Source organism: Gasterosteus aculeatus, chromosome 12, assembly GCF_964276395.1.
Source record: "Gasterosteus aculeatus chromosome 12, fGasAcu3.hap1.1, whole genome shotgun sequence".
Taxonomy (NCBI): domain Eukaryota; kingdom Metazoa; phylum Chordata; class Actinopteri; order Perciformes; family Gasterosteidae; genus Gasterosteus; species Gasterosteus aculeatus.
The window spans coordinates 24,774,796-24,846,884 of record NC_135700.1 but is presented as its reverse complement, the minus strand read 5'-3'; the positions used below and the strand labels follow the sequence as shown (position 1 = coordinate 24,846,884).

Here is a 72,089-nt window from a genome sequence, read left to right as displayed (position 1 = left end):
CCACACTCTCCTGGACCCCACCTGTCCCTTCTTCACCTCCCTCCTGGACCCCAACTGCCCCCTCTTGTCCTTCCTGCCCGCCTTGGTTGTGATCAGTAGAGGTCTTCTCTGGACATGCTCTGCTTAGATGAACCAAAACATCTTGTGTTGTCAGAGCGGTACATTATCAAAACCATCCCGTCTTATTTTGAACACCACGTTGAGATCCTTGTTTTTGTCATTGAGGACCATGTGAAGCACCAAAGAGAGGAGATCTGCAGCCCGAGGACACGCTGTGTATGAACATCACCACTGCGTCCTCCAGTCCTCTACCGAGCAGGAGAAACACCGTGCTTCCACGTCAGTCGGGTCAGGTCGCCGATCGGCTGCAAAATGCACCTTACAAGAACACTGAAGCCACACAAACGCTCTATGGTCTCCTCATTGAGGAGTAGATCTACACGAACAAACGCCATCGCTCTCAGCTCCACCGAGACAGACAGAGAGACAGAGAGAGAGAGAGACAGAGAGCTCCTATCAGAGCTGATAGCGCTGTTTGGCTGTTTATCATCAAACTGGTGGGGGGGCAGTCGGGGGTGTTGGGGGCAGCAGGGGGTGGGAAGCACGAGCTGCGGGGGAAGAGGGGGAGATACTATGGACAGTGAAAGAGGAGATCGTAGGAGAGGGGGGGTTCAGGTCACCCCGAAGAGAAGATACTTGATTCATGTGTTTTATTGTCACAAGTGCAGTTAGAAGTACTTTTCTGTCTCAAGTGGATCTAAAGCTGCAGCTCACTCCTCAGGGCCCTTCAGTTAGCTTAGCATAACAGAATATTTCCCTCTCCAGATAAAAATAACTGAGAGCACAATCGTGTGTACGACATCAAACTAAAAATGATTTCCTAAAAACCGATAGAGAAGAATACGAACAGGCCAAAGAAAGATGAATCACAATCAGTGGTTTATTAAGTGACCCCTGGGTGACCTCTGTGTGACCTCTGCTCTCAAAGTGCGTTGGGACTTGACTCGGCTTTACAAGGAGGTCAAGGTAAAGCCGGTAGATTAGTTCTTCATGATCTATCTCACACCATTCTTCTTTGTGGCGCTGGTTATCCGTGGTATTAGCCGTTAGCACGTCCTCCAATCAGCTTACAGATCACAAACCAGTTGACCCCTGTGCGACCCCTGCCTCTAAGTCCAGGTCGGTGTTTGCTAGCTGTGTGCTACCTTCCAGCAGACTGTAGCCGTCATACGCAGGACCGGAGCCGTGTCCAGGTTCCCCAAACAAACACGCCACTGTGGATTTCCCATCAGCCCCGTCAGTCACATGTCCACTAAGATGGCCGAGGGGCTTATGAGCGGGAGAATATACACCGAGAGTAATCCGTAGAGGAATGGAACCCAGCCGTAGTATCCCGGTTCTGGGTTAGGGTTAGGGTTAGGGCTAACCCTAACCCTTCTTCACCATCATCATCTCCATCACGCTCCCCTTCGTCAGCTTCATAGTCATCATGTTCACCACCATTATCTCCATCATGCTCCCCTTCATCAGCTTCAGCTTCTTCATGTTCACCATCATCATCTCCATCATGCTCCCCTTCGTCAGCTTCATAGTCTTCATGTTCACCACCCTTATCTTCACTTCATCTTCATCATATTTAGCTTGATCATTTGTATCTTCATCAGCTCCATTATCTTCAACTTTGCCCTCATCACCCTCATCTTCATCTTCACCGTTGTCATTTTCATCAGCTCCACCTTCACTGAGGTCTTTAGGAGGAAGGTCAGGACTCTTTTCATCACAGGTCATTTAGCAGACGCTTTTATCCAAAGCGACTTACACTTTAAACCCGCAGCGTTTTTCACATTTTGCCCGGGGAGCATTTAGGGGTCAGGTGTCTTGCTCAGGGACACTTCGACTTGAGACATGGAGCAGCCGGGACTTGAACCACCAACCTTGCGGTTCCCAGCGCACCCGCTCTACTCCCCCCGACCCCGACTCTTGAGGGTTTGAGGAGGAACCTCAGGACTCTGAGGTCTTGTATTTTGTGGCCTACAGGCCTTCATGATGACTGGAGGTTTAAGCTCTTTGTGTGTGTAAACTGGTGGAGGCCTTCACAGCCTCGTCTGAACTCCTACATAACAAAGCACTGAGCTCTCCGTTGTGTGCTGAGGATGACGAGGAGGCACATGGTCCGTAAGAGGATTCCACGTCAGCCAAACACCACGCTGAGGGTTGTTTGTTGTTTCTACTTCCTGGTGTTGAGGCGGACGCCGTCCTCCCTGCTGTCCATCCCGTGTTTCACTCTCCTCTGTTGGTAAACCTGAAAGAGGAAGTATTGAAACCACTTCCTTCTTCTGTAGAGTCGACTTTTTGCTGATTCACTCCGGCTCTTCAGAACCACATCACTTTGTTATTTTATAACGCGGAAGAATCGAGCAGCCAGAAAATAGAGACTCTTTCACTGTTTTACTAAAGTTCACGTAAGAAACATTTGTTGCCGCCAGTAGAATCTAGAATATCCGACTCTGGATTGTGACTCGCAGTAAGATCAAGGATGCAAATTAAAAAGGTTGTTTGCAGTTTATAGTAAGGAGGCTTCCTAGGAGACACTCAGCTCCTCTCTCATCTTCTTCTCATCTAGAAGTCTCCTTCTAATGTCCCATTAATGCAAGTCAGTCCCTTCTTCATGGATTGTGGTCATATTCTGGTCCTTCCTCCTGCTGACACCTGCTGCTACTAACATTATTATTATTAGACACATTGCTGCATAGCATCCTTTATATAATAGTGATATACTCTCATTATATAACAAACCCTTCCATTTTGTACCAGTCACGGTTGCATTGGTTTTGCTTCTCGTTGAGTGAGCTTATATTTTCTTCAGTATAAAATGAGCGGAGCACATTTCAGGGTTCACTTGGGGGTTTCTGGGACGTCCAGCAGCTTCCTGTCTTCCACACCTCAGTGTCTCCAGCGGATTTACAGCGCAGATAAGACGCACGTTTAATGTACGTTGCTTAATTTCTGCGTGGTCTGTTCTGGTGCCCCCTGATCTCTAAAGCTCCCTGTTGCTGGAGGGAAGGTTCACGCTGCACATAAATCGTGTGGAAAGACTGCAGAGCTGGAGACGGGACGCAGCATCCAGCACTGACCTGTCCAACTGGCTTCACATGTACCAACAACAATTCATATATCCATGTGTTCTGAGGGGGAAGTTGATTCACCACAAAATAAATCATCCTCTGATTTCTCGATGTCTTTTTCAATGGGGACGAGTGTTCTTCGTTCCTATGACATCACCCAATCCAGCAGGACCCTTATGGGGGGGCTGGCACAGCCATTTACTACATGCCCAGTTTGAACAAACGGATGAGCTTTAGTTTGCTCCGTTACTTTGAAACGTTCTCCTTCACTGATGTTTCAGAGTTAGTTTGATCGCGTGCAGCTATAAACATTTATATGCTGCAGTTCACTTCCAAATAAGCACCCGGTGTTTCGGTTTATTCGGTCCCCGTGTTCACTGACGACTCGCTGTGACGGCAGCTGCTGAATCCTTTTGGTGTCAATCAAACAGATTTCATTAAGTTCATACGATCGATCACAGACACATTCAGTCACCCGTTAAACATCTGAAGACGCAAACTCGTCTGTAAGACAAAATAAGACATTTGTCTCGACAGACAATTACCCGGCTGAGCCCATAATGAAGAGACGCATTGTTGTGTTGCTGCGGTTACGCCCCCGTGTAGCAGGTAAGACGGCGCCGCGTAGCGCCACGCCTCCCACGCGCCCTGGTCGGGTCGCAGCACGTTGACCCGCCTTTAACTAAAGCTGAAAACTCCACATCTATCATGCAAAACCTTGTTGTGGAGACAAGAAGAGCCCCTCAGAACTTCATCAGAACTTCATCAGAACTACAAGAACAAATCCGTACAATTACAAAGTGAAATGTAGTGTGAATAATACAATATTTGATGAAATACAGAGAATCCTCTAATGTGACCATCAACAATGGTTCTCAAGAGGCTTCTGCTGCCTCTTCTCCAGCAGATGTGTCATTTTACAGCGAATGTGACTGACTCGGCCTTTCCTACGTCGGCCTGACAGCAGGAAAAATCCGTGGAGGAAGGTTTAAGCATTTATGCCCCAGGAACTTTATATTGTGGCTGGATGTTATGTCTTTAAAGTTCAATTCATTTTACCTTTATTAATCTAACATAATTATGTAATATCTAATAAGACAACTACAAACACTATGCTTTTCTGCTTAAATACATATCAGAGCAAGAGCTACTGGAAGTAGTGTGAGTGTGTACGTGTGCCAGTGATATTGTGTTACTATGTGCACGTTTTGAATGAACGTTTGTCTTGTGCCCACGTGAGGGTTTGTGGACGGAGAACGTCCCGTGTGTGCAGACTGTAAAGGCCTGTGAGGACTAATCAAAATGAAATGAATTGAATCGAATAATTTAACCCCACGGTTCCGTACACACGTAGACATATAAAACTGTTATTTAATCCTTTGTCACGTGTGGTTTTATTTCCTGTCTTATTTTGTAGTTTTCTGCTTCTTGTCTCCCCGGGTAACTTCACTTCCTGCCTGGTCCTGTCGTCCCCTGTGATTGTCTGATTGTTTCCACCTGTGTCCAATCACCTGCACCTCCCTAGTGTATTTAAGCCGTGTGTGTCTCCTGTCACTTGTCGCGTCATTGTCAATCGTTCTGGATGTTCCTCGTTCCTGCCTGCCCTTTTCCCCCCGGACACACACACACACACACACACACACACACACACGCACGCACGCACGCACTCTTTAGGGTCTTTAGGTTTTTGGGTTATTGAGGTGTATTTTATAATTTGGTTGTTTAGGTTCTTTAGAGACTTTCTAGTTATTTAGATTCATCAAGTTATTTTGTTTTGGGTTATTTAGGTTTATTAGGTCACTTTGGTTCTGCTGGTTCTTTCGGTTCCTCTCATAACCAAAGCGTCTGTCCTATAGATCACCTCCCTGTCTCAGTCTTCTCCCCACACAGCACAGCCCTCTTCGATCTTCTTCAGCCGACACAGTTCATATTTAGAAGTGTTGAAGAGAACATCTGACTTTAGGTGTCAAAGGACATTTCTCCTCCTCCAGTAGAACAAACTACTGTGTGTAATAATCAATAAGCGCGACGCAACAACATTTAGAGACATGATTCACCTCATGTGAAAACATTGTGGTCACAAAGTGCCACCAAACTCCAAAATCCTGGTCTCCTTCAGGTTCCCCCCACAGGGGAAGTTCTAAAGTTCAAATCCATATCAGCAAACGTCTTTCTCATAAGAACTATTTGTGTGTGTAGACTGAGCTCTCGTGTCAGAAGGGCCTCGTGTGGTGAAAGGTCAGAGGTCGTCCTACGTCTTTGAGCTGATGGGCGTGTTGAAACTCGGCCGTTGTTGCTTCAGTGCGTTTTGAAACCCGCTGGGATGGAGGCGGTTGATCTCCAATGGCGTCCTGTGGTCGGCTGGTTCTGCAACAAGCCGCGCTCGGCTTACAGGACGAGGCCGGGCCGCTTGGCCAACGACTCACCAAACAGGAAGTTGCGTGTTTTCTTCGAGTTAGAAGAGCACCTGAATGTGACGTGTGTGACGCCCGTTACCTAAGAGCTGGGAGGAGGCAAACAATCCGGTGCTGTGACGTCACTGATCCTCAACAAAGGTCTTAATGCTCTTACAGATCAGAGACCCTCCGGGTCTAGCCGAGATCCGGCCTCCAGCTGGGACGCCCACCTTCATCGCGCTGGAATTACAAGTGCAGACCGAGAGGACTCATCACCAGCTTCATCCTAAAGGTCACGGATGAGGCATCTAGAGGAGCGTGAGGTTATCAAAGAGAGCTTCATACCACTTTGAAGTTCATAGAAAGTTGATAGAATGACTCCAGACTTCTTTCCATTGTCTGGTCACACATGTTCTTCCTCTATGGTGGCTGTGATGGACAAGAAGCTTCAACACAAAGCTGAACTCTTCTTCTCTGGTGCTTCTGTTTCCAATACTTTTGGTCTAGTTCAGATCAGGTAATGACCTCCTCTCCCTTATGACCCGGACTTCTAAACCAACACACAAAGTCCACAGAAGACGGACAGGTCCAACATGAAGTCCCCCCTGGAGACAATTTGAGTCCCAGACTACCTGCTTTAGCTACCTGCAGCTAACAAAGGCTTAACAGGAGCGCCGAGGCCTTGTTCACATTGACTAACATGCACCAACAGGCCCACTCACATGCATTAGCATTAGCATTAGCATAAACGTGATGCGCTCTGAATAAAGGGGAGGAGCTCAGCACACAGAACCGCCTTCTTCAATCTGCGGTCTGAATAAAGGGGAGGAGCTCAGCACACAGAACCGCCTTCTTCGATCTGCGGTCTGAATAAAGGGGAGGAGCTCAGCACACAGAACCGCCTTCTTCGATCTGCGGTCTGAATAAAGGGGAGGAGCTCAGCACACAGAACCGCCTTCTTCGATCGGCTCGAGGTTCCTCCTCTACATCTCTACACAGATGAGTTATTGATCAGAGTCTATTGATGAAATATTATTTATCTGGATATTGAATACTAAAACACTTTTACAGACCTTTGTGTTTTTTGTGATGAGAGTTTGTAATGTAATTTTCCTGTTTATCAAAACGATTTGGATCAATAAGAAGTAAAAAGTGTTCAGAGGCTCAGCAGCTGTCCTACACGTTGGTATTCTTCAAGGTATTCAGGGTGAATCCCAAAAGTTAATCTGCACTATTCAAAGTTTTAATGATTTCATTTGACACTTAATATTAAACTGGAGGATTGATGGCTTCAACAAAATAACTTCTGAAAAACGTTCTCAGCTTGGAGGATTTTTTCTCGCGTGATTGTTGTGAAGACCCCCCCTCAGGATTTACCCGACAGATTGTGTTGATTGATGACTTGGCGTTCAGGAGGCTCATCGGATTCGTTCCTCTGTAACCACAGAGACAATAACATCCCGCCCTGCCTGGGGGGGCGAAGGTGTGGTCTGACCTCAGTTTTCAGTCTGATGAAAGCGATCAGCTGGTGGCTGTTGTTATTATTGTTATTACACATCAGTCGTGTTTGTGCTTCAGCTGATAGCGAATATCATCAGCTCACTGTTACTATTCTTTATATTTTAATCTACAACTCAGAGTAAATGTTGTGGCTTTACAAAGTCAGATGATGAACATATTGTTCTGTGTACTGAGGACGTTTGGTACTTTACGGTCTCTTTAGTTCAGTCCGACGAGAGTAATGGCGCGTTTCCACCGAGCGGTACGGTACGGGTCGGGTCGGTACGGGTCGGGTCTGTTAACCATGGTTTGGCGGGCGTTTCCACCGCCAACAGTACCCTTACTTGATAAGCGTGGTGTATTCCAGAAAGTAGTGATGACGTCACTTGATAGGCGTGGTGTGTGACGGAAAGTAGAAAACTGAAAGCTAACCCGCAAACAACGATGGAGGACGCACAGCCGATCCTGTTCTTGCTTCTCCATATGTGGCTGTTTGTCACAAGGAGGCGACACTCTTTGTTTGAGCAAAGGCTACATGTGTGTTGTCTTTCCCCTTGCGGCACGCGCAAATGACGACACTCTTTCAACCAATCAACGCTCTGCCGTGAGTCTAGCTCCGCCCTTTAGTACCAAACAACTGTGCCAGGTGCCCCAACGGAAGGGTACCCAAAAGGTGGTACGGTACGGTTTGGATTTTTGGTACCATTCTCAACTTTTGGCAGTGGAGACACAAATAAAAGGGTACCGACCCGACCCGCACCGTACCGCTCGGTGGAAACGCGCCATTAGAGTCCCGTTCTGTTCTAAACTACAACATGTCGTGGCACGTTTTTTCTTATAGCTAGGCTAGCAGCCTCTACCTGCTTCCAGTGTTTGTGCTAAGCTAAGTTAGCCTCGTCCTGGTTCTGTGACCTGGGCTCCGTTCCTCGTACGTCGCTAACTGAGTTAGCCGGATTATTTTCAGGATAAGATTACATTGATCAGGATTTTTGGTTCCACAAAGCAGGTTTGGCAAAAACACCATGGCAACAAATCCAAAGACCTGAACCGGCTCCAGAGCAGGCCGCCTTAAGACATCAGGAATGTAAGCGGTCGGGTTCCCCTGTGACATCACAATGACATCATCAGCTGGGCCGTGGCAGGGTGACCATGGGTCATTCCCAGCAGTCAGCTGGGCGCTGATGGAGACTCACCAGACACTCGTGGTCTTATGATGACATCGGAACCTCTTCTTTGTGGATCCGTGTCTTCTTCATATGTGTTTAGTCCCAATGTTTTTCTTTAAAAGGTAGAAATACCAAAATGTTGGAACACGTGTCATTTTGTAGACATGTGACGGCGGTGGTGTCGACCAGGAAGTGATGTGAAACCAGAGGAAAAGGAGCATTGCACATGCAAAGTGCACCACATACAACCATTAAAATCATCACAACAGGAGGGAAAAGGAAAGGAAGTGGAGATCTTCCTCCAATCAGAGGGTTGGAGGTTCAATCCTGTGCATTGCTAACCCGTGTGTCCATGTGTCCTTGGGCAAGGCACATAACCCCAGCATTGAATCATTGTCTATTGTCCTGGATGTTCAGAGTTCCTGCCTGCCTTCTTCCCTGGTACCTGTGTGCGTTTTCGCCCCTTGGGCCATTTTGTGTTGGAGTTTCTGACTATTAAAGTCTTTTGTTTTCAAGAAACTCCATTAATTGAAAACATTAAAACAATAAACAAGATAAAAATAGAATGAAAGTTTAATATACAAAATATAGTAGAGAAATTCAGGAAAGATCAACACAAAACGGAAATATTTCTCAATGTAATGTTTGTTGTAAAGTCCACATTTCTTTGTGTGTCTTCACCTTGAACACACACAAACACACACAAACACACACAAACACACAGAGCTGTTTCTGTCGCTGCGTCAGCTTCCTCCCTGTTTAGTGAAAAGTCACTTTAATGCCTCGACTTCCAACCTTTATTGACCTTAACCCTAAAATAACACGTTCTACGTCTCCTTGTCTCCTTGTGTCCTCTCCTTTTATCACTGTGTCTTTGTCTTCTTTTCGCCTTGTCTCCTCTCCCCTCTGTGTACTTTGCTGTGTTTCTTTTCAGTTTTTTGTTGGATTTTCAGGTTTGTGGTTTCACTGAAATGAAGACGAGCCATTAAGAGATGTTCTGCTCGTTGCCGTGTTCATGTGTGTGCGTTTGTGTGTGTGTGTGTGTGTTTATCTGTGTGTGTTTGTATGTGAACAGAGGCCAAACTCCAGCAGAGAGGAGGAACAAGGATTTATTACTGAGCTAAACTCTTATCTTCCTGCGGGGGGGAGGACACAAAGTCCACACTGTAAAAAAGTGTGTGAGTCAGTGTGTGTCTTTTGTGTCTTTGGGTGTGAGCTGTGTGTGTGTGCATGTAAGGATGAAGCCGTGCAGTTACCTGGGGAGTTATCAGGTATGCAGCATCACATATGATGTGGTTGGTACAGAGAATGAGGCGTGTTACAGTCATGTGGTCATTTTATCTGCACGTTGATGCTGTGAAAACACTTCCTGTTCACACAGTCGGCTTCATCCACTGAGCAGTGATTCCATCAATGCAGACAATCAAATTGGGAAATCCTAAAATAAATTACAATTCCTGTATATCAGTAAAGCTGCTGCATGCAGAGACCGTGAGAGACGTCTTTTAAACCTTTTTGTTGGACACAAACCAGTGAAACGTTAAAGAGGAGTCTCACAGGACCTGAAGAAAACCCATTACAGGTCCAACACCATCGAGCCAGTTTATACCAGCGATTAAATATGAGCATGTGTGTGTATTTCCAGCCTGTGTGTAGTGCATTCTAACAAACACTGGGAATTAGTAAAGCGTATGGATTATGATTAGTGTACATCAAATATTAACTTAACACTATAGTGGAACTTACGCTGTTCCTCTGTTTTTTGCTGCAGCAGCGTGTTGCTTTTCTGTCTGATCACGGGTTCATACTCGCCGTTCGTTGCATTAATACTTGCAGGTGAACATATTGTTTGTGGTTGTCATGGTAACTCGTCCATTCATGCTGCCTTCATACTGTGATGCTGCGCGGCTCAACTGAGTCAACCGACTCTGAACAGCTGTAACACTTGAAACAGACCCCTGGTCTGTTGTCATGGAGATATTTAAAGAGATGGTGAGCTTCTGTTTGATACAGTTCTATCTACAGTTCTATCTAATTCTATCTCAAACTTGATTCATCCCATGGAGGTAAATCTATCTCAGGACACAAGAATAAGAATATATTTATAAACGGGAGTATGAATGCAATAATAACATGTGATTACAAGTATTTGTGTACAAATACTGTATATATATATATATTGTATTTACAGATTGAGGCGTTTTATTATTTTGTTTAGGCTGCTACAAGCTAACATTGCTAGCTGTGCTCATAACTACAATAGTGACAGAGCTCAACCTGAGAATGGGAGGTTTGTAGTAGTCAGCAGGCACATGGACGGGTGGTCTACCTGGACCAGACCCTGGACCCCCTGTGGTTCTGACACCTGGATGAGAAAAGGGCCCCTTCTGCTTTTCACCAATATTTAAGAATAAAAATGACTCTCTCTGTCATCAAATCCCCCCAAGTGTGTTTTTATATCTGACGGGTTATTTATGTGAGTTCTTTCGCCCCAACATGCTCGGCGCACTCACAAGCCCCGCCCCTCCCTCTTCTTCCTCCTCCTCTTCCTCTTCCTCTTCTTCCTCCTCCTCCTCTTCCTCCTCCTCCTCTTCCTCCTCCTCTTCCTCCTCCTCCTCCTCCTCTTCCTCCTCCTCTTTCTTCCTCCTCCTCCTCTTCCTCCTCCTCCTCCTCCTCTTCCTCCTCCTCCTCTTCTTCCTCCTCCTCCTCTTCCTCCTCCTCCTCTTCCTCCTCTTCCTCTTCTTCCTCCTCCTCCTCTTCCTCCTCCTCCTCTTCCTCCTCCTCTTCCTCCTCCTCCTCCTCCTCTTCCTCCTCCTCTTTCTTCCTCCTCCTCCTCTTCCTCCTCCTCCTCTTCCTCCTCCTCCTCCTCCTCTTCCTCCTCCTCCTCCTCCTCCTCCTCCTCCTCTTCCTCCTCCTCCTCTTCCTCCTCCTCCTCCTCCTCCTCCTCTTCCTCCTCCTCCTCCTCCTCCTCCTCCTCCTCCTCCTCCTCTTCCTCCTCCTCCTCCTCCTCCTCCTCCTCCTCCTCTTCCTCCTCCTCCTCCTCCTCCTCCTCCTCCTCTTCCTCCTCCAGACGGCTGCAGATCGGACGCTCAGGTGATGACGTGTTTAGTGATAAATGAACTACGTCATCAGCGCCGCTGAAAACGTTACGTGGAAACCGGTCCAACGTTTCCTACAAAAGAAACCAAAAACCCAGCGAATGCGTGACTTCAGAGGCTGCTCCAGTTTACTGACGTGTGTCCTGTTTAAAGAAGAGCGACAAATAGAGACTTTTATTGTTCTACAAACGGACAATCAGACATTAGATAAAGTTCACTAGTTTTATTTTCATTTACAGAATGTGCAGCATAATGCCAAGAAAAGAGAGACTCCACATTCTACTGTGTTTGTTTATTTTATTATTCATATTTTTTGAATCATTTTGGCGACAGGTGCCCTTTTGCTTTGGTTTGAGCCCAAAATGTCTTTGCACGTCCTGCTGAGCAGAAAACACTATGAGACAGAGTTTAGTGCAAGGAGGACGAAGACAAGGAGGAAGAGGAGGAGGAAGAGGAGGAGAAAGGGGAGGAATAGGAAGAGCCCCCCGACCGTCTCCCTCAGTCGGCCTCCTGGAGAAAAGAGGAAGTGAAAAGAGCTGACGGAGAAATGCTTCTCCTCCACTTCCTGTTTGAATCAATTTAGGGCAAACTCCCAAATGTCAGCAGAGACACACACACACACACACACACACACACACACACACACACACACACACACACACTCCTTGGTTATTGTCCTCGGGGACTTTAACAAAGGAAACCTGGATCACACCTGAGAACACCTCCACCCAGCTGCTCTCTCCTCCACCTTCTCCTTCAGCCACACAAACAGACACACACACACACAGACACACACACACACACACACACACACACACACACACACACACACACACACACACACACACACACACACACACACACACACACACACACACACACAAACAACTGGCAGGGTGGTGGCTGTTTACTGAAAATGTCCCTCCGCTCGTCCTCCTGGGTGACTTCAACATCCGGACAGAGACGTCATCTGACCTCCTACTTTCTTCTTTCGCTGTCACTCAGTCCCTCTCCTCCTCCTCACAGAGCCGCCAATCACCTCGACTACATCTTCACTAGAAACTGCTGCACCACCAACCTCTCTGTGACTCCACTTCATGTGTCTGACCACTTCTTCATCTCTTACTCTCTGTAACTAACTGACTCTGTACCTGTTCTCCTCCTCTCTCCTCCTCTCTCCCCCTCTCTCCCCCTCTCTCTTCCTCTCTCCTCCTCTGTTCTATCAGCTCTCCCTTCTACTGACTCCTTCTCACTCATCTGACGCTGCTGCAGAGACTCTCCTCTGTCCTCCTCTCTAGACTCTCTGTCCTCTGACAACCCGATTGGTAAATCGTCGTGGCGCAGGGGTAAGAGAAGGTGTGCTGGGAAGCACAAGGTTGGTGGTTCAATTCCAGGCTGCCCCATGTTCCATGTCGAAGTGTCCCTGAGCAAGACACCTAACCCCTAATTGCTCCCTGGGCAAAAATGTAAAAAGCCATGGGTTTAAAGTGTAATGTAAGTCGCTTTGGATAAAAGCGTCTGCTAAATGACCTGTAATGTAATGTGAATCCCCTCCGACTCCGTGTCGGTCTGATCCGGTGCCATGAGAGCCGCCATGCGAGCATCGGAGAGGAGACGGTGCAAATATAAATGACCTGATGACCTGCTTGAGTTTCAATCTCTTCTCTCCTCTGCTTCTGTCTCTGCTGCACAAAGCTCTTTCTACCAATCCAGAATCCAATCTTCATTTCTGACCCCAAAAAACTATTTTCTATCTTCTCCAACCTCCTTCCAGGAGAATTTGTCAACTACTTTACCAAGAAAATAGCTGACATACGCTCCTCTTTCTCAAACCCACTGGCTTCACCTCTATCGCCCTCACTTCCCTCCTTCACCCCCTGTCTCCAAACCAAGTTCTTACCCTAGTAACCTCTGCCCGTCCACCTGCCCTCTTGACCCCATTCCATCACATCTGACCTTCTTCCTTTCCTCACCTGTCTCATCAACAACGCTCTGTTATCTGGCTGTTTTCCCAATTCTCTGAAGGAGAAGAGTTAACCGTCTCCTGAAGAAACCCACCCTCAACCCTTCTGAAGAACACAACTACAGACCGGTCTCTCTTCTTCCCTTTCTGTCCAAAACCCTTGCACGTGTGATCTTTAACCAACTCTCCTCTTATCTCCACCGTAACAACCTCCTTGACCCCCACCAGTCAGGCTTCAAGGCCGTTCCACAGAGACTGCTCTCCTTGCTGTCTCAGAGCAACTCCACACTGCTAGAGCTCATCTATCTCCTCTGTCCTCGTCCTTCTGGACCTCTCTGCTGCATTTGACACGGTCAACCACCAGATCCTTATTTCCTCCCTTCAGGAACTTGGTGCCTCAGGCTCTGCTCTCTCCCTTCTCTCGTCCTACCTCGACAGACGCACCTACCGGGTAACCTGGAGAGGATCTGTGTGGGGACCTTGTCCTCTTACTACTGGTGTTCCTCAGGGTTCCGTCCTGGGTCCCCTTCTCTTCTCGCTCTACACCAACTCTCTCTGCGCTGTCATTTGCTCGCATGGCTTCTCCTACCACAGCGATGCCAATGACACCCAACTAATTCTCTCCTTCCCTCACTCGGATCTCTGCCTGTCTGACTGACATCTCTCAGTGGATCCGCCCACCATCTGAAAATAAACCCCGACAGACTGAACTACTTCTCTTTCCAGGGAGATTCTCCTTCACAGGACCTGACAGTCAACTTTGGCGACTCCGTGTTAACGTCCACTTTGACTGCAGGAACCTCGGCGTGACGTCGACAGCCGACTCTCCCTGACTCCCAACATCACTGACAACACAATCCTGTAGATACACGCTCTAGAATTTCAGGAGACACGTCCTCTTCTCACTCAGAAGGTACTGATTCAGGCTCTTGTCGTCTCCCTCCTGGACTACTGTAACTCTCTCCTGCAGGTCTCCTGCTACCACCATTCCACCTCTGCAGCTCATCCAGAATGCAGCAGCTCCACTGGTCTTTAACCTTCCTAAGTTCTCCCTCACTCCTCCACTCCTCCGCTCTCTTCACTGGTACCGGCGGCTCATCCAGTTCTAAACATTGGTGCTCACGTACCATGCTGTGAATGGATGGGGTCCAGCTTACATCCAGGACCTGGTCCAACCCGACACCCCGACCCGCACTCCCCGCTCTGCATGTGATAAACTGCTTGTTCCTCCTCACTGAGAGCAAAACACTCCACTAGATCTCCACTCTTTGCTGTCCTGCTCCTAAATGGTGGAAGGAGGTCTCTGAAGACATCAGGACCACAGAGAGCCTTCACATCTTCAGACTGAAGACACACCTCTTCAGACTCTACCTCCACTAACACACTAACTAACTGCAGCACTTACATTGGACTTATAATGGTTCTTATCTACAGCAAGTTGTACATCGGCTTATTTGATGAAATCACACTTTCTTGTTTCTTGTTCTTCTGAGTTTGTGTCCTTATGGTTGAAATGTTCTTATTGTAAGTCGCTTTGGATAAAAGCGTCAGATAAATGACATGTTATGTAATATTTTGAATATGGTATATTATAACATCTGTATCACATAACGTTTATGATATAATCTATATCATATAATTTACATCTACTCATTCTCGTCTTCTCCTCCGGGCTGGTGTGGCAGCAGAACCAGCAGGTTGACCCAGACTTCCCTCTCACACTGCAACATGTTCCATTCTGATGTCCCAGCTCCCGAATCTCTTATGCCCAGTTTATGCTTCTGCGTTGTCAGAGCGACGCAAATCCAAATTTTAGGTGCTAAACCTGATTGTTGCAGCTTCCCATTCGGCTGCAAATCGCCCCAGTGGATGCAGGAGGTCACTGAGGTGACCATCCGGACCACATCATCTGCAAACAGAAGAGAAGTGGTCTCAAGAACCCCAAACCTGAGGTCCTCAACCCCCCCCGCTACGCGTCCTGTCGGTGAAGTCATGAACACGACCAGTGATAAAGAGCAGCACTGGCGCCAATACCCACTGGTAGTGTGTCTGACTGCTGAGTACACAAACACGGCTCCTCCTGTATTCACACTGACCAAATGTCCCGCTGGAGTGGGTCCGGCACCCTACACTCCCTCAGCCTTCTCTAAGACACATGTGGACTGTTTGAGCAAACTCTCAGTACCCCTCTAGTACTCTTCTCTTTCTCCTTCTTCCCATCTCTGCAGCCTGACACTGAGGCACTGGAGAGGTGTTAAAAACGGAGTAATGACAAGAAGGAGAACCTTAACGGTGTTGTTGTTGTTGGGAGCAGAAGGCAGATGTGCTCACAGATTAGATCTGACCTCAGATCAGAGCCAATGCTGTTATTTAAGCTGCGGTGGGCCGCGGCTGCACGCTGGTGTAACAGCCAGACGCCCCAGGGGCGGGGGGGCTGATAGGAGCCGAGGATGATGGGAACCACAGACTCAACCCCCCTTCTCACCCACAGCGTGCAGGGCCACAGGAAGCATGTGGGCCCTGCTGAGCTGAATTACAGCGTAACACACTTCCTCTTTTCAGTGGTAACACACACACACACACACACACATCCTCACACACACACACACACACACACACACACACACACACACACACACACACACACACACACACACACACACACACACACACTCTTACATAAGTATCACTTTGTAATAAACTTCAAATCAACCCATCAGCACCAATCGTCACGTTACTGTATTAATACAGTTTATTACTGTAACATATAAACTGCTTCGATCTCATAATTAATCCCTGGACCAGGTCTTCGTCGGATCCTGGGGCTCAGTCAGACCAGTCCAAAGACCAAAAGAAGGTTTTTCATTCCAGGCTGGCGGAGAAAGTTTCCAGCTGCTTGGTCCGTTTCCGTCTTTGAGTCTCTGTTTACTGAGGAGACGCCTCAGTCTGTGTTTGTCCGTCCAGTAAACACTGACCCTTTGTTTGCTGTTGAGGACTCAGGTTTGTCCCTCAGTTGGACTTCTGGGAACTTATTTTACGATTTGTTGTGAAGGTCTTGTAAATAGTTTGTCCTCAGCCAGCTGTCTCTGTCCGTCCCTCCGGTCCCAGAGAAAACTGGAGAGTCGCGGCGTGTCCTGGAGAGTCCTTGTCAGCCCTTGAGTGTGTGTGTGTGTCTCTCTGTGTATGTGTGTGTGTGTATTTGTGGACCACAGTTGACTGGATCTCTACAATGACTTTATTCAAACAGGAGACAGAAATATTCACAACACCGTAATTATCTCAGAGCCAAACATCACTTGGTTCTTTATTTATTCATCACAGAGGTTTGTTTTATCCCCCTGAAGGTGCCAGGCGTGCGGTGCTTAACCCAGAGGTCAAAGATGAAGAATGAAGGAAAGTAATCTGACGTTAGAGCAACACATTCCGTTTTTACACTTAAAGTGAGATAGTCGGACGAAAGTTAATCCAAGGTGATGAGCAGGGTGCAGTTTAGCATGAGGCGGGACGAGTGGGGAGGGGGGGCTCCATTGTCAAAATGTGATGATGAAAATCAGGGAGACAATGAAAGGATCCACAAAATGTTTTGGAAAGACTGACATTTAAAACGGTATTTAAGTTTCTGTCATACAAACACTTTACACACAAAGAGTTACATATACAGCTGTTGGAGTTGCATGTGGTAGAACCAGGACCAGAACAACGGAAGACTAGAACACTGGAGGACTGGAACACTCCTCCTCTTCCTCCTCCAGGAGCTGTGACACGCTGTGACACAACAATCATTTAATTTCTTCTGCTGAAGGAGAGCAAAGCTAAAGTTTCTTTTCTTTGGACACAGATGATCACATGTCATCCAACAAAAACTCTCCTCCTCCCCTCCCTACTGCTCCTCCTCTCCGGGAGGAAAGACGAGAAGGAGAAAAGGAGGACAACAGAATAAATAAAGAGAAGAGAGGAGGAACTGAGAAAGAAGGAGATGAACTGAGAAGAAACCCACAGGAGTGGAAGGATGAGAGACTGGTGAGGAGAAATAGGCCAAACGGGATCTCTGCCAACGTGTGAAAAACGATTCCTCAGATTAGTTTAAATGATTTGTTCTTCAGGTTGAACGCGCCTCCTGCTGCACCTCCTGCTGAGAGGAGAAATGTATCAGCGTGGGACAGAGGAGGGTAACATTACAAAATTCAATAAGAGGGTTATTCCAACTGGTCCACCAATACCTGTGAGCGAAACCTGCAGTGAGATAAACGTTCAGTTAGTCTGAGCTGAAGGAGGTTAGTCTGAGGCCAGCTGTGGCTGAAGGAGGCCGGTCTCAGACTAACTCCCTCCTCCTCTTCCACCCTCTTCTTCTCATCCTCCTCTTCCACCTTGTCCTCCTCTTCCTCCTCTTCTTTCTCCTGCTCTTCCTCCTTCTCCTCCTTTTCCTCCTTTAGGTAGGAGTCTACTCTCCCACCTCCATCTTTTCCTCTTCCACCATCTCCTCCTCCTCCTCCTCCTCCTCCTCCTCCTCCTCGACCTCGCCTTGTCTCTGCTCCCGGCTGGAGTTGTGGTTTCCTGCTCTGCATCTGCAGGTGCTGATAACGTCTCCCTGGACTTCCTCCAGCTCACAGCGGCTGGGAGGTGAAGATGCTGTAACCTCAGAGTCCCCTTAAGATGAGCTCATTTTATTGTATCATAAGTGTTATCAGTGATATGATGTGTAGCTTTACTTTGAAATACATCTACCCGCGGCAGATCAAAGAAGCGTTAGAATAAGACGTGTTGTAGACACGTTTCTGCATTTGATCCTCTGCACCGGCTCCCTGTTAAATCAAGATTAGGTTTTAAGGTACTTCTCCTCACCTACAAGGCACTTGCTGGTGAGGCACCGTCGTATCTTAAAGAGCTTGTAACACCTTATTGCCCTACAAGGAGCTGCGCTCCATAGATGCTGGTTACTTGTTGTTCCTGTGGTTTTAAAAAGTAGGCTGGGGGCCAGAGCCTTCAGTCATCAAGCTCCTCTTTTGTGGAACCAGGTTCCACTTTCAGTCCGGGGGGCAGATTCGGTCAGCTCTTTTAAAGTAAAACTTAAAACGTTCCTCTGTGATTGTGCCTATAGTTAGGGCTGGCTCAGGTGAGCCCGGACCAGCCCTTAGTTAAGCTGCTATAGGCTTAGACTGCCGGGGGACTTCTTAGGACACACCGAGCTCCTCTCTCACGCTCTCGTTCTACCATAATCCACGTTTTATTAATGAACATGACTAATTCAGCTTCTTTCCGGGAGTTCTTTTGTGCTTTCTCCCCTACTAACGTTCTCACTAGGGTTTCTTCCCTTTTCTCCCCATGAAGGCTTTTCATTTTTCGGGGGGTTGTTCCGGTGCCGATACTGGGTTTTGGGACAGAGGATGTCGCATGTTTACAGACTGTAAAGCCCTCTGAGGCTAATTTGTAACTTGGTTATGAATTTAATTACATTTAGAGCATTTGGTCTGATCTAGAGACTAGACCCCTCTCCCCGGTTCCTCATTGCTTCAGGAAATGTGGAACAATGAAGAGGGCTTAGCGGACCTCTGAGTGCTTCAGGGACCTTCGATCCCACTTTGCTGAGGTAAACTTTGGGCCCCTCAGACCCGCAGAAGTGACTAGCAGCCAGTATTTTCCTTGGTGTGTGTTTTGTATAAACACTGTTAATGATTGAACAAGCATAGAAGCTCTTCCAGAACCCTCTACGCTTCCGCTGCTCACCTCAGGTGAGCGAAGCTCTGCTTCCGGGATATTCTCAAGCCGTGAACGTTGTTGTTCAGTGAGATAATGAAGCCTAATCCATCGGTGCCTCTGGCTGACTGACCCTTACCATGACAACACTTCTACATCTTGCCGCCGGTGACTCGGCGAACCGGATTCACCATCAAGTCCTTGGCATCAGAGTCAGCCTGAGATCTTTGAGAGGTCCAGAAGCTCTAATATTAAACAACATCCACTTAAACACAGACGGTGGCAGGACTATAGTCTGAGAGGTACTGGCTCTCAGTGCTGCATTTTCTATCCAAGAAATCCTACTTGAAGGAATAATTTGTGTCAGGAGCTTATCCCACATCAGAGCGGACTAAAATGTTGTTCAAGGTTCAATTCTAGGGCCTCTCCTCTTCGACATCTGGATGCTTCCACTCGTTCAAATTATTGAAAAAAACAATATTATCATAATTATGCAGACGACATACAGATCTACATTGCTATATCATCAGGGTACTATAATCCCATACAAGGCTTGGGTAAATGCATTGAACAAATAAGCAAACTGGATGAAATTTCTTCAATTAAACAAAGATAAAACAGCAGTAATTGTTTTTAAGGCCAAGGAGGAATGATTAAAAGTCATCTTCAATCACTGATGTTAAAAACCACCAAGAAAAGCAGACGTTTAGGTGTAGATATGGATTTAGACCTCAATCCGAACAGTAATATAGACAACTACAAAATGAAAGTGCCCTTCCAAATTACTGACACCTTTTAATAAAAATCACCAAAAATGAGCAAAGTCTGTATTCCTCCACATAGAATCTCTCCAAAGTCCAATGTCGATGCCATTTGTTTGTGTAGATTTTGAGGTGTGCTTTGGATGATTGTCCTGCTGGAAGGTCCAACCCCACGGCCCATTTTAAGCTTCAAGTATTCAATGGAGTCCATATATATATATATATCTATATATAGATATATATATATATCTAGATATGTATCGAGTATATCATGTGCTCATGTGTTCGGTGGCTCCGCCCCCATCAGCGAGTCACTGGGAGGTAGATGTGTAAATAGAGCAGAAGGTTTTTCTTGTCATGTTTGTGCTGGTAGTGTTCCTGCAGCCGTTGTTAGCTGCTCCGTTAGCCTCCTGCTGAAGGTCAGAGGTCACTGTGACAGCGTGGGGGCCTCGGGCTGGAGGTTGATCAGTAACTCGTAAAACAAGCGGCCGGTTTAAAGTCTGCTCTCGTAAATCTGCTCACGGGTTGAGTTTGGACTTTAGCCGCTCAGGCCTTTGAGCCGTGAGTTACATAAAGTCTGAGCGCAGTAAACACGGCGCTCAATGACCCTTTTATTTGTGCTGTAAGCCGGGGGCGCCTGCAGGAGCCGGTGAAGGAGGCAGGGGATTGGCTCTGAGCTCTTTAATAGAAATACTACGGATGCTGTGAATAATGTTTTCATTAGAAAGCTACACACGATGATACGGAATGTTCAGCGGCTTCTGCTCCAAACTAATGTTTCAGGAAGTATTTCTTTCTTTCAGGTGCTAACAGGCTCCATAAAGGTTTGGTTTGAGGCCAAAGGTGAAAGTTCACAGAGAGTTTAGATCACTAACCAGTTGGTTGGTTGGTTGATGATGAGATCACTGTGGCCTCTTTCTGTTGGCTCATCAGGAGGATGATGACGATGATGATGATTATGACTTGTTTTACTGTGACACTGCAGCTAGTCTACTTCCTGTTAGCAACCTCCTGCCTCTTCATTCATAATAATAACAATACACAACGTTATTGTTCAAATACAATGTAGTTAAATAAAGATATGAGTACTTTCAACATATTTTAACCACTAGTGTTTTTTATTTTTTATTTATTCTATTATCTTGACTTGAAATGAAAAAGGCTCATAGACTCATCAGAGATTTATTATGATTTTTATCAAACTAACAGGACAATATCAAATCTCTCTTCAGGACTATTTTCAGCTGCGGATGAATCCACATTTAATGAGTAGTTAGAAAAAGGTTAAATTGCAGTTGAATGAATGTTATCGAATCTTACCTCTCTTTCAGTTGTGTTTGTAGTATTTTATTAGAGGTTCTGTTGGTCTTTAAAATGTGACTCAAGTTCATTAAACACAGATATAAGATGTTAACTGCCGGAGTCAGAGACGATTCAAAGTATTACATCACAAAACATTCATCCTTAGTGGACCCAGAACCACTCAAACCAAAGCCCAGACGTCCCCGGGCCGAACCACAGCTCCTCCTCAGTATACATCGGACATAAATACAGGGAGGCGCTTTAAATAGACGCAGACTCTCTGACTGGAGACACAGTGTTGATGCAGCGTGTTTCCAAGAAAGAGGAATGCTGAGTCAGCAGACGCTCAAGCTGCTGTTACACTTATTTGGAGCATTGCTGGTTGGCTGTGTTGGCTTTGAGCGGGTCGGACATTTTGGAGACAGATGTTAATGAGACCAATCAAATCTGACCTGGAGCCTGTCCTTCTAGTGTCTCTCTGTCCCCTGTTTATAGTTCTTCCTTTCTAGTTGTCAGTCTCCCCATCCCGCTCTGCAGAGGGACCTCTGCAAAGCTGTCCTTCTGTCCATCCTCCTGCCTGTCCGTCCTATTGTCTCACTGTCCTCAGCATCTCTCGGGACTGGCAAGAACAGGAGAACTACACAATAGGACCTTGACGGTATCGTCAGCAGCAACTCACCACACCTGTGAAGAACAGACTGGAAACAAAGACATGGGGGAGGAGACACACTGATAGAGCAGCCGGACGTGACACCCCGTCTTCTTATACTCCATGTCTCCGTCATCCTGTCCATCCCTCGGTTGGTCTCTGTGCCTCATGTTAATCTGCTGACTGAGAAACATGGAAACATCTGCATGCTTTCACTTCTGGTTTTCACCATCTGTCACAGTTACAGTACAATGCATTCTGGGACTTTGATGGACATTTGCCAGTCAGCAAATACTCTGTCAGTTATTGTCGAGTTCCTCGGTGTACATCTGGACCACAGTGATGTTCCACAATCATGTTCCAAAATGATGTTCCACAATAGTGTTCGACAATGATGTTCCACAGTGACGTTCCACAGTGACGTTCCACAACGATGTTCCACAATGATGTTCCACAATGATGTTCCACAATGATGTTCCACAGTGACGTTCCACAATAATGTTCCAAAATGATGTTCCAAAATGATGTTCCACAGTGACGTTCCACGACGATGTTCCACAATGATGTTCCACAATGACGTTCCAAGACGATGTTCCACAATGATGTTCCACAGTGACGTTCCACAACGATGTTCCACAATTATGTTCCACAGTGACGTTCCACAACGATGTTCCACAATGATGTTTAACACTGATGTTCCGCAGTGATGTTTCATATTGATATTCCACAGAGACATTCCAAATTGAGTTCCAAAATGACGTTCCACAGTGACATTCCACCTTGATGTTCCGCAATGATGTTTTGGTGTCTTACTGCGATCTGGTACTTCTGTCTTACGAACCGTCTTCACTGTAATAAATGAACATTTATTTAAAACAAACGAGCCAGAGGGCGAAACTTCATTATGATGATGTTTTTACCATCTGTCCCTCATACATTTCACGTCTCTCTGGTGTCTTTTCATCACTCCCACCTTATGAACACAGTCTGTTAGCATCGACATCTGTTTTTGCTGATAACACACACAGACTCAGCGACACACAAACACACGCACTCACACATTCCTATGATTGTTGGTACCCACTCTGATAACTTTGTCATATTAAAACACACTACATTATATTTCCACTTAAATACACATAGGCTGCACACGTATGCAAACACACAGCTCTCATACTGACACACGTATCATGTATGAGACACACAAAGTGAGATAAGAACACACAGTGTTGTCTTTCTTATGAATGTGTAAATGTTAAGTAAATATGAGACAGAAAAGTGTCTGACTGAAGCGTTGATGGATGGCAACCACTTGAAAGCTTTTGAATCTTCTTATGGGACAAACCTTTCTTGACTTGAAACTCAACGTGAGTTTGCCTTAACTTGGGAATATTATTTTAAGACTCACTAATTCAGGACATCAGTTCATCATGTGTGAGTAGAAAAGGAAATTTGTTGTGTGTCAACATCTTCATGACAAAAGACAAGAAAAGGAAACCTGTTTGTCACATAATAGGCCTCCACTCAACTTGAACTGAAATAATGTTTGATGTTTTGTTTTGGCCAAAATCACAACTGAATAAAAAAATCTTCACAAGAGAAGCGGTGGCAGTCAAAAAAAGACAAAAGAGGAGGCATGAGTACAGTCCAGACACAACCATGACCCATGGAAGCCTGCAAGGTAAAAATGCAGAAATCTAGGCGGTGGTCCAATGCAAACTATGTACCTGATTTAGCTCTAACCATAAACCTGAACCAGCCCTGACTATAAGCCTGAGCCAGCCCTAGCCATAAACCTGAACCAGCCCTGACTATAAACCTGAACCAGCCCTGACTATAAGCCTGAGCCAGCCCTAGCCATAAACCTGAACCAGCCCTGACTATAAACCTGAGCCAGCCCTGACTATAAGCCTGAGCCTGCCCTGACTATAAGCCTGAACCAGCCCTGACTATAAACCTGAACCAGCCCTGACTATAAGCCTGAGCCTGCCCTGACTATAAGCCTGAGCCTGCCCTGACTATAAACCTGAACCAGCCCTGACTATAAGCCTGAGCCTGCCCTGACTATAAGCCTGAGCCTGCCCTGACTATAAGCCTGAGCCTGCCCTAGCCATAAACCTGAGCCAGCCCTGACTATAAAACTGGGTCAGCCCGAGCTATAAACCTGATCCTGCCCTGACTATAAAACATATAAGAAGGCTCTCCGTAATGCAAGAGCATCTTATTACTCATCATTAATAGAGAAAAATAAAAACAACTCCAGGTTTCTCTTCAGCACTGTAGCCAGACTGACAGAGAGTCACAGCTCTGTCGAGCCGTGTTCCTGTCATATAGTCTCATGTATTATACATTGTTCATTCTGTACACATGGCATCCATTGTAGTCTGTCCATCAGGAGACGGATCCTCCTCTGACGTTCTCTCTAAGGTTTCTTCCCTTTTTTCCCTCTTGGAAGGGTTTCTTCATTGTTGGGGGAGTTTTTCCTGTGCCGATGGGTTTCGGGACAGAGGATGTCGTATGTGTACAGACAGTAAAGCCCTCTGAGGCAAATTTGTAATTTGCGATTTTGGGCTCTACAAAATAAAATGAATTGAATTGACTATAAACCTGAGACAGCCCTGACTACAAACCTGGGTCAGCCCTAATTAAACGTCTTAACTAGCGGAGAGCATTATTAGAGTATCCCTGAATAAGGGGTGAAAGTATCTTAGAGGTAACCAATGTTCCAACAAATTCCTCTGCATAACTTTAAGACAGGACATGTGTAATTTCTGAACTGCTACTTAGGTCCTTGAAATGTGTTTTATCTAAAGGTTAAAGGACACATCCTGATCCAAGGTAACGCAGAGGTTTTTTAAGGTGCTGCTGGGTACAGAGCGATGCCATCCAGAGAAATGTCAGCACTACTGAATGTTGGTAGAATAACTTCTGTTGTGCTCGGGTTTGATATCAGGAAGTTTCCTTACACAGACACACACACAGACAAATAGAGACTCGGATAATAGGTTCGGATCTCCATCATAGTTTCTGTGGTTCACAGAGAGTTTAAAGGCCTCCCTCCCATCCAGCCCCCATTGCCCCTCCTCTTCCTCATGCAATCTTAGCTGTTTTTCTTCCAGCTCTCCATCAGCCTCCATCACTCATCCATCACTACTTTCAACATATTTTGAGTGTGTGTTTGGGGAGTCGACATAAACTCTTCTGACTAGTATCAGCCCACATGTACTGCTATACACAGACATACACATCACACACATCGACACATTACACACCCACAAACAAATACACAAAAAACAAAAAAGATCAAATGTGTTTTTCAGTTAAAAATTAGTATTTTTACTTTTTTATACTTTTAGAATATTTATTTTACTTCAATAAGTACAACCCATTATCTGTACACATGCATATCAGCACAGGAATACATTGTTATTCATATTTAGATGATATTGTATATTAATATTTCCACTTGTGTGGTTGAGAATATGAATGTTTGGCTTAAGGAGATCGTTGTTCTGTAGTGTAACTATTACATCTAATATAGGTATTATATCTATTATACACATATATTACATCATTATACACATTAATTATATCCATTGAACACATATTACATCTATTATAGATACGTATTCTTCATACTCTTCCATATGTATGGAAACTAGTACTCTATTTGGGGTTTTAAAGTTTTTGTTCCTCAGAATCAAAATGATTCTGTCAGTATTTGTGCAGATCCTCATGAGGAGCATGGGTGTTTTGTTGATGCGTTGCCGTGGGAGCTGGAGGCCGAGGGAGGAACGGTGTCAGCGTACAGGCTAACGGGCTAACGGGTTTCCGATCGTCGTCTTTATGGAGCCTGAGAGACGTAACGAGGTGACGTCACACGCGTCACATGTTCCATAAATCACGACTCATATCTTCTGCTCGGAGAGGACAGGAATGCTGAGTGTGTTTGGTGGCAGGGCTCCCAGATACACAAGCACACATCCATGCTGGGCTCTGATTGGCTGAGCATGAATACGTCCCGCCCACAATGGAGAGGAGTCGTCTCCCTCTGCTGACTTGGTGTTGTAGGCTCCAAACTCTCAGAGCTCCATGTTTACACACACACACACACACACACACACACACACACACACACACACAGACTGCACATGCCATTATCTCCACACACACACACACACACACACGCTGCTCTGAATTCATACACATGTGGTCACATGTCATTTTACGCTCATCCATGTAATTACTCAACACACATTTTTACATGCAGCCACACACACACACGTTATCTACCCACACACACAAAGCCGTGCTGGGCTCCAACTCAAACTGAGTGTGTATTTTTAGGCTGTGAGTCAACACGCAGAACAATAAGTCCGGACCGACCGGTCTGCGGCTCCACGCCGATGACACGCCGCCGCTCACACTGTTGGAATTCTGGGAGATTACCAGAGGGTGGGGGGCGTTTTACAGTGTGCTCCAAATGATAGGCTGTCTGAGGCCAACGCACGGGACCGCGGCTCTACCGGAGGCCCCTGTGGGCCCGATGGGGGGCAGCAGCTAAAGATGAAGTCCTGGGGGCCAGAGGGAGACACTGAGCTGGTTCTGATCCAGCGACATATGAAAGCTTTAGTCTGTTATCCTGCGCGGTAACAATTGTCCTGTTGACTCTTAGTTTTTCATGTCCCCTGAATCTGATCGACCGTCAACAATACATATTTATAACATTCTAATTATTATTATTATGAATACCATTACTATTGGTACTATCACTACTATTATTATTAGCATTATTCTTTTGCCGTTATTGTAATTACTATTCTTCATTGTCAGGGTTGTGCTTTCATGCTGTTATTATCATTTATTAGTAATCTCATTTTTGTCAATAATGTCATTATTATTAGTATTATTGCTGTATTATCATGATTATTATAATAATGTGTGTGTGTGTGTGTGTGTGTGTGCGTGTGTGTGTGTGTGTGTGTGTGTGTGTGTGTGTGTGTGTGTGTGTGTGTGTGTGTGTGTGAGGAACGTAAACGGTAAAAGGGTTTTTACCCCCCTGTCGTTTGGCCCCGCCCACCTCAGACACAAGCAGGTAATACTGGGAGATGACACACACACACACACACACACACACACACCTCCAGTCCTTATCATTGAGAGTTATGTGAGGAATGTGTGTGTGTGTGTGTGTGTGGAGTTAACACTGATGGACCAACTCCCCTCATTACCTGTCTGGCTGTAATCCTCACTGATCCTCACTGAGGCCTCCATCCCTCTGAAGATCAGGAGCAGGAGGAGCCTCCAGGCGCTTCGGTTGATGAGGAGCAACATCTATGAAGAGAAACCAATTAGAAAAACCCAACATCGCGAGTCAGGTCCATGCGCACGTGTAACAGTCACAGGAGCCATTTGCTCGCTCGCAAAACTCGAGAAGATTTTGTCTGCGCGCTAGTTGTTTTGGACAGTGAGGGGGCGGAGCCAGTCACCGTGGGAACCCCTTCATCTCATTGGTTATAAACCCCGTCTTTGAATTGGCTGGAGTTGTGCATCCATAGAACCATAGAAGCACATTCTGCACTAAAGAAAAGGGATAGAAAGTGGAAATGATGAGATGAAACGCTGTCAAACATCTCTGTGTGACCGTAGATGACAACCAGCCACACGTAATGTCTGCATCATGACCACATTAAGACCATCATCCGGCTCGCCGACCGCTCCCTATTGGTAACAGGAAGTGAGTCTGTGAGTATCTCACCAACTGTCAACACGGATCGATTTTGGGTGATTGAATGATTGATTTACGCACGCAGGGACCTGATTTGCGCTTTCGGATTTTGACATTGATTTGCCTTCATAAACATCATGCAGGAGATGCTGCCTAATCCAGCAGGCGCCAGGGGCCCGTCAGGGGCCCGTCAAGGCGCCGGCCTGCTCCTGGTACTGCAGCTGCGTCTCTTCGTACGACGCGCTGGTTTCACTTCCTGGTTGTAAAGTCCTGCGTGTGTTGCAGAGCGATTCACCTCCAGAACAACAGGTGGAGTCACGTGTTTTGTTGAAGACGACCTGGAGAGTCACGTCTTTGTGTGTGGAAGTCGCTGGTTGCTTTATTTATTGATCATAGACTTTATTGCCCCGTGTATCCACACTGCTGCTTTTCATCACGGACACATTTGTCCCGTATTTTCCTCCACGACTTTGTCCCCCTCGTTTGTGGAGATCTCCCTCCATGAATCAGAGGCCGTCCGGCGTCCTCATAGTCCGCCAATGACGGCTTGTACAAGCGCTCATATTTACAAGCTCTTCAATCTGATCCGTTCTCTCGTAAACGTTCTTCCTTTTAATAACGGCCGTATTGTGCTGTGAAAACGGAGACGTGAGACTCTAAAGGACGTAGTCAGAGACCAATCACAGCCTGCTGCTGCAGGAGACGAGGGAAAGTGCATTGACGTCAGTTTTTTATGCTCAAAGTCTTTGTCAAACTGAAGCATATTTTATTGGACTAAAATGACTCGTTACTCATGTTGTGGATTAATGTTGTATATTCATTAAATATTCTTGCTGTGTATTATTGTCATAGATTATGTCTATTCATGTTGAATATTCATCTTATATATTCTTTTACAGTCATTTACACTTTTCTTAAAACCCACCCAAGTCTGGTGAAGATGGAGTTATATTTTTGAAAAGGGTAAATTCAAAAAAATGCGTAAAAACATCTATTTTGAACAGGAGGATGAAGTTTAATATGTTTTAATATGATCATATTTAATATTATAGTATATATAGAAAAAAGCTTCAGTTCTCCACACCGAGCCGCTGGCGAAGCTGCTGTTGTCGCGTTGCCTAGCGATGGCCGTCCGCCTGTCTGAGGCCGCAATCCGTCGTAATGTGTGATAATCCCGAGTAATGAGGAGGCAATCAACCCCATCCAGACACAGGGCGGGGCCTAATCCCCCAGCTACTCACCTGTCCCCAATTAGAGCGTCTGCACACACACACACACAGGCACACACACACACACACACAGGCACACACAGGCACACACACACACACAGGCACACACACACAAACTCGTTGATCTTTTTCAATCATCACCGCTGAGTCGTGGCGTTCTGGTTTCATATTTCTTCACAGGAAGTGACATCACAGTTATGGACATCTGTCGTCCCTCTGGCCATTGGACAATGTGTCGGCTCTGTCCTTTGTGTCCTCTTTGACTTACGTGTCCTCTGTCCTCACACATATTCTGCAGGAGTCGGGTTCAATTCCAGATGGTAACACACGGAGCAGCTGGAGGTGAAAAATAAGTTCTCCAAACGTTCATCATAAATCCGTCAGTGAAGCTAACCGGTGCTTTTGAGAGGACGACTGGTCTCTCGTCCATCAGAAGCAGCCCCCCCCCCACAGGGACGTAGTGGGGATGAGGCCCCCCTGGGCTTCGGGGCCGCATTGGACCACCGGCCGAGTCCTGCTGAGCCGTATATTCAGACAATGTTCCCAGCGAGGGGGGGTTGTTCAGTGTGTGTGTCTGGGGGGGGCGAGGGGGGGTCCAGGCATTCTGTGGTCAGTGCCAGTGGGTCACCAGAACCCGCCCCAAACATCTCTAACAATAATACACCGTGTTGGTGTGTTTGTACATTCCTGGTGTGAGTTTTATTTCTCCTGCTCGGTCTTCGGGGGAGGTGGGCACAGAATGCTGTGGTTGGGTTGGCTATGTGTGTCGGGGGGGGGGGGGGGGGGTATGGCAAATATCAGACTCTCCATCAAAACTTCGGACCAGCGTGAAGACAACTTCTGTTTGGTTTTCTACTTCTTTTTACCCCCCGTCCCCCCCTCTTCCTTCTCCCTTCTTGTTTTTCTTAAGAAGCCTCTTTGCCAAGAGCTGAAACAATAGCAAAGCTTTCCAAAGCCTCCCGGCTTTAAACAATGCCATCCATCACAGCGAGAACAGCAAACACTCACACACACCGTGCAAATGCTCCTCACGCTGAGGATCAACATGAGGATGAGGATGAGGATGAGGATGAAGATGAAGATGAGGATGTGGATGAGGATGAGGATGAAGATGAGGATGTGGATGAGGATGTGGATGTGGATGTGGATGAGGATGAAGATGTGGATGTGGATGAAGATGTGGATGTGGATGTGGATGAGGATGTGGATGAGGATGAAGATGTGGATGAGGATGTGGATGAGGATGTGGATGAGGATGAAGATGTGGATGAGGATGAGGATGAAGATGTGGATGTGGATGAGGATGTGGATGAGGATGAAGATGTGGATGTGGATGAGGATGTGGATGAGGATGAAGATGTGGATGAGGATGTGGATGTGGATGAGGATGTGGATGAGGATGAAGATGTGGATGTGGATGTGGATGAGGATGTGGATGAGGATGAAGATGTGGATGTGGATGAGGATGTGGATGAGGATGAAGATGTGGATGTGGATGAGGATGTGGATGTGGATGAGGATGAGCATGAGGCTCAGAGAGGACAGTACCTGCTTAGTCTTTAGACGACATACCACATAAACTGTAAGTCATGAATATAAACCCTGTGACCAGGAATCAACTGCTCAATTTCACCTAAAAACTTGAACTGTGTGTCTGTTAATATTGTGTGTTGACTGTTCATTTAAAGTTTATCAATACATAAACATTCATTGTTATGTAGAAGATATTCGATTATATTTATAGAGCCGGATGAAACCAGCTGTCTAAACTTGACCTGAAGCTTCTAAACATGAAACTCAAACCAACCGAAGTAATTCTACTATAAATCAGTTACGTGATTCAATTCAATTCATTTTATTTTGTACAGCCCAAAATCGCAAATTACAAATTGTTTAATCCAACCCTTTGCCTCAGAGGCCTTTACAGTCTGTAATACGACATCGTCTGTCCTGAAACCCGCCATCAGCACAGGAAACACTCCAAGAAACCGTCAGAGGAGCATCCGTGTCCCGGGATGGACAGGAGAAGGTTCATACATAGTTAGGGCTACGATAGAGGGACAAACAGAGGGACAGAGGGACAGACAGACAGAGGGACAGACAGACAGAGGGACAGACAGAGGGACAGACACAATGCAGAAAGTAATTAGTTGGAATTCTGATTCCAAAAGATCATCACAGAAGATAAAATGTTCTTTACGTATTTACGTTACGGAAGCGAATCTTCTTCTTTGAGTGAACTGCTTACTCACGACGCCTCTACCGCAGTGAGCGGTCAGCCCCATTGCATGCTGGGAGGAGATGGAGTCAAAGTCAGGCTTCCTCATTTTCTGGAGAAATGTTGCCGGTCAAATGACTTCCGGTTGAGCAAAGAAGCCCTGAGGTGTGTTAGTGAGGCCGTGTGTGATGTCAGCACGTCGGGACCTTTTCAACCAACAGTTTGGTGTTGAGTCTTCGTAAGATGTGTCGGGCTAGAAGGACACCGAGAACACAAAGCAACGTGGTCCTGAGTCTCCTGAGAAGATACAGTGACTCCAGGAGGCTTTTATTTTGAGGGTGCAGGTCGGGGAAACTTGGGGATTTTTATTGAAATAAAGGTGTTTTTTACTTGACTTTAACCTGCAGAGAATATTTCTCCGTAGATCTCCATTAAAACACATCCAAGTGTTTTCTTTCAGAGTGATACAAAGCTCACAAACAAACGGCTGTACACCTACATGTGAATGAGCTCATTTTTAATTCAGACATCAGGACTTTGGCGTCTCAGAGTCGACTCCAGATAGTTATCGGCAGAAACTGAGAACCAGTGAACAGAACGGAAACCTGGCAGGAACAGAACACGCCGCCTGACCCTGAAAGCATCGCGAGGCGTTCAGAGTAACACAAAGATGCTATCAGAGTCCAGCTGTTCTGGTCTCTCTGCAGCAGAACAAATGATCCCTGCAGCCAGGAGGTGATTAACGTGATTCAAATACTGAACCTTTATTCACCCACGCAGCCGCAGAACGCATCCATTTTATCAATACATTTATATTTCAAAAAAAGACTGAAGCTGAAACCGACTGGGAGCATTTCTTTGACCAACGGTTCTCAATATGGCCGACGTAGAAGCGTTTTATTGAAAATACTGTAATCAGTAAGGAGCAGAAACCGAGACGTGTTGCTGGAGTCTAGCGGGAACACCAGGAGTCACAGGACACGTTGGTTATTGCATGAAGCATAAAGGCGAGACAAGTGTTTTGAAATATTTCACATTCCTCTTTGAGGGAGAAGATGCAGATGTGGAGATCAATTCCATAGAACCTCATTCAGAGAATCCAAGCAGCTGTAAACAGGACGCAGGTCCAAGTGGTTTGTATCAACATCACACTTCGATTGTCATGATTTTTATGGATAAGAATGATGCGGAAGAGCAGAAAACGCTGGCTGGGGGGGTCTTAAAGAGAAAGGGGCTGAAACAAAGTGAATTTATAGCGATTGAGAACTGTGGGATCAGAGGTCTAAGATCTGACAATTCACATGTTGAGTATTACTATATGCTGGCCCTGTGAGAAAACGGGTGTTAATAAAAAAGTATTATTTATTAGTACATAGATATGGTAGTTGGGATTTCCTCTTGTTTACAGCTGTGTTTCTTGAAAACATGTTCGAAGGAATTGTTTCATTCCTCTTCTGTGAGATAACCAGAATCTAGGAGTTTAGTCGGGAGGAGGCGGTACAGGAACACAGCCTGAAGAAGTCCCTGAGGAGTCACATGGCAAGTTCTTCTCCCAGCCAGGGTACTGCAAAGGTAAAGGATGGTGCTCATGTTCAGAGTCTGCAGACATGTTAGCAGCTTTGTCACGCTACATGCTAACGTCACATGTAAGATGACCGACCAAGAGGCGGAGACGCATCCTGCTTTTACAAAACCAGACACGATGCTAATAATGCTAATAATTATTATAACCCCTGCGTCCGTCCATGTGACATTTAAGAGTGACTCTATTCTATCGGAGAGCAAACAGTAAAAGCTGTGGCCGCCTTTCAGAGTAAAGTGCTGCTCAGTCAGCTCTGTGTGTTCCGAGTCGGTGAAAAGAGCCGGTTAATGTTTAAACGAGGGACAAACAGAGAAGATTGACACACTCCCCACTCAACACGTCAATGAAGCGAAGCACTTTGACTCTGCACACCGGACACGTTCGACTGCTTCGGGAGGAATAATGGAGCAGGTTTACAGCAGTAGACATTATGTTCACATACTCGCCATCAGGATTCTTCATCCGGCCGATTGATTGATGAAGAGTCTCAAACTGTATGAATCACACTAGAATATCCTCGTCCTCTCTGACAAATATCTCACCTTGCTATCTAGGATCTTTTATGGTTACAACCTTGCATGTTATCTGGATTAATTGAGGATTTTGCAGGTTAACAGAAACTCCAGCTGCTTCATATACAACTAAGGATCTGCATTTGCGTTACTTTACATTCTCCATAAACAGACATAGTCATAGGGGGAACATTTGTGTTCTGGTTTCTGTTAATCCAATTAACCTATTATACAATCAACCAATTAATCTATCAACCAATCCACCAATCAACTAAGCAACCAACATACCTACCCACCTGGCAACCAATTAATCTATCAACCAAACTACCAATTAACTAAGCAACCAACATACCTACCCACCTGGCAACCAATTAATCTATCAACCAAACTACCAATTAACTAAGCAACCAACATACCTACCCACCTGGCAACCAATTAATCTATCAACCAATCCACCAATTAACTAAGCAACCAACATACCTACCCACCTGGCAACCAATTAATCTATCAACCAATCAACTAAGCAACCAACATACCTACCCACCTGGCAACCAACCAATATATCAACCAACCAACCAATAAACCTTAACCAATCAACTAAGCAACCAACATATCTACCCACCTGGCAACCAACAAATCTATCAACCAACGAATAAACCATTCAACCAAACTATCAACATAACAACCAATCAACTAACCAACCAACGACAATCTACATAACAAACCAACCGACCTATGAACCAATTAACCATTCAACCAACTAAACTATCACCCTATCAACCACTCAACCACCAACCTATCAATCCACGGCCCAAACAATCAACCATCCAACTAGTCAATCAACAAACATATCAACCAATCCACCCTTTAATTAACCAATCAATAGACCACTCAACGTATGAGGGTTCAGAGGTTCTGTTGACTTCAGAATACAGTACTGTTTTACGTGGGACACATGAGACGTGAGACATGCAACAACAAGAACAACAACAAGATACGTCACGTGACGTCGCTCTGCGCAGGAGGAAGCCTTTAGCGTGTGAACCTTAGATTGTGTGAGAAGATCTTTAACGTTGGAGTCAGTCCAGATTGTTCTGGGCTCAGAAACAGACCTCTGGACACAACGAGGACATAAAACAGGAGGATAATGTCTTCCATCCAGAACAAGTCTACAGCCAAGACACACATACAACAGGTCGTCCAAGAAACTAATGAAAGACCTGTGTGTCTTCCACAAAAAACAACAGGAGAAACGAGGAGCCTCATGCTTCACAACAAGAGACACACTAAGAGAGACACAAGCGACACACAGAGAGACACATGAGGCCACAGACACTAAGAAGTCCTGAACTTCGATTTTCTGTCTGTATTGATTTGTTGAGTCTTGTCAGAAAATAAGAGTTGATTTGACCCAAAACTTTTTAATTTGAATATTTTATTTTGATAAATATAAATGGTTTACATGTCATATCTGTCTATATATGTATAGTATATTATACATGTTACATCGTGTATTTTATTCTACTGTACATTCACATATTATTAAATACTAGCTATATATGGATATAAATATATGCTAGCAAATATAAAAGAGAGAAATGTAACTTTAATCTGTTCATTTTTCACTTTTGAATGAGTAAATAAAATCTGTTTATGGATAAAAGCATTAATAATGAGAAGACGTGTTTGTGTGAGCGCCTCCTACTGGCTGAACGCACACACACACAAACGAAACCTAAACAATTCACACTTCAAATGAAAAACCAAGCAGCAAAATGCAATAAAACAAGCTCTTTTATTATAGTAAGTTGTTTGGTATTTTATATACATATCCATATATTTATGCATACAGAGATGTACGATTGAGATGATAACATGGTTTTAATATCTGTTTGTATAAAAAAGCAGTGCCTCCTTAAGGTCAAAGGTCATCTCAGATCAGAAGGCACTGTGTGTGTGTGTGTGTGTGTGTGTGTGTGTGTGTGTGTGTGTGTGTAGCAGAGACATTTTGCATAGAAACCTTTTCACATTGATGTTGTTTACAAAAGATTTAGGACGTTTTCCTGTCTTATGTCCAAACTCACTGTTCGCATGAGCTTATTCTCCGTCTCCATCCTCTGAAAGCCAAACATGACCACTTCCATTCTTTTAAAGGAACATGGATGGATGTCTGGACATGAAGGTTTGAGATGAAGGTCTGGACATGAAGGTTTGAGATGAAGGTCTGGACATGAAGGTTTGAGATGAAGGTCTGGAGATTAAGGCTGGTTGTCAAGAGGACACGACTGCAACTTTTCCAGCTTTGATGGGTTTGTTTTGTCACTTTGGTTTTTATAAATCAATATTTCGTGTCCATGTGTCTTTGTTCTAAGGGAACAAAGGGGAAAGGGCACCTTGTTTCTGAGATGAAGAACCATCATCATCATCACTGTTTCTGACACATATGGACCATTTTAAGTGACGCCCCACGTGATCCCCATACCATGTGACGGAGACAACCTTTAGATAGAGACACAGTTTGTAAGAGGACAGGGTAAAAAAACAAGCGCTCCTCTGAGGAGCTGCAGGGACGAGCTTATTGGCTTTTAAGGAGACATGGAGAGACAAGGAGAAGGACAGATAGAGAGAAAGACGGAGGGACAGCCAGCACAACAGGTCTCGTGCCCATCAGTCTGAGGACAAGAGATCTGGATCAGCCAATGAGACGAAGATGTCTCCGCTCCGTTTGTCCCCGGGACCGCAAAGTTTCTGACATAAAAACTCGAAATGTGTTTTTTGTCTCTTTGTTCAGAAATTCTTTTCGGGTATTTTGGGGACTTGGTGAGTTTCTCGTGTTTGTCTCGTGCAACGACCACCAGCTGCCTCGGTCTCCTCTCACGCACGAGGACACATCCGAGTGTAAATCCAGCAGTGCACCGGTTCAGGCCCAGGTCCCGGTCCCGGGGTCGCGCAGTAGTCCCTCAGCTGGCTTTGAAGGAACCGTCCGGCAGCTGTCGGAAGATTCCCCGTAACGTGTCCAGCTCGCGGGTCAGGTGCTCCACCCTCCGCCTCAGTCTGTCGTTGTCGGAGCTCAGCTCCACCACCTTGTGTTGCGTCTCCATGTTGCGCATCTTAGCCTTGTCCCGGCTCTTGCGCACGGCCACGTTGTTGCGCTCGCGCCTCAGCCGGTACTCCGGGCTGCCCTTGTCCACGTTCTTCTTGGACTTCCCGCACCCCCCCCGGTGCTGCTCCAGCAGCTTCAGGCCGCCCTGCTGCGGGAGGTGCTGCGGGAGGTGCTGCGGGTGGTGCTGCGGGTGCTGGTGGTGCGGACTGGGCACTGGCGTCGGCGGGGGGGTCGGGTGTCCCGGCTGAAGGTGCATGGTGGTCTGGGCGCAGTGCGCGATCTGGTACTGGAGGGGCTGCTGGGAATGCGCGTGCGGGTGGTGGTAAGTGGGGGGCAGCGCCGCGTTCACGTCCTCGTCGTCGCGCGGCTCCTGCTTGATGGCCACGGGCCGGATGCGCGGCGGGTTGTGCTCGTAGAGCGGCTCCAGTTTGGACTCCATGTAGTGGGGCATGTAGGGCTGCGGGGGCCCGCACGGACCCGACTCGTACTCCCCACCCATGGTCCTCAGCTTGTCCTGCCGGGAGCTGTGGTGGAACAGGTCGGCCAGGAAGTCGTCGTTGAAGGCCGACGGGTCGATGTAGGCGCTCAGGTCGATGGAGGTCTCGCTGTCCCCAATGTCCCCGCCCGGGTCGGACGGGTCCCTGTAGCCGTGCTGCAAGCCGCTCATGGGGGGCCGGGGCGCCACCTCGTACAGGTTCGAGAGCTCCATGGAGAATCTAGAGCCGGGCGTGCATGGAGACGCGCTCCGTGGAACCGGCGCTGGGCAAAGTCAAATTGCGCGCGAGGAGGCTCCGAAGTCCGGCGAGAAAAGAACGACTTTTACAAGTGATCCGGGTCCGAGAGGAGCGGCTTCCTGCGGGGTCCTGCTGCTGCGGACGGAGGGCTGTCAGAGCGGCTTTATATAGAGAGCGGGAGGGGCGGACACACACACACACACACACACACACACACGCTCACACACCTCACACACCTCACACGCTCACACACCACACACGCTCACACACCACACACTCACACGCTCACACACACACACACACACACACACACACACACACACACACACACACACACACACACACAGAAACACTCGAACAAAACTAAACTAAAGTCCCACAGAGACCCAGAGGGAGGTTTTGGGTTCTGGATCCATAACCCGGTCCCGTTTGAAATAAAAGTGATGAATATTCGGAATCTCTTTTAACGGGTTATTACGTTTATGAGTTAGAAGTTATGAATCTTCTGCTCCAACACTGATTGATGATTCATGTCAACTAAACATGGTTCTGAATATTTATGGCTGAAACATTCATGAAACCCTCCTGCGTTTCTCTGTGAATTGAGCTGGATCTGTGCAGGGGGGGCTGCGTGCGGGGGGACCGGGGCTGCGTGCGGGGGGACCGGGGCTGCGTGCGGGGGGACCGGGGCTCCGTGCGGGGGGACCGGGGCTGCGTGCGGGGGGACCGGGGCTGCGTGCGGGGGGACCGGGGCTGCGTGAGGGGGGACCGGGGCTCCGTGCGGGGGGACCGGGGCTGCGTGCGGGGGGGGGCTCCGTGAGGGGGGACCGGGGCTCCGTGAGGGGGGACCGGGGCTGCGTGAGGGGGGACCGGGGCTGCGTGCGGGGGGACCGGGGCTGCGTGAGGGGGGGGGCTCCGTGAGGGGGGACCGGGGCTGCGTGAGGGGGGGGGGCTCCGTGAGGGGGGACCGGGGCTGCGTGCGGGGGGGGGCTCCGTGAGGGGGGACCGGGGCTCCGTGCGGGGGGACCGGGGCTCCGTGCGGGGGGACCGGGGCTGCGTGAGGGGGGGGGGCTCCGTGAGGGGGGACCGGGGCTGCGTGAGGGGGGGGGGCTCCGTGAGGGGGGACCGGGGCTGCGTGAGGGGGGGGGGCTCCGTGAGGGGGGACCGGGGCTGCGTGCGGGGGGGGGCTCCGTGAGGGGGGACCGGGGCTGCGTGAGGGGGGGGGGCTCCGTGAGGGGGGACCGGGGCTGCGTGCGGGGGGGGGCTCCGTGAGGGGGGACCGGGGCTGCGTGCGGGGGGGGGCTCCGTGAGGGGGGACCGGGGCTCCGTGCGGGGGGACCGTGCGGGGAAGCGAGGCGAAAGAATTCCCGTCACGTCTGTGAGGGTCCGGAGGAACCGGAGCGCCCTCTGTCGACTGGTAACCGGCAGACTGTCTGTTTGAAACGAAAGTGATATTTCTAACAAACACAACGAGCAGCTTGTCTGCCTCACAAGAACTCAATGAAAGAAAAAGTCTGTTGGATTTACATAAATATAATATGGACCATTTTATTTTCCAATGATCACCCCCAAACAAAAGGGGGGAAGTTCCATTAAAAAAGAACAGAAAAAAATCCTCCCACCCAAAACAACTGGAAGAGGTCGATAGAAGATGTATAGTCTTACAAGCTCGATAGTCATTTTTCTGAACAAATACTGAAGATGAATTTTCAACAAGTTTCTCTAAATGATTATGACTTAAACATGAAGTTTGTTTTTAAGGACTTGGGTCTTCTTAGAGACAAGCTCCATGACCACCTTTTGAGGCACTTCGAAGGTGTCCTTGAGTTCACCAGGGCAGTTCAGGTTCAACGCGTATATAAGGCCGAACAACATGGCAGCAGATAAAGCAACACAGCCTGGCGCTCGAGGACAACTCCAATGTCTTCACTGGCATCTCTTCGTTTGAAGACGTATTTTTCTATAATCCATCAGCACCGGTTCCCCCCAAGGCTGCGTTCTTTCCCCTCTGCTCTTCTCCCTGTGCACCAACAGCTGCACCTCCAGTCACCAGTCCGTCAAGCTCCTGACACCACCCAGGCTGGACTGATCTCTGGTGGGGACGAGTCCGCCTACAGGTGGAGTCTGACCATCTGGTATCGTGGTGCAGCCAGAACAACCTGGAGCTCAACGCTCTAAAGACAGTGGAGATGGTTGTGGATTTCAGGAGGAACAGAGTCCCACCCTCCCCCATCACCCTGTGTGACTCCCCCGTCACTATTGTGGATTCCTTCCGTTTCCTGGGCTCCATCATCACCCAGGACCTCAAGTGGGAGCTGAACATCAGCTCCATCACCAAGAAGCTCAGCAGAGGTTGTTCTTCCTGAGGCAGCTGAAGAAATTCAACCTGCCAAAGACGATGATGGTCCACTTCTACACGGCCATCATGGAGTCCATCCTCTGCTCCTCCATCACCGTCTGGTACGCTGCAGCCACAGCCAAGGACAAGGGCAGGCTGCAGCGTGTCCTCCGCTCTGCAGAGAGGCTGATCGGCTGCAATCTGCCGTCCCTGCAGGACTTGTTCGCTTCCAGGTCTCTGAAGCAGCTAAAAAGATGGTAGCCGACCCCTCTCACCCCGACAAAACCTGTTTGTGTTTGTGTCACTTTCACTTGTCACTTTCTGTTTGCTGGTGCACTTTATTTTTAACTCTAATTTGAACTTTAACTCAATTTTTTAAAAACTTGTATTCCTTTATTTTTAAACTAACCCATAGCCTTATATTTTATTATATTGTATTTGATTACTCTTGCACTATGTTGTTTTGTTGTCCATTGTCCTACTGTCATAAATGTTTCCTGATTCCTAACAAGCAAAATATATGCATTAGATGTCACGGTGTTGATTTGTTTCCTGTTTTATTTTGTAGTTTCCTGCCCCTTGTCTCCCTGGGTAACGTCACTTCCTGCCTTGTCCTGTCGTCCCCTGTGATTGTCTGCCGTGTCTCTGATTGTTTCCACCTGTGTCCAATCACCTGCCCCGTCCCAGTGTGTTTAGGCCCTGTGTGTCTGTTGTCGCGTGGTAGAATGTTTGCAGGTGATGGCTGCGTGTCGTTCCCTCAATGTCTTGTGCGTTCCTGGTCCCCGCCCGTGTTTTTGCCCATGTGGCATTTTTGATTTTGATTTTGATTTTTTGTTGTGACGTTTGGGTCCTGCCTCTGCCTACACCCCGATCGTGACATTAGACATGTGCACTATGCACTTTATTTCTGTGTGTGTGTTAGTTAGTTAGTTAGTTCTGGACTTGAGACGCCTGCCTGATGGCAGGAGAAGAGTCTGTGCTGGTGACCCTGGTGGAGTAAATGTCCTGTAGTGAGGGGACGGCTGCTCCTGAGCTGTCCTGTTTATCACACGCTGGGGGGCCTTCCTGTCCTGCGTGCAGGGTCCGGACCACACGGTCATCGATGTGGTGATTCCGCTCTCCACCGCACCGCTGTAGAAGTTGCTGAGAATTTTGGTTTGCATTCCAAATTTCCTCGGCCTTCTCAGCAAGTACAGCCTCTGCTGGGCCTTCTCGGGGCCTTCGTTCCTCTCGAGCCGTCCGGAGGAACCGACCGTAGTTCAGGCCGGCCGGTTCCTCTCGAGCCGTCCGGAGGAACCGACCGTAGTTCAGGCCGGCCGGTTCCTCTCGAGCCGTCCAGAGGAACCGACCGTAGTTCAGGCCGGCCGGTTCCTCTCGAGCCGTCCGGAGGAACCGACCGTAGTTCAGGCCGGCCGGAGGGTTGTTGTTTCCGGTGAGATTTTAGTGTGTTGTTTCCGTTGTTAAATGATCTCATTTCTTAGTTCCTCAGGTCACATCTGGGCTCCTTGTAATCCTGATTGGTGTTGGACTCCTTTCAAAGTCTACGCTGCTGCAAAGGTTCCGCTGTACAGATTGATGCTCATTAGTGGCCTCATAATTAAAATGATTTATTTTTACTAGTGTTACTACTGTCAATTTGTTTGTACCTAATGTTATTCTCAAAGGAAGATATGTCGCCTGCTTCTATCAAATCCAAAAGTCAAACATTTCATTTGTCGTCCGTAAACGGTAACTAATGAGGGTTAATAAAGTGCTACCTAGTCCAGGTACAGTGGGTAGAGGTGTGTTTTAGCTGTAGAGGCTTTCTGCTGTCCTCATGTAGTTGGGCTCATCTGGACATCAAACCGGCGGCATGTTGTTGAGTGTTTAGCTTTCTGAGGAAACCAGTGAAGGAATTGGAGTTGTGACCAGTCGAGCTGCCGAGGTCGGATGGCGCTGGCAGGTCGACCTGCTACGAGGGAGGTGCAGTAGTCCAGACGTGATGACCACAGCGTTCTGAGTGAGACCTTTTCTCCTGCTGTTGTTCAGCATGAATCCAACGTGCTGTCGCTTTAATGTTGTAATCTCTACAGAGAAATAATATAATTTTTGTGAATTTAAGTATATTTGTGATTTGTATTGGTCCTTCAAGTTGATGACTTCCTCTTCTTCACCTGTTACATCTTCATACCCGGTTTTCTCTTTAATACAAAGTATTTCCATTATATTAAAGTGTACAAAAGCATGACATGGTACATGTTGTTATAACTTCACAAATAGTAGTAGTAGTACGTTGTGTAAATTGTGTATAATTCACAGTTTAAGTGATTCAATTTGATGTGAATTCATGCATCTATGAACTAATTAAACAAACCTCATATTACATAAACATATCAACAGAAAACACAGCACTCCCATTGGTGGAACCAGGAGTCAATTTTAGGATGAATTGCATCATTCTCTCCCTTCTCGCTCCTTGATTGGTCAACTGTCCCTTTGGCTGCCGCCTGCCGGCTTCTGATTGGCTCAGCCGGCACATTACCGTACATGGTAAAGAAGATTTCGCAATCGTCTCCTCCATGTTCCAAACAAAAACAGTGAGAGCTCAAACTCCGACGGATTAAACTCCCGTTTTCTACGGCAACTTTCTCCGCTTTGACGGATGGTCGAGTCCGCCGCCGCCCCGCGAAGGTAAGCGGTGTTTTTACTCGTTTGTGGGAGCGAAGATTAGCTTACGGTTAGCTTTAGCGGCTCGGTAGCATCGGGAGCTAGCTAACGTTAGCTGGTCGGCTCAACGCCTAGTGAGCGGGCACGAGCGAGAAAAGTGAAAATGTAGTTTTGTGTAGGTTGGAAAGGAGATTCGACTCATGAAATTGTCAGTGTTTGACGTGTTGGAACTTCACGCTGAGTAAGAGGACAGTAAATCATCTGTTGGCTGCTTCCGGTCTACTCAAAGTTAGAAAAAGTGCTGTGAAATACTGAATTGACTGAGCGTGATGTGGCTCATCCGGGTCACCGAGCGGTCTCTGGTATTAATGAGTTAGTCCGACACTATTTTAGCATTCTTCTTAGCCCTCGCGTGACAGGAGTTCCCCTCTCCGTCGGCACAAAAACAGCCGATGATGATGCAACAGCAGGCAATCGCTGGAGCTCTGCTGGTTTCCACCCGGAGTGCTTTCCCCTGCGCACCCAGCCGACCGGCTGCATAGCAACGCGTCGACCAATCACAGCGGCGTAGCTAATTGAGCCAGTAATGATCCTCCGCTGCTCTGATCACGTGGGAGCTGTTCGATCTCTATTACGACCACACGTTGAAGCTGATATTGCTCAACAACGACCAGACGTCCACTACGTCACTCTACATGACGTCACGTCAGGATGTTCAGTGGGTGGGGGGGGGTTAAACCTTCATCGATGGAACCAGGTCAGCGATGACTGCAGGCTAAATGCAGATGTACAGGAACATGTTTTGCTTTACTGTAAAGAGAAGTCTTATTTCCTGGTGAATAACAGAACTGTTGGTAGATGATAACGGAATGGAACATGTAATCGATTTATCTGGAGGTCACTAATGATTGATTGGTTGTCCTCCAGGCTCCATCGAGTTGAAGGATCTTCTGCTTCCTGGTTCATCCTCTGAGGAGACTCAGACCTCCGCACCTGAAGGCAGCACATCCTGATGAGCCGGCCGTCTCAGGCGAATCTCACCACACACGAGCACAGCGGTGCGAGCGTCATCCAGAATCAGGCCTCCTCCTCGGCCTCCTGCTTGCAGCGGGTCCCCAAGCTCCTCCCCTCAGCTGGCGGCGGTAAGGCCCCGCCCCCCAGCAAGATGAAGAAACCTTCGGCAGAGAAGGACAGCGACGAGTACCGCCAGCGCCGCGAGCGCAACAACCTGGCGGTGAAGAAGAGCCGCATGCGCAGCAAGCAGAAGGCGATGGACACGCAGCAGCGCGTCAACGAGCTCAAGGAGGAGAACGAGCGCCTGGAGGCCAAAATCAAACTGCTGAGCAAAGAGCTGAGCGTGCTCAAAGACCTCTTCCTGGAGCACGCCCACAACTTGGCCGACAACGTGCAGCCGCCCGCCGCCCCCAGCCCCGCCCCCAACGCCGCCAACGGGGGGCAGTGAGGGGGGCGGAGCCAATAGGGATGTTTTGACCCGCCGCTGCTTTTTCTGTCAAGTCTTGCTCGCGTTCTTCTTCATCACTTTGAGTTACTCGCATTTAATACAATCTTCCTGGATCATTTGCAAAAAAAATGCTTAGCCTGGGGTTCTGACGTATCTACAGATCTTTTATTCTAATTTATTGATTTCAGTCTAATGTGGAGTGAGAGTCCAATGAACTCTGATCCAACAGAACATGTTGATCCATGGATCGGTCGATTGATCGATCGCAGGGACGTGATAAATCCGGGACGTCTGCAGGAACCAGAACTCTCCTCCTCTGAGCCCCGTTTCACTCTAGTCCAGATGGAAGACAATGGGTCTTCTTTTTTTACAGTTGTGTTATCTGTTGTACTAGTGTCTGGTCTTCAAAGCTGTTATCAGTCCGTATTTATACAGAAGTCCTTCACTAGTGGGATGTCTGGACTTCTTAAAGAATCAACCTGAAAACGCATCCATACTGATCAATCCAGAAGTCCACCTCCAGTTTAGAGCCCCCAAAGAGACCCTGAGACCCAGTGCAGATATCTGGTGATGGATCTTCTTCATTAAATGTGACCTTAAAGTCCAACTGATTTTGATGGTTTCGGGTTCTTCGCCTTTCAGTCATTCGAGAGGACATTTTGATAACATCAAATGTGCTGCACACCACAGAGGGGCGGGGCTTACAACCATGTGATGTCCCTGTATGATGTCTGTCTGAGTCCTGCTGCTCCAGAGCTGCACCAAGTTCTAAGAGGTTCTTTGGATCCACTGGGTTGTTGTCCTTCATTTAATAACAACTTCCTGTTGGAGGACAAACGCATGGAGCACGTGGTTCTGTATGAACGTTGTTCTACCGTATGATAGTACAACGTTGGTATGAACTTTGTACTAGCGTATAAACGTACTGACCTGCTACCGTTGTACTGGTACAACAACGCGTTGTACTAGTACAACGGTAGCATGACTGTTGTATGACCGTTTTTCTAGCGTGGTGTTTTCTACTCCTCCAGCAGCATGTGTGTTGGTGGAACGTTGTAGTCGGTTGTGTGTTTTCTACTCGTCCACCAGCATGTCCCCGACAGACTCTGCATGATGTTTCGTCCGTCTGAATGTTGCTGGGCAGCATTTGTTTGTCGCTCAGCTTTTTTATATCACAGGAATCTGGGTAATGTGCATTGTAAATTAAAATTCAGTACATTTTAAGCCAGCGTTTGTCTTTATTTCCCCATGTTGAGTCTTTAACGGGTTTAATATGAACTTTATTAAAAACCGATTCAAATGAATCTCCAGTATCTTTACAAACCTTCCTAAATGTGGCGCCAATAGAACCGTCGTCAGGTACCATTAACACCTACTTCTGCTCCTTCATGGTCATCAGAACCAGAAGCTTCATTACAGGTGCAACTACTGTGTGTTTATGGTTCTGTGCTTTAGTGTAAGCAGGCGTGTCTCTTCCCACAATGCTTTGCTCTCTTCCTCCAGATACTACTAGACTACTCACAGTTACTTGAATCATTCTGTCATATAGTCTCATGTATTATACATTGTTCATTCTGTACACATGACGTCATTGTAGTCTGTCCACCAGGAGACGGATCCTCCTCCGACCTTCTCACTGAGGTTTCTTCCCTTGTTTCCCTCATGGAAGGTTTCTTCATGTTTCCTGTGCCGGTGGGTTTCGGGGCCGAGGATGTCGTGTGTGTTCAGACTGTAAAGCCTGAGGCTAATTTGTCATTTGCGATTTTGGGCTCCACAAAATAACATGAATTGAATTGAATTGAAGATCCACAGACATGAAAACGTTTGGATCTTCAAACATTAAAATGAGCGATGGTTTGTTCTTCGCTTTGTTTAGAATCCACCTCCTCTGAGAACCTGGCAGAGAGCTTCTCACAGCAACATCTGGAACACATGTTCTCTTCAAACACACACAGCTTTCTGCACACGCACAGGTCGTACACACTGCTCTCCTCGCTCTCAGTACTACCATCGCATCATAATACCACGTACGGGACCACGCAGCGCTCATTGAAACGGATGAGGAACTCCATTAATCCGTGATACTCGAATCATTAAATCTTTCAACAGAAATGAATGTTGGAGTGATACCTGAGTTCTTCCTCCTCCTCTTCCTCTCTGTGTAAAAGCAGAGCTTGACTGTTGTTCACAATGAGGATCATTTGACCTTTGACCCCCCCAAGTGTGTTCTCTCCGTCTTGGCTGCATTTTTCTTGCCTTCTACCAGAAGACCTTCCGTTGCCATGACAACAATTATGTGGGGCTAACCCTGCCCATCAACATCCAGCTGTGTGTGTGTGTGTGTGTGTGCGTTCACACAGGATTATAACTTCCAGCTGTACACGCTGCAGCTCCAGATGACCCGGAGCCAGAGAGATAGAACATCTAATGTCCTCAATCGATCAATACGATCAATACGCTCAGTGTCCATTGGGACAAGACGTCTTCCTCCACAAACTCAGACTGGAACCGGGACCAGTATCCTGCCTGAGATCAACTACAGCCGGCAGGTCCTGCTCGTCGCCTGGCTCCGTGCCGTCTCACCCGTCTCACCTGTCCCACCTGCTGAGACGTGAGCAGGAGGAGGCCAAAGGTGAAGATGCCTCCGATCGTAGACGCTGCAGGACCTCCACATATCTGTAAGTACTCAGAGAGCGAGTGATTGACAGGTTAGGGCGTTGCTTGTCAGGAGGAATTATGGGAGCAGAAGTGAGATCTTCTCTCCTGATTCCTGGAGGACGTGATCACGTCACTTGGCACCGCTGCTGATTTATTCCACATTTCACAGCTCATAAACGAGATGGACCCTAGCTCAAATGGGAATGTCCTCTCTGAGAGGATCTGGAGACACTTCATGTCCACCAATACGTCTGTGTAAGACATGTCCACCAAGACCTACGAATATTCAGAGTTGGACACTTTCCACGGGAATTAACTGGTAATTTGGGAGTAATTTGACGGCATTTGCTTTGTCATATAACAACATTTTGTTTTGTCATAAGCAGATATGAAAAAAAAGTCGTTAGGGTTTGCAAAGAAACAGCGCGCGCTGCATTCCAAACATCTTTAAAATAGTTTGAATTGCGTTTTTATTGCTCAGCCTTTCATTTGCAGTTTATGATCAGTTGGACTCTCGCTTCGTGATGGAGGAGGAACAGGGACATGTTTGTCCCTTTGAATGGTGGGAAACCACTGGAGGTGATGCTGTACTTCAGTGTGGACGTACATCTGCTCTCACTGCTGTCACAGGTCAGACATAAAGGTATTATTATTAAATCATACATCATATCATACATGCTGATCTGCTCACCAGTGTTCTCATTTACATTTAAACTCCCTGTTATGTGCTTTTGTAAAAACACTTTTCTAGATATTCTGTAATTCAATAAACGCTGTTATACGTGTGTCAGACTTTGATCCCGACCTCACGAGTCACAACATTTAATTGTGCGCATTTGCTTTTTATTAAGTTAATATTCTCTAATGTCGACGTCATTGAGTCCAATCAGCTCATGTTTTATCTTGAAGGGACACAATCTGCTTGTGTGGTTCTATTCCCTCTGCTTCGTCTCATTTATTACCTTATTTAATGCCAGCATCACATCACATCACATCACATGTCATTTATCTGACGCTTTTATCCAAAGCAACTTACAATAAGAACATTTCAACCATAAGGACACAAACTCAGAAGAACAAGAAACAAGAAAGTGTGATTTCATTAAATAAGCCGATGTACAACTTGCTGTAGATAAGAACCATTATAAGTCCAATGTAAGTGCTGCAGTTAGTTAGTGTGTTAGTGGAGGTAGAGTCTGAAGAGGTGTGTCTTCAGTCTGAAGATGTGAAGGCTCTCTGTGGTCCTGATGTCTTCAGAGACCTCCTTCCACCATTTAGGAGCAGGACAGCAAAGAGTGGAGATCTAGTCGAGTGTTTTGCTCTCAGTGAGGAGGAACAAGCAGTTTATCACATGCAGAGCGGAGAGTGCGGGTCGGGATGTCGGGTTGGACCAGGTCCTGGATGGAAGCTGGACCCCATCCATTCACAGCATGGTACCTGAGCACCATGGTTAGAACTGGATGAGCCACCGGTACCAGTGAAGAGAGCGGAGGAGAACTTAGGAAGCTTAAAGACCAGTGGACCACGTCCTCATTGAGGTCATCAGAGGTCCGTAGTCACGAGGCTCTGATCTGAGAGAGAAGGAACCCGCCAGGACGGACCAATCAGGATCCTGTATTTACTGTCCAACTTCCGTCCCTCTCAGCTGACGCATGTCCCCTGATGGACGCAGCCAATCAGTTCCCTGCTCTGTGGATGACATCACAGCTGTGAAGAACTGCAGCTACGTCACAGCGTCCTCACGAGAAGCTCCGTGTCCGACGTTATTCATCCGCTGTTATTGATCAGCGATCTATTCATCAGATCAATCAACCAATGAGGATCAACTGGAACTTCATTTAACTTCATATTGGTTACATCTTACCGCACACACACACACACACACACACACAGTGCTGTCTGGACTCTGGACTGGGTCGGAGGTGAAATCTCTCAGACTGATCAGACAAACAGAGCTCCTGACCTTTGACCTTCACAGGGAGCTCTGGTTGACCAACAGTCCAGCAGAGGCCTTCAGAGGCTCCTTAAGGGACCATTTGTCTCTCATGACCAACGACTTTGAACCCGTCGGTGGACTTCAACACCACCTCTACACACGTATGTGGGCCAATAGACAGGCTGGTTTGTGGTCATGTGACCTTCCTGCTCTGTAACTGCACAGATGAATTATGGGATTGGATAATTGCTTGATGTCGTCTCAGCGGCCCAGCAGGAGGTGGGTTAGCGCTGCAGCTAACGCTAGCATTGGGAGGAAGTCTCACATGAGACTGATGAGGTCACATGATTCACTGCATCCTCATGCTCACAAATCACAGAGGACCAGGTCAGTTTCTATCAGATGCTGCAAGGAATCCTGGGACGCGTCAGAGTGGGATCAATAACAACTATATAACCGTGGTGACGATAATGAAGAACAACAACATGTGACATGTGACCAACAACAACAACGAGGTCTCATGAAGACAGAGAACACAGCAACGTTATTAACCCTCAACTGGACCCCCCATGTGTGTTTGAGGCAGCTGTTTAACCCCAAACCAGCAGAGACCAGGTCTAGGTGGGGGTCTGCTGGCCTTCGGGTTGATGACTGCCCAGGGACCTTTGAGCAACACTTGAGCGTGTCGCTCATGTGACCTCTACTCGCCTGTCTGTCCTGACGAGTTCAGCGGTGGGGGCTAAATGTTACCTCATAGTCTCTTGGGGTGTGTGTGTGTGTCTGTGTGTGTGTGTCTGTGTGTGTGTGTGTGTGTATATGTCTGTGTGTGTGTGTGTGTGTGTGTGTGTGTGTATATGTCTGTGTGTGTGTGTGTGTGTATATGTGTGTGTATTTGTGTGTCTGTATGTGTGTGTGTGTGTGTGTCTGTGTGTGTGTATATGTCTGTGTGTGTGTGTGTGTGTGTGTATATGTCTGTGTGTGTGTGTGTGTATATGTGTGTGTATTTGTGTGTCTATGTGTGTGTGTGTCTGTGTGTGTGTGTCTGTGTGTGTATGTGTGTGTCTGTGTGTGTGTGTGTATATGTGTGTGTGTATGTGTGTGTCTGTATGTGTGTGTGTATATGTGTGTGTGTGTCTGTGTGTGTGTATGTGTGTGTCTGTGTGTGTGTGTGTGTGTCTGTGTGTGTGTGTGTGTGTATATGTGTGTGTGTGTGTGTGTGTGTGTGTGTGTCTGTGTGTCTGTGTGTGTGTGTGTGTGTGTGTGTGTGTGTGTGTGTGTGTGTGTGTGTGTAGCCATTCAGATCCACCAGCCTGAGGTGGTGATAATCTCAGCCAATCAGGTCAAAGGAGGGATGGACGACGTCCAAGTGGAGACATGAAGGTCAGACTGGGTAAGGCGGCTCCTGCTCTCTGATTGGCTCACAGTTTTTAACCCTCTGATTGGCTCAGTGTCCCTGAACGCATCGCGACCCTCACAGTGGTCTTTATCTGTGCATAATTCACCTATAACATCTCGTCGTTTCCTCTCATCTATACTGATCACTGATTGGTCAGCGCTGACAACCTGAGTAAACTACCTCAACCCATCAATAATAATAACATATAAGTAGTAATGGTGAGTTACTCTGCGTCAGTAGAGGAGGAGGAGACGTGATGTTCACATCAAACCAGATAGTTTCCTTCTCAGAGCTGCTCTTCAGTCAGGTTAGTCATCAGATTACATCTGATGATTATAACATAGAATAATCTTCTTCTTCTTCTTATTGGGCGGCGTGTTGTGATGATATGAGATCTTTAACCGTTCTGAAGGGAACGATGGTCCACCGGACATCAACACCTTCTCCTTCTACCTCTACTTCTCCTTCTCCTTCTCCAACTCCTTCTTCCTCTCTCTCTTCTTCTCCAATCTCCAATTGTCTCAATCAATGAGCATTAAAGCACATCATGGCCGACAGATGGAAGTGTGGACGTTACTTTTCGCTCGTCGAAATTAAAGACAGAAATGTGGTGAGTTGTAACTTCTGTGCAGGTGCAAAGAAGATCCACATCTAAGAGAAGCGATTCAAACCTTCCTGTTGAGCGACGCGCTTAGACAAAGCTGGACTCTGGAGGAAACAAATGTATCTACAGAGCTGCTAAGAGAAAATCAGGAATCAGGAAACATTTGTTTGCCAAAATATGTCAAACATACAAGGAATTTGTCTTGGCGGTTAGTGCGCGACAGTAGACAGACAAGACAGCAGTGCACAAGTAATAAAATAACGTAGAATGAAATGCTAATGCAATGGGTTAGTAGAATAAGGCTAAGGCTATGGGTTAGTATAAAACAAGGGAATAAAGTTACAAATTTTAAATATTAAAAAGTTATAAAGAAAAACATTAAGCATAAAGTGCACTAACGAACAAGTAACAGACAAGAGACAAAGTGACGAGTGACGACAAAGTGATGAATAACAGTTATAGTGGCATGTGCAGTATGAGGGGGAGTGACCGGTGGAGTGTTATAGTCAGTCAGTGGGGGACCGGCTCTGTTGATGAGCCCGACTGCCGACGGGAAGAAACTGTTGGTGTGGCGGGAGGTCGTAGTCCTGATGGACCTCAGCCTCCTGCCAGATGGAAGGGGCACTAACAGGTTTTGTCCGGGGTGGGAGGGGTCGGCTACCATCTTTTTAGCTGCCTCAGAGACCTGGAAGCGAACAAGTCCTGCAGGGACGGCAGATTGCAGCCGATCAGCCTCTCTGCAGAGCGGATGACACGCTGCAGCCTGCCCTTGTCCTTGGCTGTGGCTGCAGCGTACCAGACGCTGATGGAGGAGCAGAGGATGGACTCCATGATGGCCGTGTAGAAGTGGACCATCATCGTCTTTGGCAGGTTGAATTTCTTCAGCTGCCTCAGGAAGAACAACCTCTGCTGAGCCTTCTTGGTGATAGAAGCGCAGGGCTGTCAACGACGTCATCGCTGAGACGCTGCTTGTACCTTGGAATTTGATCTATGAATTTCTGAGACCTGAGGCCGAACTGAATACAATATCCGCCCAACTTCAGATGAAAGGCATCAGTGAACAGGAACACCAGCAGCATTGTGTTGTGATGAAGCCACTTCCTGTGACATTCTGCAAGGAGAGGACAACGGAACCCTCGGGAGACGTTGACGTCTAAGACTGTGGGACACCTTGAAATCCTTGATGGCCGACCAGAGGCAACTGTTCCTGTCCGATCAATAGCTCAGTTTATCTGTGTCTAGTTAATGTGAAGTATTTATAAGCGCAGGTCAATTTAGTAGTGACTGCTCTGTAGTCAGATTCATGCTATATGCAAATATGCATGTTGTATAACACGCTGGTTTTAATACTCTTATTCACGTATTTCAGGCAATCAAAACAAGATGTGCACGTGTTCTTGAGGACAATGATGCTCTACTGGCTGCTGCAACACAAGTTCAAGTTCCGTTGGCTGCGTGACCCGGAGAGGAAGGACCTGGTAAAAGCAAGTCGAGTAGCAGAATGCAGAAAACATGTCCCAGAGCAGGAGGAGCACCCAGGGGAAACGGCAGCATCATGCCGGCCATCTACCAAAGAGGACGACGCCTACGTCTCTGCTGAAAATCAACCAGGAGCCACAAGGACGGACGCTGTGAATCAGTTTCCATTAATAAAGAAAGTATCACTTAAATATGATGCAGCACTGATTCTCTCTCCAAAGAGGAATCGGCTCTCAGATCTAATGTTTGAGAAGCTTCTCCTCTTGAGGTCAATAACTGGTTTGAGAGCGAACAATGTTCTCCTGGTCAGAGGTGAGACTTGTCAGCTCATTTTAACGCTTGTTGAGAATCTCATCTATTTTTAACTTTCTTTCTATTCTTTCTATTCTTTTCCTTGCGAGGAAAGTTTGTTAAACCTGTTTGTTTTGTTAACCGTTTGTTATATCACGTATTCATTTATATGCAGCAACCTTTGTTTTCTCTTTAAATTAGTATTCACACTGAAGGCCAATCACGTTTATTTCCTTGGGCCAAATGTGGTTGACTGAGACAGTTATTTTGTATTAAGTAAAAGGGACTTTTGTTCTACTGCTTGATTTGAAGGCCTGTTGCCCTGTTGATTAGTCAGTCAGCGGGGGTCCGGCTCTGTTGATGAGGTCTTAGTCCTGATGGACCTCAGCCTCCTGCCAGATGGAAGGGGCACAGACAGGTTTTGTCGGGGCGAGAGGGGTCGGCTACCATCTTTATCGCTGCTTCTTGCTCCTGGAAGCGAACAAGTCCTGCAGGGACGGCAGATTGCAGCCGATCACCCTCTCTGCAGAGCGGAGGACACGCTGCAGCCTGCCCTTGTCCTTGGCTGTGGCTGCAGCGTACCAGACGCTGATGGAGGAGCAGAGGATGGACTTCATGATGGCCGTGTAGAAGTGGACCATCGTCGTCTTTGGCAGGTTGAATTTCTTCAGCTGCCTCAGGAAGAACAACCTCTGCTGAGCTTCTTGGTGATGGAGCTGATGTTCAGCTCATGTATTAGAGGTGGAAACCTGCACAAAGAGGCCTCCAACGCCACTCTGAATTATCGCGCTATCCCCAGTGTCGTCGCCATGGTGAGGTAAATCTGGTGGCCTGTGTGAGTCCAGGACGAGCAGTAAGAGGACCAGTTGGCTCGAGGCAGAGGGGCTTCGGCTGATGTGCCGGGCGCGCCCACCTTGTGGGGGGTCTGCGCTCTCTGGGGCTCTGCTGCTCCCGGATCCTCTGCCGCAGTCTGGCACCGCGGGGTCCCCGAGTACCATGTGCGACCACTAGGAGGCACTGCAGGAGGTGGTGCACAGGCTGTGTACCACACACACACAGTACACACACACACACAGTGTCACACACACACACACACACACAGTGTCACACACACACAGTATACACACACACACACACAGTACACACACACACACACACACACAGTATACACACACACACACACAGTACACACACACACACACACACAGTACACACACACACACAGTGTCACACACACACAGTACACACACACACACACACACACACACACAGTACACACACACACAGTGTCACACACACACAGTATACACACACACACATTACACACACACAGTACACACACACACACAGTGTCTCACACACACACAGTATCACACACACACACACAGTGTCACACACACACACACACACACAGTATCACACACACAGTACACACACACAGTGTCACACACACACACACACACACAGTATCACACACACACAGTATCACACACACACACAGTGTCACACACACACACACAGTACACACACACACACAGTATCACACACACACACAGTATCACACACACACACACACGCTCCATTAGTGCGTTTCGTTGTGTCTCTAGTGGCGATGGAGCTGCAGTGACTCCGCTGGTCGTTGCATCAGCAGGTTTTGAAACTTCTCGGCGAACAGGTCGAGACACACACACGCACACAGACACACACACGCGCAGACACACACACGCGCCGACACACACACGCGCAGACACACACACGCGCAGACACACACCCTTACACGAGGCAGGCGCTCCACGGGGATCACTGAGGGGGGGGGCAGGGGGGTGTTGAGCAACAGCAGCGAGCCGAGCGGGCCGAGCGCCACCCTTCACCCAGTTTGTCTGCTCTGTGATTGGCTGAGGATGTCGGGGGGGGGGGCGACCTCCTCTGAGCCTGACCAACGCACACTTAGATTGACACGGGTGTATTACTGTACAAAGTATCACGGTAAAATCTAGTATTAATGTACAATCCAAAGGAGAAGGATACAGTGCAGTAAGTGGATCTTCTGCTTCTCACAAACGCCAGCTGGACTTTTTAGTCAAGTATTTTAGTCAAGTATTTTTTAAAAATCCAGATGATTTCTGTTTATAGTCTTTCATTTCTGTAATTCGCTGCATTCTTATTCTCCGAGCTCCACCCGTCGTCGGCTACAGGCAGGATATAAACCCCCACCCTGCTAGCAGGGAACCGAACCTGCAGGACGACACACAAGGTCTTTTTTACAGGCGTGCAAGCAGGAGCCTGCCGTTAGCAGCCAGCACCTGAATGACAGCAGTACTAGCTACTGACCCATTGACCCGTTGACCTGTTTACCTGTTGACCAGTGGCGGCTGGTCCATAGAGGACCATGCGGCGCGGCCCCACTGTGAGCCCAACCAAAAAAATGTATTTATTCCATGTCTCAGCTGAGTTCGGGGCAGGTCCCAGAAGGGTGGTCTAAGAAGCCGTTTGGCCACTGATAAATGACATGTGATGTAATATAATGTGATAATGCTTTAGGTCAACAGCCATCAGCATGTTCGCTGCTTCATGTGACCCAGGGTCAGATTACAGGTGTGGATACGGTCAACAGATCAACGTGTCCTCTGGTACACAGCGCCTGTCAATCAAAGAGACACAGGGAGCATCACGCACACACAGGCGATGACCGGGATCTAGACCGATGACGATCATCAGGAACATTCTTCTCCACTATGAAGGACCAGCTGAAAACTTCAGGACGAACTAAGGAGAATATCACAACGTGAAGTATCCCACACGGATCCCTGTAGTCCTGTAGAACAATCAGAGCTCAGATCCTGGTTCTACTCTACCTCCTCAGAAGGCCTCTGCGGGGGGGGGTCTATCCAGAGTTTGCAGGCCATCCATCAATTGTCCTGTCCTCCCCTCGCAGCTTAGAACCCTCCCACCCTCCTTATCTGATGCTCTGTATGTATTTTTATCTTCTCTCCAGAAACTGATACAGCGGTTGTGAAACAGCTGGCGAGTTGACTTGTCACTGGACGGGCGGTCAAACTGCCGGTTCAGCATGGTGGATGTTGGAGGTCAATGAAGCCTCGTCACGGATCTTCTGCTCGCTGTGACCACCGACCTTCCGACACGTCTCCTAACAGAGATCCATCATGTCCACCTGGCTGCTCAGTTTTACCAGTCCGTGTCTCCTAGACGGGTTCTTCTTCTTGTGTGAAACTCTATGAGACCAAACGTGTTCCTCATTCTGTTTGACTGTTTAACCACCGGGCTCGGACCTGTACGGGTTTGTGGGCCATTTGGTACTGAGACGCACAGAAAGAATAAATGACTAATAATTCATAATTAAAGGATTCTTTAGCAATTACATACCCTTGTCCCTCTTGGCACATTTCAAGACACTTGAAAAAAAACGTAAGCCCACGAGCCGGCTAAAATGGCGAAATACATGTTTGGAGAGCATCGACTGGAACCATAGATTCTCCTCCATTACAAAGGAACATTATAGACAAACACTAGGACCACCTAAAACCTCCTCCCTCATCACATGAACCTAGTAGACAACACTAGACACATCTAGAACCTCTCTTGTCACCATATGGACCGTGTAGACATAAACTAGAACCGTTTAGTCCTTCATTTGTTACCATATGAACCTCATGGAGGAAGACTAGAATCTCCTAGAACCTGCTCTGTTATCATATGCACCTTGTATATGAAAAATATAAATATGAAAAAACACTAGAACCACCCGGTCCATCTAGAACAGGGGTGTCAAACTCATTTCCGGTTCGGACCAAATGCTGCCCACTTTGATCAAAAGCGAGCCAGACCATTAAAATCATAGGGAGGGGTGGCGCTGACGACCCAGAACCAGCTAGAACCTTCTCTGTTACTACAGGAACTTCATAGACAAACACTAGAACCTCTTTTGGTACCACATGAACCTCGCAGACGAAGACTGGAACAGGTTTATATTCTATTTAATGAAAGTTCCGTATTTTCTTCACTGACCAGATCCATTTGCTCAGCTTAATTAATGTATTGATTGTACTACTGTGTACCACCATTTTGAAACGTTCTTTTGTGGGCCGTTTGAGGACATTTCAGCTTTCAAACATTTGACTCTTTGTCAAAATCAACAGGAGTGATGTCACACGACAAACACTGAAAAAACACAGCAAACTGGAATTTGTTCTATCAAGAGGAAACTTTCAGCTTCAACGCACCAACATCGAGTGTTGAGAAAAAAAGTCACAGTAGGAAGTCCGAAAAAACTGCAGGTTTGAAGCCCCGCCCTGCTAACACATCTGGACACCTCCCCAGGCAGGTCAATGACCGGAGAGAAGACTGAGGCTGTTTTGGTTTAGAAATAATATCAGGGTCACCTAAACCTCAGTCACTCTACATTCAGCTGTTAGAGGCATGATGGGTCACCTGATGGGTTAACTGATGGGACACCTGATGGTTCACCTCATGAGTCACCTGATGGGTTAACTGATGGGTTAACTGATGGGACACCTGATGGTTCACCTGATGGGTTAACTGATGGGACACCTGATGGTTCACCTCATGGGATACGTTGTGGGATAACTGATGGGACACCTCATGGTTCACCTCATGGGATACGTGGTGGGATAACTGATGGGACACCTGATGGTTCACCTCATGGGATACGTGGTGGGATAACTGATGGGACACCTGATGGTTCACCTAATGGGATACGTGGTGGGATAACTGATGGGACCCCTGATGGTTCAGCTAATGGGATATGTGGTGGGATAACTGATGGTTCACCTGATGGGATACGTGGTGGGATAACTGATGGGACCCCTGATGGTTCAGCTAATGGGATACTTGGTGGGATAACTGATGGGACACCTGATGGTTCACCTCATGGGATACGTGGTGGGATAACTGATGGGACACCTGATGGTTCACCTCATGGGATACGTGGTGGGATAACTGATGGGACCCCTGATGGTTCAGCTAATGGGATACGTGGTGGGATAACTGATGGGACACCTGATGGCTCACCTAATGGGATACGTTGTGGGATAACTGATGGGACACCTCATGGTTCACCTCATGGGATACGTGGTGGGATAACTGATGGGACACCTGATGGTTCACCTAATGGGATACGTGGTGGGATAACTGATGGGACACCTGATGGTTCACCTCATGGGATACGTGGTGGGATAACTGATGGGACACCTGATGGTTCACCTAATGGGATATGTGGTGGGATAACTGATGGTTCACCTCATGGGATACGTGGTGGGATAACTGATGGGACCCCTGATGGTTCAGCTAATGGGATATGTGGTGGGATAACTGATGGTTCACCTGATGGGATACGTGGTTGGATAACTGATGGGACCCCTGATGGTTCAGCTAATGGGATATGTGGTGGGATAACTGATGGTTCACCTAATGGGATACGTGGTGGGATAACTGATGGGACACCTGATGGTTCACCTCATGGGATACGTGGTGGGATAACTGATGGAACACCTGATGGTTCACCTCATGGGATACGTGGTGGGATAACTGATGGGACCCCTGATGGTTCAGCTAATGGGATACGTGGTGGGATAACTGATGGGACACCTGATGGTTCACCTAATGGGATACGTGGTGGGATAACTGATGGGACACCTGATGGTTCACCTAATGGGATACGTGGTGGGATAACTGATGGGACACAGATGGTTCACCTAATGGGATACGTGGTGGGATAACTGATGGGACACCTGATGGTTCACCTAATGGGATACGTGGTGGGATAACTGATGGGACACCTGATGGTTCACCTAATGGGATACGTGGTGGGATAACTGATGGGACACCTGATGGTTCACCTCATGGGATACGTGGTGGGATAACTGATGGGACACCTGATGGTTCAGCTAATGGGATACATGGTGGGATAACTGATGGGACCCCTGATTGTTCACCTAATGGGATACGTGGTGGGATAACTGATGGGACACCTGATGGTTCACCTCATGGGATAGGTGGTGGGATAACTGATGGGACACCTGATGGTTCAGCTAATGGGATACATGGTGGGATAACTGATGGGACCCCTGATTGTTCACCTAATGGGATACGTGGTGGGATAACTGATGGGACACCTGATGGGATAAGTGGTGGGATAACTGATGGTTCACCTAATGGGATACATGGTGGGATAACTGATGGGACACCTGATGGTTCACCTAATGGGATATGTGGTGGGATAACTAATGGGACACAGATGGTTCACCTAATGGGATACGTGGTGGGATAACTGATGGGACACCTGATGGTTCACCTAATGGGATACGTGGTGGGATAACTGATGGGACACCTGATGGTTCACCTAATGGGATACGTGGTGGGATAACTGATGGGACACCTGATGGTTCAGCTAATGGGATACGTGGTGGGATAACTGATGGGACACCTGATGGTTCACCTCATGGGATACGTGGTGGGATAACTGATGGGACACCTGATGGTTCAGCTAATGGGATACATGGTGGGATAACTGATGGGACCCCTGATTGTTCACCTAATGGGATACGTGGTGGGATAACTGATGGGACACCTGATGGGATAAGTGGTGGGATAACTGATGGTTCACCTAATGGGATACATGGTGGGATAACTGATGGGACACCTGATGGTTCACCTGTCGGTGACGGCCCCTGAAGGAATAAACTAAAAATCAGTAAAGTTTGGCCTTTCTGTGCATGCACATGTGTGTGTGTTTGTGTGTGTGCGCTCAAGTGGGTTTTTCGGGGTCTTTGTGTGTCTCAACAATTGTGTGTGTGTCCGTGAGTTTCATCATGTTTCTTAGGCAAAACCCTGGTAACTAGACTCCAGAATGTAGAGAAACATCTCCTCCTGCTGGAGGATCAAGAACAGATGAACTTTGTTTTAGCCGGAATCAAACAATTAAGAAATTACAGTAATATTCTAATAAATATAATAGATTAGTTACGTTGGTTAGTATCATGCAATTAGATTATACGTTGCTGCTTTGGTAAATATTTATTTATCCACCTTTTGAGCCATTTATTTATTCTGTCAGAAATGGGCCGAGTTAAGCTTCATGATCTCATGTCAGATCTGATGTATGTCGACCAACGAGAGACAGATAAACTAGCAAAAAGAAAAGGGAAAAAAAGACCAACATCATCAGGCGATGGTTTGTGACTCACAACGGGATGCTGATGAAGTTCCTCTCACTCTCCTCCCCATTCCTAAACTCCATGGAGGAATTGTTCTCTCCTGGAGATGGAAAGTGTATCAGCCACGTGCACAGAGGATGCAGCATATGATGACATCACAGCAGAGGCTGGATTCAACACTATGACAAATTCCTTCTTGTCCAGTCTCTTGCAATCAATCTCCCACACACACTAAAGTGTAACTTACAATTTGCATGTTCAGCGACACACGTATTTACTCTTGAGAGATGAACGGAAGGATTTGAGCAAGAGACTGGCTTTTGCAGGTAATCCAATTTTGGTAATAAATGTTGCTGAGTCCGAGGTGTTTTGCTAGTTGTATGAAGTGTTTGGAGAAATACACGTGCTGTTTTGTAAATGTCAAGAATGATTCAAGAAATGTACCAAAGTAACTGAGAAAAACAACTACAAAGAGACAGACACAAGAACAAAGGGACACATACAACAACTGTAGCCGTGTCTCTCTGTCTCCTGGTCCTCATCTCCTGGTTTCTCTGTACTCTTTCTCCTCTTTTATATATTAATCAACAGGGGGAAATGTGTCTGCAGCAGGTGGACGAGGCGAGAGTCCAGTCATGGTGTCCCCTGGGGTCGAAGGTGGGCCACGTCTCTTTGTCCACTTGCTTCCTTATCTCTGAGTATCTCTCTTTCTCCTTGTCCCTTTGTCTTTCTGTCTCCTTGTTCCTTGTCTTCTTGTTTCCATATCCTTTTGTTTCCTTGTTTCAATGTGTCTCTGTCTCTTTGTCTCCATTGCCTTATCTCTCTATTGCCTTCTATCTGTCTATGTGTCTCTCTGTCACCTTGTCTTCTGTCCCTTTGCCTTTTTGTCTGTCCCCTTTGTCTCTTCATCTTGTTCCTGTCTCCTGGTGTCTCATTCTCGTTGTCTTCTTGTCTGTTTATCTTTATCTCCCTCTCAATCTTCTTGCTTCTCTGTCTCCTTGTCCCCTTGTTTCATTGTTTCATTGTCTCTTTGTCTCGCTTTGTCGCTGTCTCCTTGTCTTCCTGTCTCCTGTCTCTATGTATGTGTCCCTTTCTTTTCTTGTGTCTCTGTCTCCTTGTGCTGCTGTCCTTGAGCCATCAGAGGGCGCTGTCCTTCTTTTTCTTTCTTGTTTTTTTAATTGTTAGCAGCTGCAGCTGAAACTTTCCCCTCTGACGTCATTCTCCTGCTTCTCAAGTTGTTTCCATGCGCGACAACCGGATGTTCAGTGAGGCTTCCTAAAAAATAAGAGTTTACTTTATGGATTCCATGTGTAAACATTATAGCAGCAAACATGAGTCAAAGTACAGATGAAGAAAGGACCTGATGGAACTAAAATACATCATCATACGCATCAATAAATACTCCTCCGGACCCAGAGGAGGAAAGTGAGCTGCAGATGTAGAGCTTTAATACTCACCAAACTCCTCTGGAGAATCAGTGGATTCAACCTTTGTCATCAGGTTGCTCTTGTAAATCTCTTCAGCCTCTCCAGTTGATTCAGAATGCTGCAGCACGTGTATTAACAAGAACTAAGAAAAGGGATCATATCACTCCTGTATTAACTTCTCTGCACTGGCTCCCTGTTACATCAAGAATAGATTTTAAGGTACTTCTCCTCACCTACAAGGCACTTGCTGGTGAGGCACCGTCGTATCTTAAAGAGCTTCTGGATCCTGGTCCTGCCGTGGCCCTGCTGATACCTGCTGCTGCCATCATCATCATCATCATCATCATCATCATCATCGTCATTATTCATATTTTAAACATGACTCATATTACTGTTGCTGTCATTATAAACCAGCATTACCTTCTTCTATGTGCTTTCCTTCCCCACGGGCTTCTGTGGATGGTGGTTCTATGTGACGGTGGTTCTATCTGGTAGTGGTTCTATGTGACGGTGGTTCTATCTGGTAGTGGTTCTATGTGGTGGTGGTTCTATGTGGTGGTGGTTCTATCTGATGGTGGTTCCATCTGGTAGTGGTTCTATCTGATGGTGGTTCTATCTGATGTTGGTTCTATCTGATGGTGGTTCTATCTGGTGGTGGATCTATCTGATGGTGGTTCTATCTGATGGTGGTTCTATGTGACGGTGGTTCTATCTGGTAGTGGATCTATCTGATGGTGGTTCTATGTGACCGTGGTTCTATCTGGTAGTGGTTCTATCTGATGGTGGTTCCATCTGGTAGTGGTTCTATCTGATGGTGGTTCTATCTGGTGGTGGTTCTATCTGATGGTGGTTCTATCTGGTAGTGGTTCTATCTGATGGTGGTTCTATCTGGTGGTGGTTCTATATGATGGCGGTTCTATCTGATGGTGGTTCTACCTGGTAGTGGTTCTATCTGGTAGTGTTTCTATCTGATGGTGGTTCTATCTGATGGTGGTTCTGTGTGACGGTGGTTCTATCTGGTAGTGGTTCTATCTGATGGTGGTTCCATCTGGTAGTGGTTCTATCTGATGGTGGTTCTATCTGATGGTGGTTCTACCTGGTAGTGGTTCTATCTGGTAGTGGTTCTATCTGGTGGTGGATCTATCTGGTGGTGGTTCTATCTGGTGGTGGATCTATCTGGTAGTGGTTCTATCTGGTGGTGGATCTATCTGATGGTGGTTCTATCTGATGGTGGTTCTATGTGATGGTGGTTCTATATGGGAGTGTTTCTATCTGATGGTGGTTCCATCTGGTAGTGGTTCTATCTGGTGGTGGATCTATCTGATGGTGGTTCTATGTGACGGTGGTTCTATCCGGTAGTGGTTCTATCTGGTGGTGGATCTATCTGATGGTGGTTCTATCTGATGGTGGTTCTATGTGATGGTGGTTCTATCTGGTAGTGTTTCTATCTGATGGTGGTTCCATCTGGTAGTGGTTCTATCTGATGGTGGTTCTATCTGGTGGTGGTTCTATATGATGGCGGTTCTATCTGATGGTGGTTCTACCTGGTAGTGGTTCTATCTGGTAGTGGTTCTATCTGGTGGTGGATCTATCTGGTGGTGGTTCTATGTGATGGTGGTTCTACCTGGTAGTGGTTCTATCTGGTAGTGGTTCTATCTGGTGGTGGATCTATCTGGTAGTGGTTCTATCTGGTGGTGGATCTATCTGATGGTGGTTCTATGTGACGGTGGTTCTATCTGGTAGTGGTTCTATCTGATGGTGGTTCTATCTGGTAGTGGTTCTATCTGATGGTGGTTCTATCTGGTGGTGGATCTATCTGATGGTGGTTCTATGTGATGGTGGTTCTATCTGGTAGTGGTTCTATCTGATGGTGGTTCTATCTGGTGGTGGATCTATCTGATGGTGGTTCTATGTGATAGTGTTTCTATCTGGTAGTGGTTCTATCTGATGGTGGTTCTATCTGGTGGTGGATCTATCTGATGGTGGTTCTATGTGATGGTGGTTCTATCTGATGGTGGATCTATCTGATGGTGGATCTATCTGATGGTGGTTCTATCTGGTGGTGGATCTATCTGATGGTGGTTCTATCTGGTGGTGGATCTATCTGATGGTGGTGTCCCTGCAGTGGTCCTGTCGTACACCTGCTTACTACTCTCAATTATTTGATCATTTCTGTTTTATGAGTTGAATGCATTGTTCATTGTGTCCACATGACATCATTGTAGTCTGTCCATCAGGAGACGATCGTCCTCACTGAGGTTCTTGCTGTGCAGATGTGTGGGTTTGGGGACAGAGGATGTCGCATGTGTACAGAGGATACACATGCGAGGACTCTGAGGATAATTTGTCATTTGAGATTTTGAGATAAAATGAAATGAATTGAATTGAATGAACTTGTGCTCAGTCCAGTACACAATGACGTGGACACTTTGTACAAGCTTCTGCGTTCTGATACTTTATGTTGTTTATCAGTTTATTGACGTCATGCCATCAGACGTCATGTAATCATACTAATAATCAGATCGAGTTCTTTTTTTTAAACGTTTCGGCCCAAAGCTGCGTTTATCTTGAAAGGTGTAACCGGAAGTGTGTCGCAGCTGGGACTCGGTCCTCCTCCAGTTGTTGGACGCAGCGACCCACACGCACGCGTTTAGCCGCAGCTCAGTCGCGGTTGCTCGGCCATGGCCTCCGTGGTTTGTCGGGTCCAGTACCTGGAGGACTCGGATCCGTTCGTCTGCACGAACTTTCCCGAACCGCGCCGACCTCCGACGGTGAACGTGGAGGAGAACCTGCCGCTCGGGGAGCAGATCGCGGGGATCCACAAGCTGCTGGAGGCGCCTCTGAAGGTGTGTGTGTGACACTGTGTGTGTGTGTGTGTGTGTGTGGGTGTGACACTGTGTGTGTGTGTGTGTGTGAGACACTGTGTGTGTGTGTGTGTGTGTGTGTGTGTGACACTGTGTGTGTGTGTGTGTTTTTCATTCAGGTTTCCTATTGTTGCATCACATGTCATTTAGCGTCTTACAACGTGTCTCCACATTAAAGCACATGAGAGCTTTGTCTTCCTGGATGAGATGAGCTTCACTCCGCCGTCATGTGAAGTAAAGGACCAACAAGTGTCCAGTGGGTCTCTGACCGGTCACAGGAAGACGAGGTAGACATGGAGAAGAACTACTTCCTGCTGGGTCACGTGACGCCGTGAAGACTGACTCATCTGTAAGGGTCAGGTTGTGAAAGGCTAAAGGGCTAAAGGGCTAAAGGTCACGCTGGTGAGACTGCAGCTACTCTGCTGGTGTACTTTGATAATGTTTTTGTTTACTTCCTGTTTGTGTTGTTAAGTGGAGCAGTGGGGAGTCTGTGTACATCAGTCACTTATCATGGTGGAGGCTGAAGTTCACTGACTGAGTCAGCAGTCTGTCTCCTTCTCCTCTGGAACGTTTGTTTCTTGAGACTTTAGGTGGAACGGTGGAGACCCAAATGTTCTGCTTCTTGTTGAGGAGGGTGGAGGAGGGTGGAGGAGGGTGGAGCTGTAAACACCAGATAAGCAGGACGGATGTAGTCAGCAGCATGTTGATATGAGCTCAACCAGCTGCAGAGACGCTTTGTCCTTTCACCATCTGTGTGTCGGTCTGTCTCAGAGTGATCACATGATCAATAGTCCCAATCAGGTCCCTGTGCTGCTGATTGCTTACTGATCATGTGCAGCATGTAGATCCATAAACCCGATCAATGGAAGTTCCTCAAACCCCCTTTTGATTAGTTATTGATCATGTGTGTACATCTACATCTATAACGTCTGTGCACTTTACCGTTGCTGCTGTAATCCTGTGGATTTACCTGCTGCTGGACTCCTAAAGGATTATTTCACCTTCATTTCATTTAAGAAGTTTTGACTCAGGACATTGTCAATGTCAGGTGTGTCCCTGAAGTACTGCAGGTGTGTAGTTGCTGAAGTACTACATCAGGTACAAAATATACAAAGATATTCTTAGAAGTAAATTTGACTTGTTTTTCTTTTTCAATTCTTTGGTGACAGTGAGATGAGAGATGGATCTTTGTGTGTTTTTGTTGTATTGTATTGTTTGTGTATCGACCTCTGTCTCCATTGTCTTCACATAACTGCCGTTAATATTGATCCTCTGAACAAAGGAGGACTTCATGGAGTATCTCAGGGTGGTGCCCTGAGAAGGTGCTGGTGTCTACAGTACTACTGTTAATAATACTGAATGCACCTCCATCCCGATCTGAACATGGAACCATTGGTCTCTATGGTTTATAGAGTGATGTATTAATATCAGCTGTAGCTGGTATTCATCACTGCAGCAGCTGATCCAGGATCATTTGTTGATCAGTTGTCATTGCAACGACTCCATTTCATTCTTTGATCGCCTTCCTCTTGATTTATTCAGGACGATTTATCACCAAAATGTTATTGATTTGTATATTGAAGTGGAATGAAATTGTGTTGTTTATAAACTGGAGATGAATTAGACATTTAATCTAGACCAGAATGTAACACCAGTATGTACATAACCCAGTTGCCCCAGTGCATGCTGGGAGGCTTGCAACCACATGATCAGATCCCATGAGTCCCCACTGAGGCCTTTATTTGAAATAGGAGCACACTATTCAGTGGCCTGGGACAGTTTAACAGGATGTATGATGTCACGCTGATGTCATGATGGTGTTTCCTGTCCTTCTGTCCTTCAGTTAGAGGACTGCACCCTTCAGTTGTCTCCACTTGGAAACTATCTGGACCTTGACTTGTCTCTGGACGAGCAGAGAGATGAGCTGGAGAGCTTCTACCAAGACGTGACGTAAGAAGACTCACCTGTCACTCAGACTCTATGAATAGGGCCAGGGACTCCTTGAGGGGGACCTGGGACTCCTTGGGGGGGGACCTGGGACATTTTAAGAGGAACCTGAGACTCTTAGATTACATCACATGTCATTTAGCTGACGCTTTATCCAAAGCAACTTAAATAAGAACATTTCAACCATAAGGACACAAACTCAGAAGAACAAGAAACAAGAAAGTGCAATTTCATCAAATAAGCCGATGTACAACTTGCTGTAGATGAGAACCATTATAAGTCCAATGTAAGTGCTGCAGTTAGTTAGTGTGTTAGTCGAGGTAGAGTCTGAAGAGGTGTGTCTGTAGTCTGAAGATGTGAAGGCTCTCTGTGGTCCTGATGTCTTCAGAGACCTCCTTCCACCATTTAGGAGCAGGAAGCAAAGAGTGGAGATCTAGTGGAGTGTTTTGCTCTCAGTGAGGAGGAACAAGCAGTTTATCACATGCAGAGCGGAGAGTGCGGGTCGGGGTGTCGGGTTGGACCAGGTCCTGGATGTAAGCTGGACCCCAAAGTCAAAGTGGACGTTAACACGGAGTCTCAAAGTTAACAGTCAGGTCCTGGGTCGGAGAGTCTTTCCCCAGAAAGAGAAGTAGTTCGGGCAGAGGTTACTAGGGTAAGAACTTGGTTTGGTGACAGGGGGTGAAGGAGGGAAGTGAGGGCGATAGAGGTGAAGCCAGTGGGATGCAAGAAGTGATTGGGACTTTTTCAGGAGGGACTTCACACACTTTAAGATGAACCTGGGGAACTTTAAGGGGGACCCCGGACGATTAGGAATCAGGAATCATTTATTGCCAAAATATGTCAAACATACAATGAATTTGTCTTGGCGTTTGGTGCGTGACAGTAGACAGTGTAACAATAGACAACAAGACAGCAGTGCACAAGTAATACAGTAAAATGAAATGCTAATGCAATGGGTTAGTAGAATAAGGCTATGGGTTAGTATAAAACAAGAGAATAAAGTAAAAAATTTAAAGTATTTAAAAAGTTAAAAAATATTAAACATAAAGTGGGAAGGACCTGGGACACTTTAGGTACATTTTCTTGTGAACTTTGAGATGTCTCGCTCTCATGTCCAAGACAGCCTGTCTCCTGAGGTCAAAACTCCCTAACTAACCCTAAACCGTGTGGACGGCCCCTCTACAGCTCTCATATATATATATATATATATATATATATATATATATATATATATATATACATTAGTGCTGGGCCAAGATCAAAGTTTTTGATGTAACTTGATTATCTGTTAAAAACTAGTGTTTTGCTCACTTTTAGTGATATCAGAAAAACATAAGGGGCACACTTGGCGCAACATACAGGAATGATTTGTAACCCGTTAACGTGCGCGGCCATAATGCATGTATGTATCTATAGATACATCTTCTCATACGCCGTAGGGTTTGGCTATAATAACGAAAGGAGGTTCTCTCTAGTATTTCCTGGTGTTGTATGCTTTTTATCAGTGTTCTTTGTCCACAGGAAAGGGAAGAAGCCCATTATGATCTTGAGGACTCAGCTCTCCGTACGGGTCCACTGCATTCTGGGTAATTGCGTCCTCCTCTCTTAGTATAATGTTCATGTGATCTTCACTGGTTCTACAAACCTTGATGATGACATCATCAATGTTTCTCTAGTCTCTGATCATGTGAAATTGTAAACAACCAATCGGTGCTGAGATCCACAGGAGGAGGAGCTAGTAACGTTAGCAGCACAGGAGCAGCAGGAGGAGGGAGGTGAGAAGAAGGAGGAGATTCCGTAGGAGTGTGCTGGTCTCCTCCCTCCTTCCTACCTTCCCCTCTGCCTCCCTCCTTCTCTTATCCTCCCGCCGTGTCCTGCCTTGTTGAGCCCCCCTCCCCCCTCCTCCCGCTGGCATGACCTCGCCTTTCCGTCACCAGAGGGGATTTTCCAGCCGCTTCCTCTTTAAAGCCATTTTTAGTGACGAGTCGAGAGGCCGACTCTTCTGTCCTCCCTTCTGCTGGTTCTTCTGCTGTGGTGAAGGTCACAAGCTAAATACTCCAGCTGAACAGCAGAAGAACGGTTTCCTTTCTGTGAGGAGTCATGTTGGGTCATGTCCTTGTCTCACGGTGCGTTCAGGGGATCCTTCTCAACTAAAACAACAGCTGCTTATGAATGAAATCCTGCAGGAAGTTAAAAACACAACTCCGGAACCTGTTGAAGGGCCAAATGTCAATCAATGTCGATGTAGGATATTTATTAATTCATTTGATTAACTTATTATATTCATTCATTATATTTGATTGTATTATGCATATTTATTATTGTCATTTAATAATTTATTTAAATGTTAGGATGAAACATTTCAAAAAAGATTTTTTGTCAAATTGCTTTTGAAGAAAGTCAAATATTGGATCAAAAAAGATTTTGAAAAACACGTTAAAGAATGATCAAATCTTTTTTTTTTTAAGTTAAAAGAAGTCACTAAAAATATTAGGTCAAACAAAGGTTCAAAAAATAGTGTAGCAAAACATCTTTTCTTTTTGGAAAATGTTAAGTGAAAAAATATTATGGGGGAAAAAAAGTCATTTTAGTCTAAAAACATGTAAAAGTCAAAATATTTAAAAAAGCCATTGGGGAAAAAAATACAAATATTAGGTGGAAAATGGTATAGACAAAAACGTCATTTGTTTGTTCTTTCTAATGTAATGTTTTTTCAAAATATTTTTTTTATTTTAGGTAAATAATATCCCAAAATATCATATATAACATATATATACATTTACATTCACAAAAATGTTTAGGGAAATATAACCTTGGAAAAAAAGTCTAAAATTCCTATATCAAAAGAAAGAAAGAAAAAGTCCAAATACGTTAGGTCAAATTTTGTTTGGATAAAATAAGTCCAAATATATTAAGTCAAAATCAGTTAGAATTGGCACTGTCAAAGTTAAGACGTTAAGGACAGTTTATGATATAATAAACACATCTGTGTTGACTGTAGTTATTATATAACCGCCATTGTTGACTTAAAAGGGTTTAAAACATTTGTATTCTCAGTGAACATGAAACTAAAGACTACATTTTACATTAAAGGTGTCCATAAATATAATTCTCTCATTCATATTAATGTATCTGAAGAGATTGAGAGTTTACGTTGTATTTATCTGATCCAAATCATCACAAGAATGTCAAGGGAAACTTTCTCCTGTCACATTTTATTTTTAGATATGAATCACTGATTCAACTTCTGAACTCCGGTCAAGTATTTTTGGACAGACCAACAGCCGGTGTGTCCTCTCTCTGGGACAGACAGACAGACAGTGTGTGTCTTCTCTCTGGGACAGACAGACAGCCAGTGTGTGTCTTCTCTCTGGGACAGACAGACAGACAGTGTGTGTCTTCTCTCTGGGACAGACAACCAGGGTGTGTCCTCTCTCAGGGACAGACAGCCAGGGTGTGTCTTCTCTCTGGGACAGACAGACAGCCAGTGTGTGTCTTCTCTCTGGGACAGACAGACAGCCAGGGTGTGTATTCTCTCTGGGACAGATAGACAGCCAGTGTGTGTCCTCTCTCTGGGACAGACAGACAGCCAGTGTGTGTCCTCTCTCTGGGACAGATAGACAGCCAGTGTGTGTCTTCTCTCTGGGACAGACAGCCAGCCAGTGTGTGTCTTCTCTCTGGGACAGACAGACAGCCAGTTTGTGTCCTCTCTCTGGGACAGACAGACAGCCAGTGTGTGTCCTCTCTCTGGGACAGACAGACAGCCAGTGTGTGTCTTCTCTCTGGGACAGACAGACAGCCAGTGTGTGTCTTCTCTCTGGGACAGACAGACAGACAGTGTGTGTCTTCTCTCTGGGACAGACAGACAGACAGTGTGTGTCTTCTCTCTGGGACAGACAGACAGACAGTGTGTGTCCTCTCTCTGGGACTGACAGACAGCGTTTGGAGGACAGAGGTCTGCATGGATCACGTCCTCTTTAATGTCTTATCTGTTTGTTCTGGATAGAAAACATTTAATCAAATATAATGGTTGTTATTTAGTCAATAAATCACGTCTGCTCCGTTTGTCCCACAGAACCATTCAAATGAATCAAAAGTTTGTTTCACACATTGTGATGTCAATGTTTCCGAAGATCCCAAATGTGTAGACGTGTCTCAGATGATGGATCAGATACATTTCCATTCAAAGAAACTCTGTGGTTTGAATACATCACATTTATGTAATTAATTGAGTTCAAATGCTGAAGACAAACAAAGCCACACGTCCATTGTCTTTGTGTTTTTATACGGATTTTCAATGTGTGCATGAAACCTGAGGAGAATCCCAGCGACGCCTCACTAAATGTTTCTCTCTGGTTTGGACGTGAAGTGAAACCTTCACCACAGACTCCCTGGACCACAGAGGAAGATGAAACCTTGGCTAGTCACAGAAGTCTCCTACTCACTCACTCATTGGCGACTTGCTGTAGTTCCCCGGTCCTCCTACGGTTCCCCGGTCTTCCTGTAGTTCCTCGGTCCTCCTATGGTTCCCCGGTCCTACTACGGTTCCCCGGTCCTCCTACGGTTCCCCGGTCTTCCTGTAGTTCCCCGGTCGTCCTATGGTTCCCCGGCCCTGCCGTAGTTCCCCGGTCCGGACCTGCTGTAGTTTCCCAGTCCGGACCTGCTGTAGTTCCCCGGTCCACCTTTGGTTACCCGGTCCTCCTTTGGTTATCCGGTCTTGCCGTAGTTCCCCGGTCTTGCCGTAGTTCCCCGGTCCTGCCGTAGTTCCCCGGTCCGTTCCTCCTATAGTTCCCTGGTCCTGCTGTAGTTCCCCGGTCCTCCTTTGGTTACCCAGTCCTGCTGTAGTTCCCCGGTCCTCCTATGGTTGCCCGGTCCTTCTGTAGTTCCCCGGACCTGCTGTAGTTCCCCGGTCCTCCTATGGTTCCCCGGTCCGGTCCTGCCGTAGTTCCCCGGACCTGCCGTAGTTCCCCGGTCCTGGCATAGTTCCTCGGCCCTGCTGTAGTTCCCCAGTCCGTTCCTCCTATAGTTCCCTGGTCCTGCTGTAGTTCCCCGGTCCTCCTTTGGTTACCCAGTCCTGCTGTAGTTCCCCGGTCCTCCTATGGTTCCCCGGTCCGGTCCTGCCGTAGTTCCCCGGACCTGCCGTAGTTCCCCGGTCCTGGCATAGTTCCTCGGCCCTGCTGTAGTTCCCCAGTCCGTTCCTCCTATAGTTCCCTGGTCCTGCTGTAGTTCCCCGGTCCTCCTTTGGTTACCCAGTCCTGCTGTAGTTCCCCGGTCCTCCTATGGTTCCCCGGTCCGGTCCTGCCGTAGTTCCCCGGACCTGCCGTAGTTCCCCGGTCCTGGCATAGTTCCTCGGCCCTGCTGTAGTTCCCCAGTCCGGTCCTCCTATAGTTCCCTGGTCCTGCTGTAGCTCCCCGGTCCTCCTTTGGTTACCCAATCCTGCTGTAGTTCCCCGGTCCTGCCGTAGTTCCTCGGTCCTGGCATAGTTCCTCGGTCCTGCTGTAGTTCCCCAGTCCGGTCCTCCTATAGTTCCCCGGTCCTGCTGTAGTTCCCCGGTCCTGCTGTAGTTCCCCGGTCCTCCTATGGTTCCCCGGTCCTGTCGTAGTTCCCTGGTCCGGTCCTGCTGTAGTTCCCCAGTCCGGTCCTCCTATAGTTCCCCGGTCCTGCTGTAGTTCTTCGGTTCTCCTATGGTTCCCCGGTCCTGTCCTCATATAGTTCCCCAGACCTGCTGTAGTTTTGTGGTCGTCCTGTAGTTCCCCAGACCTGCTGTAGTTTTGTGGTCCTCCTGTGGTTCCCCGGTCCTGTCCTCATATAGTTCCCCAGACCTGCTGTAGTTTTGTGGTCGTCCTGTAGTTCCCCAGACCTGCTGTAGTTTTGTGGTCCTCCTGTAGTTCCCTGGTGAAGTAAAAAAAAAAGCTGATCTGAACTAGGAAATGAGTCACCAAACAAACTTTCATCATTTAAGTCTGAACTTCTCTAGAAGTCCAGATCAGTTTCATGCTGCAGTCCTCTGTCTCAGCTCTCTGACTCAGGTGAGACATGTCTCGTCCTCCTGTGAGCTCTTTGGACAGTCCGTCCTTGTGCTCCTGGGAGCAGGTTCTTCACAAGCTCATCATAATTGTTTGTGTCTGAGGACAGCTGAGCGCTGAGGAGAAGCTTTGTCGACTGGTAGTGTTGAGAATCTGAACCAACACCCACATGTCATTTCTCCCTCATATCTCCCATATATCATATTGACACAGTATCTTAATGACGCCTCCCTACGGACGGACGGACGGACGGACGTTGGGGGTCCAGCTGTCAGTGTGTTTAAATGATCCACTGAAATGAGTTTCCTCTTTAAATAACTCACGTCTGCCTGATCTGCCCTAAAACCAGTGGAAGAAGTACTGCAATATGTCTCTGCCGTAGAAATATTAATAGCTTTAGTGTTTAAATAGTGTTGCAAGTAGAAGTACTGTGTTCAGCAATTTACTCAAAAAAAAAAATACATGTATAAAACATAAATGGCACCAGTCAGGACTTTTTATACTGCTGGTAGTTTAGCCTAACGTGGAATTTGTGTGTTGATTAATAATTTGACTCTAGGTAAAGATACGTAATTAGATAAATTGCAGTGGAGTAGAAGTATAACGTGAATGTACATCATAATTGTACCTACAGTATTGATATATACTGCTGTAGTAATACATCAACTATAGATGAGAAAAGATATTCCCTTATTAGTCCCACAGTGGACGCGGCAGCAAAGTGGACACAAGATCAGGAGCAGCAGTATCATGATAATAAAAAATGACAAGAATAAGATAAAGAAATAAAATAAACAAGTACAAAGGCCACAGTAACTAAGCACCAAAAAAAAAATATATATATATATAGAGTTTAATAATCTGTAATATTTAAAGTAACTAATTCCGTCAGATAAATGTAAAGAAGTAAAAGTAGCAGAACGTCAGTATTAAGTTCTGTACAAGAGTAAAAGTCTAATTCAACAGAAGTTGGAGGCTGTCGGTTTTGTTTGTGTGTGTTTTTGTTTTCTTATGTTTCCTCTTTTTTTGCTTTGATTTATATCTAAATTATTTTCTTATGAA

The 72,089-nt window shown here is 46.7% G+C and overlaps 3 protein-coding genes and 1 long non-coding RNA gene across 16 annotated transcripts in view; 3 read left to right on the top strand and 1 right to left on the bottom strand.

The window, feature by feature from the left end:
• Positions 1 to 34,699: 34,699 nt before the first annotated feature.
• Positions 34,700 to 37,018, bottom strand: cebpa (CCAAT enhancer binding protein alpha). Its single transcript, XM_040204424.2, has one exon. It carries the CDS (start codon positions 36,733 to 36,735, stop codon positions 35,884 to 35,886), a length of 852 nt encoding a protein of 283 aa, XP_040060358.2. The 5' UTR covers positions 36,736 to 37,018; the 3' UTR covers positions 34,700 to 35,883.
• Positions 37,019 to 41,597: 4,579 nt separating this feature from the next.
• cebpg (CCAAT enhancer binding protein gamma) lies at positions 41,598 to 44,430 on the top strand. The gene is made up of 2 exons (XM_040204440.2): positions 41,598 to 41,768; positions 42,672 to 44,430. The coding sequence occupies exon 2, from the start codon at positions 42,757 to 42,759 to the stop codon at positions 43,204 to 43,206; it is 450 nt and encodes a 149-aa protein (XP_040060374.1). The 5' UTR covers positions 41,598 to 41,768; positions 42,672 to 42,756; the 3' UTR covers positions 43,207 to 44,430.
• A 9,065-nt stretch (positions 44,431 to 53,495) lies between these two features.
• LOC144385378 (uncharacterized) lies at positions 53,496 to 54,949 on the top strand. The gene is made up of 2 exons (XR_013451638.1): positions 53,496 to 53,604; positions 53,744 to 54,949. It is a non-coding gene; the product is annotated as an uncharacterized LOC144385378 (long non-coding RNA).
• A 7,790-nt stretch (positions 54,950 to 62,739) lies between these two features.
• The window catches only part of fhod1 (formin homology 2 domain containing 1), a 32,182-nt gene continuing 22,832 nt past the window's right edge, over positions 62,740 to 72,089 (top strand). For 7 of the 13 annotated variants that reach the window (XM_078086101.1, XM_078086094.1, XM_078086092.1 and 4 more), the window contains exons 1-3: positions 62,740 to 63,036; positions 64,898 to 65,004; positions 66,523 to 66,587. In XM_078086101.1, the coding sequence (XP_077942227.1) occupies positions 62,872 to 63,036; positions 64,898 to 65,004; positions 66,523 to 66,587 (337 nt within the window). In that variant the 5' untranslated portion in view covers positions 62,740 to 62,871. The remainder of the gene's footprint in view (positions 63,037 to 64,897; positions 65,005 to 66,522; positions 66,588 to 72,089) is intronic. The other 6 variants (XM_078086100.1, XM_078086098.1, XM_078086096.1 and 3 more) reach the window with 1 other exon arrangement.

Coding starts and splice junctions, on each gene's coding strand:
- cebpg (XM_040204440.2), top strand. CDS start 42,757: ATGAGCCGGCCGTCTCAGGCGAATCTCACCACACACGAGCACAGCGGT.
- cebpa (XM_040204424.2), bottom strand. CDS start 36,735: ATGGAGCTCTCGAACCTGTACGAGGTGGCGCCCCGGCCCCCCATGAGC.